Source organism: Tenrec ecaudatus, chromosome 3 (genome assembly GCF_050624435.1).
Source record: "Tenrec ecaudatus isolate mTenEca1 chromosome 3, mTenEca1.hap1, whole genome shotgun sequence".
Taxonomy (NCBI): Eukaryota; Metazoa; Chordata; class Mammalia; order Afrosoricida; family Tenrecidae; genus Tenrec; species Tenrec ecaudatus.
The window spans coordinates 71,588,571-71,660,659 of NC_134532.1; the positions used below are offsets into that span (position 1 = coordinate 71,588,571).

The 72,089-nt window shown below is 40.5% G+C and overlaps 1 pseudogene; it reads left to right on the plus strand.

Moving 5' to 3' along the window:
* Nucleotides 1–21,651: 21,651 nt before the first annotated feature.
* LOC142442281 (partner of Y14 and mago-like) lies at nt 21,652–59,035 on the plus strand (annotated as a pseudogene).
* Nucleotides 59,036–72,089: the final 13,054 nt, after the last annotated feature.

Sequence of the window (72,089 nt, forward strand, 5' to 3'; positions counted from 1 at the left end):
GTCATGCAAGTTTCCATGACTCAGAACTATGAAGGAGCTGAGAAGAACATATGGTCCATTGCACTCATCGTTAAGGGGAGAAACCAGAGTCCCAGACAAGATCAACGACTTGCTCTGTTCTTCCAACCGTTTGTTGGCAAGTTGAGAAAACAAAACAAAACAAAATTCCAATTTCCCTTCTCTGCCAACTAGTGGATAGCAATAACCTTTGCCTTCTTCCAGTCTTGTAGTGTTAGCTTCCACCTAAGGAGGACTCCGTGCACAAATGGTAGGTTTGGGGAAGCAGCGATCAGGCTTTTCCTCATAGTCCAGTTTAGTCTAGATTAGCAGCCTCACTGAACCCTATTCAGCATCAGAGTAATGCACAATCTTCCACTGGCAGATGGTAGTGCTAGGCATAGGTATACTGAGCAGGAATTGAACTCAGGTCTTCCATATGAAAAGCAAGCAGTCTACCACTGAACTGCTAGTACTCCTTCATTGATTGCGGCTGAGGAACACAGAATAGCAGAAATTATGCACTGACTTTCTCTCTCTCCTGCCTGAGTCATGGTTGGGAACAATGAAAATGAACCAGATTGGGGACAGTACAGAGTCATAAAACATGTGTCTTCTTATAAAGCTACTATCCTTTTAAGGAGCCTTGATAACATCGTGGTTATGCCTTGGGCTGCTCACCACAAGGTCAGCAGTTCAAATCACCAGCAGCTCCACAGGAGAAAGAGGAGACTTTCTACCCCTATTAAGAGCTACAGTTTCAGAAACACAAAAGGGCAATTCTACCCTGTCCTATAGGATCACTACCACTTTATATTGACACGATAGCAGTGAGTTTGCTTATTTAGTTATTGCGCTGTTTTCTTGGGCCATAGCACCTTTAAAGTAGGCTTCATGAAGAGCTGTTCTCCCCCAAGACAGAAGGCAGAGTGTGACGGTAACTATATGCGAACGACAAAACCACGGCCACTGTCTGGGTGAGAACAAATTGGACCTTTGGCACATGCCATATTCTTCTTTAAGAGCAATGGACTAGAACCTAAAAAATGTATCAAGGGTTACTAGAAACAATAATTCCAAATGCTAGCACACAAAGAACAGTATCTTTTAGAAAGTTCAGATTTTCTAAATCATCATTGACAACTTTGATTTAATAGAACTCATCTAAAATAATAAAAAAATATTTTAACAATAATAAAAAAATAAAAAGAACTCACCTGCCCACCACCTCCGAAAAGGAACACGATTCATAAAAGAAGATATAAAAATTTGACTACAACTTTTCAATCTGACCCATGCTAAGCTTGTCAATCCTTTGTACAAAAAAGCAAAACAGACTATTTCCTTTTTTAAAAACTTGCTTCATGTCAATAACTTTCTCTGTCTCATTTGGGGCAGGGAAGATCCCGATTTCTACCTTCGTTGCACATAAGACAATACTGTCTGGCAGGAAAGGCAGAGCCTTAGGAGTTCGCTGATGGGATCTTCTGTCCTGGAGTTACCACATATTGTCAGTGTGAAATTTCTGAAAATAAATTAATTGGTCCATTTTCATGGGTCGCCATAATAAAAATATCCATAGCATTTAGATAAATTCACTTTTCTAATTGGAAAACAACTTAAGGCATTTCTTAAGAAGGGTGTGTCCTTATTACATGTTTGTTTTTGTAAGATAAGTGTTCTCCTTCAGGAGGGAACCAAAACCAAATTCAGCAACCCAGCAGCTGACGTTATCATTGCATGCCAGGGGTCCAGCAATCGAGGAAAACGTTGGGCCTTTGTCTAAGACCTCATCTCACTTTATTCTTGCTAACGATATTTTATGTTAGAAATGTCAAGTGTTTGCGAAAGCGATATAGTTAAGTGGACAGAGTATATAGGGAGACAGAAGACTAGAAGTAGACCCCACTCTATCTCTAATGTGTCCTGGACCAAGAAGTCTCCCCATCTCCTTGGTTCAATGTGTACAGCATCAGGAATGCACTCGTGCCACCTCCCCCACCACACACACACATCAGAGCAACCAACTGAGAGGTCAGAGCAGGGAGGATGAAAGGGATGGAATGTTCCCAAACACTTCAGAGGCTGTGCAAGCATAAACTACCAGAGGATATAACTAAGCAAAAAGGATATGGCATTTCTAGGTAGTATATCAATGCATTAAACTTTCCCCAAACCTAAATTTATATGATTCGCTTCATGTCACAAATGTATATTTTGTGCCAAGTGTCCTTGTTGTTGTTGGGTGTAGTCAAGCTGCTTCCTAGTACCATAGCACATGCCATTTCAACATCTGGGCTGAACATCTTACCCAGTCAGTCTCTGTTTTGTACTATATGCCACTTGAACATTAAACTCGTCTAAAAGGCTTGCCAACCTTTGCCCCAGCCTCCACAAGAATGTCCATTATACTTTTCTTTATATTTCTCTTTGTATTTCTTTCTGTGAATTCCCATTCTCTGACAGTCCCACCTCAATCTCTGCCCATTCTTCAAGCTTCAGCCAGTGAATCATTGCAAGTAGGAATGGGATAAGAACTTGAGAGTTATTTCTGAGATCCCAGTGCAAATGCATTGTGGTAGCTCAAGCCCCTCCCCCTCTTTGGTAATCAGGAGCCTAATACCTAATAATCACTCAAATTCCAGCTCCTGCGTGTTGGGAATTTCAAGTTCAGTTGTCCCTTTTTTGAGTACAATGAACACTGATGGGAATACGTACAAAAAATCTTGGGGTCAAGTTCTCATCCCTGATGTCAGATCAACAAGGAGAGAAGGATATTAGAAATCCATAGGATTAAGTATCAAATCTGCTCCATATCCATTCTGTGAGCTGACCATTGGATTTCCATGATATTAAATGTCCTGCCCGTCAACGAAGGAAGTTGGACTCAATAATCTGTTATTGACTGTCCTGGCTAAAAGCGTATTCTGAATGAAATGGGGAAATACTTAACTTGACCTTTCTGCTATGGATGAAGCCAACAGCTCTTTTGAAAGCTGACTTAGCTACAGAAATCTCGAACCTCTACACGAAGTACCGAAGGGAAAGCCCACTGGTGACCTATAGCTGAGGGCGGAGGAAATACGTGTCGGGTGGTTAGTGATTCCAAATGAGCTTGGATGCTCTGCTCAGCTTACTCAGCTCAAGGTCCTACTATCAAAAACTCTGCTTAATATCGACGTACTCACAGAAAATTGGCAACTTTGCATAGGTGCCTGTGTCTACAGATGTCCACCGCCTGATTAGGAGCCTAGGAGCCTAGGAGCCTGGGAGAGCCAGATAGACATGTGGGCTCTGGCTGTCAAATCGAGCATTTGAACAACTTTGGTGGTTGTTGGAGAATCTTATTGGAGGTTTTTTTATATTCTTTCCTTGAATTTTGAAAGTAACATAAGAATTTGAGGATGTATAAAGAAGTATTTCTTTTTTAAAAAAACAATTTTATTGGCACTTCATCAACATCACACAACTCAAAATTCAATCAACAAGAAGAATTGTACAATCATGACCACAATCAATTTCAGAACATTTTCTTCACCCCCCCCAATCCCTTTTAAAATGATTTCTGCAATCAACATCAGTTCTAGTGTCCCTTCCCCCTTCCCACATACACTGCTTGCTCCTCACCTTTCTGGTCTCCCACTCCCCCACCCCTACCTCCCCTATAAAGTCTCCAATCAGGTCTTATCTCTATGCAGCTTCTACTTCTGTGCTTCACAAACTAGAAAACCCACAGAAACAAAATAAAGTGATAAGTATAAAATAATAATACTACAGAGATAAAAATATACATAGCGAGTAAGAAAGAACAGACAACCATGATCATTTAAATGGCCAGGGGAAAAATTTTTGTCAAGGAACTAGTAAGAAATACTTGCACCTAGAAGAATTTCAGGTTGGGTCAAGAGGGAGGTCCACAGTCCAAGTATCAAGTTTGATCTAGTTAAATCATGATTACGGCAAGGTCCATCTGATTAGGCAAGCTGTTTGTGACCCTGGCATGTGGCTCGTGGGGATGCGCCAGTGGCTTAATCTGACTAGATTCCCTGAAGAAGGGTCCGAGCCCCCGCTGTCCTCCATAGCCTTCTGCAAATGGTGTTCAAAATTAGGCTCTGATACTTTCCCTTTTGTCCTGTTTGAATTTTGTTCTTGTCGACCTTGGATCTCACAAACCTGTGTGTTATTCCACGTGGACTTCGTTTACTCCTCCCTTCGCTGGCTGCTTGTTTGACTACAAGCCTGGACACTATTCTGATGGATGGCCGGGCATCACATCTGATTTCTTCACCACCCTTATCTTCAGTGATCATGTCATGAAATGAACAGGGCCAGGTTTTCAGAACTAACGGTTTTGGATTGGGGCTAGAGTTAAGTGGGGTCACAGAGTCCATCTGCTTGTCCCTGGGATATCCCGTCAGGTTTACTTGGGTGTTCATATTATGACAAATTCAAAACCCCATAAGACCAACTACCCCAACAACAACAACAAACCAACTAGCAGACAACAAAAACAAGCAAAGTAAAGGTAGGAAATTGAAAACCCATAAAGGTCAAAATGTAAAGCATTGTTAATCATCCCCCTGGGGTATACGGCGATTGCACTTGTAATGTCATCGATTTTTCCAGTGGCTCATCACTCTAGACACTGTCAGTATGAAGAGTCTGTGCAAGTACAGTTCCACTGTGAGCCACAACCCTGAGTTGTTGCTCCACATAGTTCGATCTCCCATTAGATTTGCCGTTGTATACCTTAAGTATGGGAGTTGGTGACAGGGGGAGGATTCCTGGATCAGTTCTTCCAAGTTCAAATCCTTACCCAACAGGTCAAAACCTGTCATGCCATTGTGGCGGGGTGGGACATCGGGGTACTAATTACATGGTGATTCTGTATCCCTTTCTTTTGATCACCCACCCAGCCAGGGGTTCCCCCCTCAAAGGTCTAATGATCACTTCTGCCACAGGTCTGGGGCATTCACTCTCTGATTTCTCTCCCATCTAAGTACTCCAGTTCTCAGTCCAAGTTCTCTGACACCTTTGGGGCGGGGCTCAGTTCATTCGGCCGGGCCTCTATGTTAAGTCCTTCTGGAGTAGCAGCACCTGGGTTATGCCACGCTGCCTTCAACTTCAGCATCCAAGGTCATCATGGTGTTTTGTCCATGGAGTATTTCAGTTGAGTGGAACCATATTCATAGGGTCTACCCAGGACCATAAAATCTGCATCATTGCCCCCCAAGCTTACCTGCAATCATTGTTAAGAGGTATTTCTTTTGTCATTCCTGTAAGGTAAGTGACTTTTATCAGTCAGATATTGGTTCATTAAATTCCAGGCTATAGTTAAATGTTTTAATTGCTCCACGTGGTACTATGTGGGAGTAATGAGCAAGTTCTTTACATTTTAATTTAATATTAGAAAATAGGAAAGAAAGCTTATGTATGTTTAAAAGAAAGTACTCTGTGGGCTTTCAATGACCAGCCTCTATGCGCTCGTCTTTCCTCCAAGGAAATCACTTGTTAGGTGCGGGGAAAGGGTAAAACAATATTGTATATGTTAGATATAGTTATTAAATTGTTGAAAGAAGTGATGTTTAAAAACATATTTTTGACCAAAATACCCTTAGAACCTTGTACTTTTGCTTGATTTTGATAAGAAATGACATCAAAGCAACTAAAGTGAATTGGGACACACAGAGGGAGACTTTAAAAATTCTTGGAAAAATTGAATTAAGGGCTAATGGATGTTTTTCCCACAATGTTTTTGAAAAGCTCCAATACATGTGTATGAACTGTTTCTTCTAAACTTAATATTTACAAAGGCAAAATGATATGCCACCCATACTTCCCTTCTCTGCCTTTGTTTTACGTTAGAAGCACGAATGTGCCAGTTTTGAGAAATGTTAAACCCTTCTGCTGTGCTTGTTTGTTTTAACTGCTTGCCTCAGCTTCCTGTCTCTGTAAGCCTTTTGGCTACAGACTTCTCCAGCAAGGGCAGTGTAGACAGTGATGAGGCCCCGCTACAGGGAGGAGTGCCTTGTTTGCAGGGCATGACGTGCCTCTGTCCCCACGCAGCATGTGATTCTCTTATGGAGAGCACACAGGAGGGGGATGCTCTGTCGTCCACAAGACTGGGAGGGAATTTCCCAAGGGAAAAGCTGATTTTGTCCAACCATGGATTGACTTGCCATGCCTTAAGAATAAAGTCCTAATTCCATCACATGCAGTGCTTCACTACCTTCCGAGCCCCATCCCTTTTCTCTACTGCTCTCCTACTTACTCACATCTTACGGTGCCCCACACTTAGAGAGGCAGGTCCCTGCTCGCAGTGAGCTCTCAGACACATGGCATTGCTGCCACTGCTCGCTCTGATTCCAATGCCCACAGTGTCTGCCCAAGGAGACCCTGACCTTCATTCAAGGTAAATTCAAGGAACACCTACCTCCACGAGGTCTTTCTGTCTCTTCTTCCATCTGCTAAAATTGTCACCACCTGCTTTACACCTCTAGTTCCACCATCATCCCACAATTGCTATATTATATCTAGATTGTTATCGGTGTGTGTCTTTCTATTAAACTTGATTTTTTTTTCAATGAAAAGCAGCGTTTTATCAATAGGGTGTTCCTAATACACAGCGCACAGAACCACTGCCATCGGGTCAATCCCAGCTCAAAGCCACTGTGCAGGACAGATGAGAGCTGCCCCTTTGCTGTACAAAGCTGTAAATGTCTATGGGAGCAGAACACCTCACCTTTCTTCTGGTGGATTCCAGTTGCCGACCTTTTGGTTGATACCAAAGTTTAACCTACTATGCACCAGAGTTCCCTTACCATGTAGTAGGCATGCTTTAAAAAAGAAAACCCTTTCATAATTGGATAAACAAATGAATGTATAATTCAGGTCCTTCCCCCACCCCAACCCAAGGAACCAGCCAGGCCTACACATAGTTTCCAAATAGTCAATTACTATATTTTTATTAAGCCTTTATCAAACCGTGCTAAGCAGTGAGCACTTTGTAGAAGTTTTTCTCAAGTACTAATTTCTGAGTTTCCGGGACATAGCTAGGCAGAGATGGTGCTTTGAGAGAGAAGAGCAGGCACAAAGCTTTGGCCATGGATGAGAGGGTGGGACAGTTCCGGAATCAAGAGCTGGGTAACATGGTGAGCTCCAGGAGAGAAGGGAAGTGAGAAGTCAGAGGGACATAAAAGGGAGCTGGGTCTGAGTGGTTTAAGGTCTTATAGTTGTTGGGGAAAAAAGCCAGAACAAGAAAGGTGTGCGGCACCATCCATATCATGAACTGAACACACCTTCCTGACTAACTCTTATGGAATTCTAAATTGAGTAGCTGTCCTGCTGGAAATTTGGAAACCTATGAATGCAGAATATTTGTAAAAACTGTTACAATCCTCCTGTTGGTGTCGTGGGTAAGCACTGAGCTGCTAAGCACCAAGTCAGCAGTTCAGAAACCATTAGCCGCTCTTCAGGAGACAGATAAGGCTTTCTGTTGACAGGTGCAGTCCCAGAAACCCACAGGAGCAATTCTAATCTACAGGACTGCTCTGAGGAGGTATCAACTTGATGGCAGTGAGTTTTGAGTTTGGTCACAAATTTCAGAGAGGCTCAGTTAAACATGTAATATTTAACTCATTGAACATTAATAAATGTTAAATTTGCTAGATTTCTTTTTCATGTTTAGATTCTTCTGGTTGTAAAGGCCTTGTGCTCATTCTAAAATATTGAAAATATTTCCTGCTAATCATCTATCAATGCCTATGTTTCAACATCATTGCAATCATTCTGCATATGCCACTGTACTACTTCATTAGCTTAATTCATTGTTATTTTCCCAATTAAATGCAATCTGGAACCTCACTTAATTCTTTATAATATGATTATGCTATAATGTGCTATATGATATATATAGATATGTTTTATGACACATGTAAGTATATAAATATTTATATTTATAAAATAAAGAACATATAATATAGTACATAAAACACTTATATAATATATTTTACATTAAAATAATACATGATGCATATAAAACCAATATATATTTTTAAAATATATAAGAATACAAGGGGGTACCCCCAAAACCAGATTGCTTTCAAAGCTATTTATTTAAATTGTTTTACAAACCAACCTTACACCTTCAAAGTATTCTCCATTACACTTAATACATTTGTGAAATCTGCTATTCCATTCTTGGAAACATTTTTCAATCTCATCTGATTGAGTGGCTGACAATACCTCCTTTTTTTCCTTCACCTCTTTTACTTCATCAAATCACTGTCCTTTCATGTCCCTCTTCATTTGTGGAAGCAAAAAGAAGTCACAGGGAGCAAGGTCAGGAGAGTTAGGTGTGTGGGGCAAGAGAGACATGCTATTTTTTGCCCCAAATTGGTACACTGAATTGGCTCCATGTCATGGTGGCAAAGCCACTCCCCTGCCTGCCACAAATCAGGCTTTTTTTTTGGTCGCACACTGTTATGCAATCTTTTAGAACCTCTAAGTAGAAAGCTTCCAAATGCAGTATACTTATATATAAAAAACAAAACAAATGAGCATTGTCTTGATCTTTGATTTCACTTGAAGAGCTTTTTGGGGGCAAGGAGACAATGGCATCTTCCACTAACTTGATTAATGTTTGCCTTCGGGGAGATAAGAATAGCACCATATCTTGTCAACAGTAATGACCTTGGAAAAAATGTCTGGGTTGATTCTGAGCTGTTCTTTCAAAGCATGGCATGTTTTGAGTTGGCGCTATTTTTGCAGGTCACCAATTTCATAGCAACCCTTCTCATTCCCGAATCTTCTGTTCAAATTCACTGAAACAAGCTCCAAGATAGTCCAGATAACTTCCCATCTCTTTCAAAGTCAGTTGTGGTCTTCAAGTACAAGTGCGCCAATTTTGTTGACATATTCGTCATTCAGGAAGTTGATGGCCTGTCCAGAATTAGGTTTGTCATCAATCAACATATCACCTTTTCTGAAATGAGTGAACCACTCAGCCACTTGAATTTTTCCCATTTGATGTCCTTGCAAGCTGTGTGCAACATGCCAATGGTTTCTGTGACATTTTTCCCGAGCAGGAAACACAACTTCACAGACTCATACTCTTCTCTCAAATTGGCCAACACACACACACACACACACACACACACACACACACACATGCAACACCACTGGGTGCACTAGCTCAGAGTGTGCTACTCCATGCTCGCCTAGAGGGAAAAATGCATACTCCAAAAGCTCTTCCCCGCAGAGCTTTACTCCATCTCTTTTTGTGGGGAGGGAGCGGTACTCCTTGTATATACATATATATAATGAAAAATATATGAAATATATAAATAAAATTTCCTAAGCACTTATCATTATTGTGGTGATAATAAACACTTATTATACATAAAGCCTTGTCTTTTTTAAAATTGTGAATTGCATGAAGGCTGACAATGCAGGACATCAATTTTATAGTCAACAATTCATATCTGCTGGGTTCAACTTATCCTTTTCAAGTCCTCAATATGTCATCACTTAGTTCACCCACATTCTGTGTTGTGTTTCCACTCCTCTTTTATTGCCTTTCTGTTTTAAGTGGTTTCATTGGCATATAATTCACATGTCATGCAATTTAATTGTTCAGTCGTAGTAAGAAGAGAGTGGAATCATGATCACAATCCATCTCAGAACATTTTCTTCTTTCTTTCTTTTTTTTTCATTTTCTTCTTTCTTATGCTCATTATTGTGAGCTCACCATCTCTCTCCAACCTCCCCTGACATGCTCCTAGGTCATTAATTATTAATCCAGTTACTGTCAGCATAGATTTACCTCTCCTGAATATCATATACAGAAAGTCATACAAAATAAAAACAAGAAGCAAACAACAACAAAACAACATCAACGACGAAATAAAACATAAAGAAAAACCTCAATCAAAAGGAAAGCAGAAAATACTAAACACTGAAACAAATGTTAGAAGTCAAAAGTGAATTCATATGATAAGGTGTTATATTTTAACCTCACTATCCCTGCCACATTTGACTTTACAAAGAGTATTTTCTTATGCTTTTAGGTCCTGGAAATAAGAATTGGGTTTCTGAAAACCCCATTTGCTATCCACAAGGATTAGACATGTGCGCCTTTAAATGTATTAGACTGATTTTACACGGACTTTAATGGTGTGAAGGAGGAGTGACTGATAAAAGTAAGAGATCAAATCGAGGTGTGGAAATGATGGCCATGACCGTGAAAGAGCAACTCCAGTTGTCTTTTCAGTGATATGCCTGTGTAGCTGAACCTGAAATTGTGGGTCAGGCATTAGACTGCTCACCACAAGGTTGGTGGTTCATATACGTCTTCCTCTCCTAAATAGAAAGACAAATTTGCCTGTTCCCATAAAGATGTACAGTCTTGAAGCCCTCCAGGAGCAGTTCTACTCTGTCTCTGGAAGGTAACTATGAGTTGGCATCAGCTCAGTAGCAATGAATTTGGTGTTTGTTTTGTTGGACCTTAGGCTCATCTACAGTTTTTGTTAAGTGCCTTTACCATGTGTCTGATCTTGTTAATATTTGTCCCTGGTTATCATGCATCTTAAAAAAATAAAATGGATAGTCCACAGTCCATTACTTAGAAATAAGGTAGCGTTCCTATCTGACATTTGCTAATAGATAACGAATTATTTTTTCCTTATTTATCCTTAAAAATTTGTATACACTTCTATTGGTTTAATGAAGGTAGAGGTATTTCTTTCCAAAATGTTGATATTAATATTTGCTACATATCATGCTGTTATTTTAAAAACAACTTATTCTTCTATTATTATAAGATGATAATTTCAATTATAACTAAAGTCAAAAAAGAACACAGAGAAATGTATTAAGTATTTTGCATGCTATTTAATTTGTATACTTCACTTAATTGTTTACATAAATGGGAGAGAATTTGTTGGTAAGCTGAGTCAAAGAGCAACATCTGAATATAAAAAAAAGATAGTACATTGCAAAAAAATTTGGAAAGCTAACCATAGCTAAGAGTTATAAATTGGGCTGCTAACCACAGGCTCAAAACTACCTACTGCTCCAAGGAAGGAAGAGGCGGCTCTTTTCTTGCTGTAAATAGTTACAGCCTCAGCTATCCACAGGGCCAGTTAGTTCTACCCTGTCCTATAGGGCAGCTATGAGTCAAAATTGACTCAATGGTAGTGGGTTTGGTTTGTGATTTGTAAATAACTCAGGGATAAGGAAAGATGGCTAGATGGCTGAAGGTGGCCGGTTGTGGCATTATGTTCTTGAGTAGACTGACCAGATGTCAAGGCATTTTCAGCTGCTTGGGATTGTTTCGGTAGCCTCTGGCATTTGTGAGCAGCAAAGGTGATGTCTGTCTTTTGGTACTGTCTGCAGGCATCCTTCCCTCCCTCCACCACCATTCAAGGAAACATCTCAAAAGGAATGATCAGAGACACAAATGCTGATCTCAGAATCATTTAAAACTCTTAGAGAAGCGAAAACCATATGAATGCTCAATATAGGATACTAATGAATAAAACTCTCATATATCCATTCATTGGAATAATATGAATTCACCAAAACCTTATAGAAGAGCACCCAACAACATGTACATTGCATACTAAATACAATTTCAGGCCTTTAAGCACTATGTACATATTTATACATATTCAAACATGATAATCTCATACTTAGATGCTGTCTAAGAGTCCATAAGGCTAAATACAAAAAATTAAAAATATGTCCCCTCTGAGTAGTTGGGTTCTAGATGATTATCTGTGCTTTCTATTATTCCCAAATTTCCCTCATTGAATTTATTCTGCTTTTGTAATGAAAACTCTTAATGCTTTAAAAATTACTCATAATGCTTTAACAAAATCTAAGAATGTTGTATATTTAATAAGTATATCTATCCCTGGTTGTGTAGATATGCTCTTATACTAACGAATAGCCATGGTCTGGGTTTAGTGGTGCTATTCGGTTATCTTAGGCAGGAATCATATGCTCAGACAGTATTTCTGACATTTGTATTATAACTCTGAAGTTCTATACTTTAAAGAAAGAAAAGAATTATGAATGGGGAGTCTTAGAATTGAGTTACCCTCTACAAGTGAGGGAAAAATAATGAGTTTTAATTTTTATTAGGGAAACAGAATTATACCTGAGATGTAGAAACAAGAAGCATGCAGTAGAACTTTAGTTCTATACAAAGCTCCACCAATTTTCAACCTATTTTAATGTGGACAATTATCCCAACTTATGAAAATGCCATGCAAATGTGACTTTAAGTCATCCATTTATAAGAATAATAACAATAATAGCCAACACAAAATAATGCTTTCTATGTACTAAGTGATGTACTAATTGGCCTATCTATATTAATATAAATATAAATATCTATAGCTATTGATATAGATCTAAACATGAATCTCTATATCTATTTATATATCTAGATATATTTAAATATAGAAGGGGGCTTTAATATGTTTGTAGAAAAAAGGAGTTAAAAGATAATGGAATTTAAAATGAATTTTGTGAAGCCCCACATATGTATTTGTGTGACCGTTGTTTGCATACATATGAGGGAATCAGTTAAAGGCTGAACCAAGAAAGAAGGTGAATATTAGTTTGACTTATAAGAGAGGATCGAACATTGCACTGCAGACAGTTTTGGAACATGTTTCTTACCTATTAAATTGGAGAAATATTCCTGACATATACATATTTGTTGAAATTCAAATAGTCCCTGTCATTGCTTTAAAATATTATATTATCTTAAACATCATTATACCTAAATGTCAAAGAATTGGACGCATTTAGTTATGTATATTGTGTGTATATGTATGTGTGTATACACTTTTTTCTTTTTTACTACTTTTATTGGGCCTCTTACATCTCTTATCACAATCCATACTTTCCTCCAGTGTGTCAAGCACATTTTCACATATGCTGCCATCATCTTTTAGAAAGCATTCTCTTCCCACTGAGGCCCTGATAGCCACTCCCCATTTCTCCCCCTCCCTCCCCTGCCAACCCTCCCTCATGAACTCTTGATAAGTTATAGATTATTTTTTCCATATCTTACATTGTCTTCCATCACCCCTCACCCACTTGTCTGTTATTCGTACCCCCTGGGAGGGCGTTCTAGATTGATCCTTGTGATCGGTTCCCCATTTCTCCCCCCACCCTCCCCTAATCCTCCTGGTATCTCTACTCTCTTTTTGGGCCCTGAGGAGTTTATCTATCCTAGATTTCCTGTGATGCAGGCTCTTATCTGTAGCAGTGTGCATGTTCTGGTCGAATCCAATTTGTAAGGTAGAATTGAGGTCATGATAGTGGGGTGAAGGAAACACCAAAGAACTAGAGGAAAGTTGTGTGTTTCATCAGTGCTACACTGCACCCTGACTGGTTCATACCTTCTCTGTGACCCCTCTATGAGGGGATGTCCAATTATCTACAGATAGGCTTTGGGTTTCCACTCCATGCCCCCCACATTCACCTTGGGTATGGTTTTATTCTGGGTCTTAGATGCCTGATATCTGATCCCATAGGCATCTTGTGATCACACAGGCTGGTGTGCTTCTTCCATGTGGGCTTTGTTGCTTCTGAGCTAGATGACTGCTTGTTTATCTTCAAGCCTTTAAGACCCCAGATGTATATCTTTTGATGGCTTTCTTCACCACATTTGCTTATGCATCCATTTTGTCTTCAGCAATCGTGTAGGGAAGGTGAGCATTACAGAATGCCAGATTGTTAGAACAAAGTGTTCTTTTGTTAAGGGAGTACTTGATCAAGGCCCAACGACCATCTGCAACCTTAATTCTTAACGTATAGATATGAGTACCTTGTTCTATTACCCAATCATTCTATATATATTTGCATATGTGCATGCAGATATTAAGGCCTCCATAAATGTCCTTTGCCTCCTGGTTCTTTCCTCTATTTCCTTTTTACTTCCCTCTTGTTCCACCATCATGTCAGGCCTTCATTCGGGTTTAGTAATTCCTTGCTGCTACATTGCCCTTGATTGAGCCCTACTAGGCACCCGACTACCTTCCTTCCATTGATTTTAGTTCACTTGTTGTTCCCTTGTCCCTGGATTGGTCCCCCACATCCCTTCCTTTCTCCCACCTCTCCTTCTCCCATATCCCCCCCGGAACCATTGGTCCCATTCTTTTCATCTCCAAATTATTTATCCCACCTATATTATCTAGATAGACATGTAGATACATTAATAAGTGTAAAATACAAAGTCAAATAAAACAACAAAGGAAGTAAAAACCAACCAAACAATAACAACAACAGCAAAAAATAAACACAAAATAACAACAACAAAAAGAAAGCCACTGGCAAAAACGGAAAAGCCTATAAATAGTTTGACATCTGTTTGTTGCCCTTTACCAGTATTTTCCAGTTGAGTCAGAAGGGGTGCCACACTTTGTCTCTCAAGGTGACAAAAGTGTTCACGTGGCCAACAAACATGAAAAATCCTCTGAGTCACTAGACATCGGAGAGGTGCAAATCAAAACAATGATGAGATACCACCTCACACTGGCGTTGATGGCAAAATTAAAAAGGAAAAAAAAGCACATCCAATAATAAGTTCTGGAAAGTCTGTGGAGGGATTGGAGCTCTCATATACTGCTCAAAAACTCAAATCCACAGCTATAAAAATCCATCTTGCTCATAGTGACCCGAAAGGACAGAGGAAACCTGCCCTTGTGCGTTTCTGAAGCTGTAAACATTCACTGGAGCAGAAAGCCTCACCTTCCTCCCTTGGATCAGCCTGTGGTTTCAAACTTCTGTCCTTGCAATTAGCAGGTGAATGCACAATCCATTATGTCACCAACACTTCTGGTACACTTCTCCTAGTGGGACTGGAAAACTGTGCATGCCCTGGGGAAAGCCATTGGCACTTCCTCAAACAACTCCGGATAGACACAGTAAATGACTCAGCAATTCTTTTACTTGGGATACACCCTAAAGAAGTGAGAACTGGACTACAAACATATACAGGCACACCGATGTTCAACGAAGCCCTAGGCACACGAATAAAAGGATGGGAGCAAGCTAAAGGCCCAATAACAGAAGAATGCGTAAATAAACCTTGGTAACTACTTACAAAAGTAAGTGGATAATAAATGGTTAAATAACTATCGGTACATACACATTGCTAAAGAATAACGATGAAAATGAAACACCTCGTGATATGAATGGATTTGAAAGATATTATGCTGAGAGAAATTAGAAAATCACATAAGAACAAATATTGTATGAGAACATTATAAAAGAAAAAAAAAACAGACAGAAATTCTCATACCAACAGAAACAGATTTTGTCATTTCCCAGGGAAAAGAAGAAAATGGATGGTCTGTGTGTTAGTCTGGGTACTTTAGAGAAACAAATCCACAGAAACTCATGTGTATAAGAGAGAGTTTTATATAAAGGTTAAGTGCACATCAAGAAAACATCCCAACCCAGTGCTGCCCAAGCCCACAAGTCCAACATTAGCCCATAAGTCTGACAGCAATCCACAAAGTCCTCCTCCATCTCACAAAACACATGCAATGTTGCTGACTGCAGGAGGAAAGCCAAATCAGTGAATGTGTCAGCATCTCAGCGCTGGCAGGGGTCTTCACACGGCTGATCCAGCACCCAGGGCTGCATCGGAGTAGGTCCATGCAGCTTCTCCTTGGGGATGTCTTGCAGGAAGTGAGCCTTGCCAGCTGAAGCAGGGACCTGGCTAAGGCAGCTGCACCCTGGTCTGACCAGAAAGCAAGAAACCCAAGAACTTGAAAGGCAAGGCTCACTGAGGCATTGATCCTTCCGCCCTTCAATTAACCCCACATGTGTTTATTGGCCAGGTTGGAACAATTAACTACCTCAGCCTAGTAGGCCATAGGCTGGAGGGTAGATAAGTGTTAAAGTGGGTGAAGAGGAGGAGGACATTCTACAACGTAAGAGGAAAAGAGCAGGACAGGACAAGCTGTTGGAAGGTTTGATAATTACTGTGTATACGCCAAATTTTTCAGAACACTTTTTAAATGCCGTTTTTGTGGTAAAATTAGTTGACTCAGCCAATATTTGGGTTGGCTTCTGCTTGAGTATGTATGGTACTTAATGTTGTTGAATACAAAAATGATTATTTGGTTTTTTAATTCTTTATTTATTTTAATAAATAAGTTTATTGGGGGCTCTTACAAGTCTTATAACAATGCATACATCAACTGTATCAAGCACATTTGTACATATGTTGCCACCATCATTTCCAAAACATTTTCTTTCTACTTGTGCCCTTGATATCAGATCCTCTTTCTCCCCTCCCCACACGTGAGCACTAGATAATTCATAAATTATTTTTATTTTCACATTTGACACGGTCTGATGTCTCCCTTCACCCACATTTCTGTTGTACATCTCCCTAGGGGGTTGGTGGGACCTTGAGCATTGTGATCGGTTCCCCCTTTCTCCACCTTCTTCCCCACCTTCCCCCTGCTCTCATGGTATCGGTACTCTCATTATTGGTCCTGAGGCGTTTATCTGCCCTGGATTCTATGTGTTGAAAACTCTAATCGGTACCAGTGTACATGCTCTGGTCAAGCCGGATTTGTAAGATAGAACTGGGTTATGATAGTGGGGAGGGGGAGCATTAAAGAACTAGAGGAATGTTGTGTGTTTCATCAGTGCTATATTACACCCTCGCTGGCTCGTCCCTTCCTTGTGACTTTTCTGTGAGGTGATGTCCAATTGTCTACAAATGGGTCTTGGGTCTCCACTCCAAGCCCCATTGATCCATCGAACTGGTTGTTTGTTTTCAGTCTTCTGATGCCCGATAGCTCATCCTGTTGACACTTCATGATTGCATGGTTTGGTGTACTTATTCCATATGAACTTGTTGCTTCCCTGCTAGAAGACCACTTGTTTTACTTCAAGCCTGTAAGACCCCAGATGCTTTATCTTGTAATAGCCAGACACCACCAGCTTTCTTCACCACATTAGCTTATGCACCCATTTTTGTCTTCAGTGATCATTTGGAAAAGGTGAGCAGTATGGAATGCCAGGCTATTCGAATGAGGTGTTCTTGCATTAAGGGAGGACTGGAGTAGAGGCCTAATGTTCGTCTGCTACCTTATGAATGTTTTCCAATTAGGTCTGATGCACTGCCAAGCCCTGACCCTGAGTCTCAAGTCTATTTTCGGAATTCCCCGAGGACTTTGTTGCTTTGCTCCCCTTACTGCTCTGTTGCGCTCTCTTCCTTATGCCCTGGTGGGTGGGTGGGGGTGGGAGTGTTAGGACACAATTGCTGCAAAGTGTGTCTGGTGAGGCCCCACCTCCACTCCATAGTGCTGTGAGTCAATAAGGGAAACGATTATTTGAAATGTGAACCACAAGCTAATTAACAATAAGGATAGTTGAAGCTGGCTTTCTCTTTCTTTTTGGTCATAGGACATTCTGGATAGTATATGGGGTTTTGGTGAAGGTAGATGTGGGTGGGTTTTACTCATGAACATGTCTTTTATACTGGTATGGTTCATTATGCTTAAAACAAGTCTTTATTATTTTTTAACCTCTTTTCCTGTCGTTTATCATTTAAATGTGATAGGAAGATCTGAATTTTTCATGTTTCAAGTGCAATGAAATGAGAAAAGGAAAATTAAATTGAAATTCTTTGGGGAATTCTCACTAGGTTGCATCTGCTTATCTTTTAAACAATTTCTTATTATTTTGAAATGTTGCTTTGTGTTTTCTAGGGTCAATGAAGCAGTTTGAACCCCCATTTGTCAGGACCAGGTAGGTGACTATTTGTCACTGAAGGACAAACATCCTATTTCAAATATGCCTGAATAGCTTCAAACACAAAAAGGTATCAATAATAAAAGAAGAGTATATAATGTTTGCTTTAGTTGCACAAAATTGTAACAAAATTGTAAAATCCAACAAGATTTGCTCTTTAAAAATTAAAATAGGCATTTCTTATATTCTTAACTATTGTGCATATCCACTTACCTCCACTGTACTCTAGCTAATTCCAGCTCATAACAACCCATAGTAACGCATAGCCATGCTGCCTATGGTTAGACTGCAAATCTTCGTGGAAGCCAATTGTCTCACCCGTTCAGAGCACCTGGTAGGTTTGAAACAACAACCTCGCAGCAAACAGCTCAATGCTACACCCACCATGCCACTTTGGCTCCAGTTTTAAAACATGGCCACACATAATTCAATAGTGATTTTTCTCTTAAGGGAGATCATTTATTCCTTTGTTTCACCAACTACCGGTACTTAAAAGGAATCCCTTAAAGGCTATAAAACAATGGAACCTTCTCCATTTTTGAAGCAACGAGCTTAAAAGCAACCAAGTAGTTGGCACCATAGCAAGACTAAAGGTAGAGAGCATTCTCATTTCAGTCCTGATTCAGTTCGGGCCATGCGTTACCACTATCGCTTCGGGGCTGTCTTCGCAACGTGACAGAATGGAGACTGTCACTTCCTCGTTCATGTCCTCCTGCAGATCTGGTTGTAGTTGATTTCTGCCTCTGTTTACTAGTTAGCATTCTCGCCCTCCCTTCATGCTTGGCCTGGGTCCAAGCATGGGAAACACACTGCGCAATCGCATCGCTGCCTTCATAGATGCAAGCTACGTGCACGGGAAGGCTGAGTAATACCAAGGGGGGAAAAACTACCTGTACTTAAAAGAAGATAAAGAAATACAGGTCTAAAATAGAAATTTATCCATAAAAATATTAATTATCACTAATTAACCAATACTCACTTAATTTAGCAATATAAATATAAAGTAATGTCATTTTACCTGTGTGTCTAGAATTCCACTCTATTTACTTCTTTTGAAAGCACTACTGTCTTGCTTTAAGTATGCAGAGAAGATATATAACTTAATTGATTTAAATTTTATTTCATCTTTGGGATACAAGACTTGAAAAATATATTAATATGTATACTATAGAGACTACATAGTAACATATACATTAAGATGCTCTTGAAAGAACATAAGCTTGGGATGGAGTTGACCTTAATTATAGCGACGACTTTACTTCCAACAAAGCTAAGTAACTTAACCTCATTAGGCTTCTGTACCTTATCAGTAAGGAGGTTATATCTGTTACCTTACAAATTGATGATTCTATGATGTGTCCAACCTGAGCTTATCCAATAAAACATTCTTTTCTGTCATCTCTTTTATGTCCCTTAAATGGAAGAACTTGCTTTTTCTATATCAGAGGAGAATGTCCACTTAGCTCCTCCTGCTACTTACCTAGAACCAAACCCTTGAGTCTTGGGTCTGCCATTAGCTAATCACATGACCTCAGACAACAACATTACTGCTCAAACTTTGGATTTTCACATGGATATTGTGCAAAGTCAATGTTTTAAAAGATAAAGTATATATAAACTACATCGATGCATTTTCTGAAAAGACAAAGTGATAATACAGTCCTTTTACCTATTGCACATTTTAATTGATATGTCTACCTGACACTTTTATAATTTTCCACTTTCTTTTTCTCTCTTAGTTGCAGCACTCATTATTTATGTAGTGATGCTTGGTATTATTACCACTATCCTCTTACCCAGTTTCTGTATTGATCTCCTGAAAAAGGTGAGAATTTATATATTAATTTCTAAGTGTTAGTGTCAATCACTCTGTGAAGGATTATTCTTTGGTGTTAAATTAAACTCAGAGAGAAAGAGATAACACGGCATAAAACTTAATCACTTCCAACTGGACACATAGAAATCATTGAATTGGTCTCATAGAATTTCTGTCTGTTCTGCAAACCCATTGCCTTCTAGTCAATGCCAGCTCACAGGGGATCTAGGCTGGAGGAGAACCTCCATCTAGGGTTTCTGAAGCTGCCCATCCTCATGGAAGCAGACGGACAGTTTTCTCCAGCAGAGCTGCGGGTGGTTATGATCGGCCAAAAGCTGTAATCTTTGCCTGATAAAAGGGAACCGGAAATATTAATATGGAGGGAAATCACACTGCATATTTAGATCTCTCCATTTCTTCAATAAAGTATCTCTGAAAGTGGTGGCCTAACTTGATTTATATTTTGGTAGACATTTGACAAATAATCGATATCCATTCTGATGGATATAGATGGACATAGGTAAATTTCTACATCACTCATCCTCTGTTCTGGATCTCTCTTTGGGATATCCACTACAAACCACTAAATGTATTGTTGTAAAAGGCCTAGTAATCACACTGCGGTGATGGATCCTCAAACTAGGAATATTCGATTCTATTGGCTTTCTTCTTTTCTCACTTTTTTGGTAAGGTGACTTCTATAATCAAAATTTATTTTTTAATAATGTAAAGTAATTGAGAATGCTTGCTGCTCTATATCTGAGAATTTGTTAGGACCTGAAAATAAAATGCATCCTCCTTCTTAAAGAATATATTTTGGGGAAAAATATTCTTGTGTGTGGGTATATCTGTCAATAGAGGTAGCTTCTTCTTGGTCAATATTCTAGAATCTAAACAAGACAATACTATACTAAGCTTGCAAAATTCTGGAAAACTTTTCTAGATATAGATACATACATAAAAATAGATATACAGAGGATTTTGGTCATGAGCAACATGACTGAAATATCTTACCCTCGTGTTTTATCTTTTCAGTTTTAACTATTCATCCAGCAGAGAAATATATAAACACAATGCATTTTCAAAGTAATGATTTATCTATTGAAACACCAAATGCTACATAGAAACAAAAATACAAGGAACATCCAAATTTGTAAACATTGACGCAATAGTAAGTTAGAACCCCCAAAATAATAACCTAGAAAAATATTTTCAATCTGAATCATGTTTAAGATGATGAATTATGGATTCATGTTTTCCATTCACAGAAAAGGACAATTGATCTACAACCTCCATTGTGACAGGTACATCTTAAAGTTCTAGTGAGGCAAAAAAGCCACCCCAGTGCTGATATTCATGCTTCTTAGAAAGAAAATAGATCAATGAGTTCCTTCTTTCTTAGTTTTGAGGAGTCAGATATACTCAGTGGAATGCCCTCACTGTCTGTTTCATCAGTGTACCTTTATAACATGTTAGTTTTAATGCAGCATAACCTGAAGGGTAGTACAATTCTCCCTTAGGATAATTTTAAATTAAAAAACTAATAAGACAAGTACTGTAAGTAAAGACGAAACTCATAATCTTTTGTGTACTTTTTATTTTTCAAACGGTAGCATTATGTGCATACAATACTAATTGTTTCAGAACCCTGGATTTAGAATCAGATTTGAATTTGAATCCATGTTCCAACACATATTAGCCCTGTAAACCTGATGGAGCTACTAACAAGCTTTTGAAATAGAGATAACTATAGTGTCAATCTCATGTCAATTCATAAAGATTAAGCAAGCTCTTCCTGTAGCAAAGGGTATAGACCTGTTCATGACCACAAGTGTTCAGGCCTGACAACATTGTAAACTCTGTTCTCAGCTGACCACTGCACCAATAGGCAATCCTTGCATTTCTGCTCCCAGGTGTTAAGTAGATAGGCAACATGTGGAAGACTGCAATATGCTTTGTTCATCCAGAGCAAGTTGGACGACACAAGCATTTATTGCCAACTTAAAGAAAAGGGAGAATTTTACATTAAAAAAAAATTCAAGAAGATGGCGACTCCTTATGGAACTGACCAGACCGCGGCCAAGTACATCGCCTCCACACAGAGACCTGATGGAACCTGGCGGAAACAGCGGAGGGGGAAGGAAGGCTCCGTGCCACAAGAGGAGCTCCCAGGGTGCGTGGTCAGGCCTGAGGAGGAGATACTGAAAGGACTTCCCAAAACAAAGAGGATAAAATGGGTATGCCTGAGAACTCGGGGAAGATGCTCCTGAACACGCAGGAAGTGGAAGGAGAGGCAACTCTCTGAGGGGAAGGGAGCGGGCTGGAAGCTCGGGGTATGAGAACAAGTGTGTGAAGGTTTTGTTAATAAACCAGAACTGCCCCCAGGACTGAGTCCTGAAGCCACTGCTCCTGCGACCCCATGTAGGCCTGAAGGTGGTGAACCAGACCTTTCCAGAACAGCCAGATGCAGCTGAAGCAGAAGAGGCAGAGGCCTCAAGCCAGTCACTTGAAAAGATGCCCCTGGAGGACACCGCCCCGCTCCCCAGCGCTCTGCAAGGCTGCCATGCAGCCCCTGCAGCCACTCTGACCAGCCTGGCTCCGCTGCAACCACGAGGAAGCCAAGAAGATAAAGAATCTGAAGAAGGCTGCGGAGATTAGTCAGCTCAGCGAAGAGCAGCCGGAGACGCGTCAAGGAGAAGGGCACAAGAAGAGGAGCCGGGGGACTTGGAGTTAGGCCTGTGGGGTCTTTGGAGAATGGCAAATGGACTTCAGAACAAACCACGGGGCTCTCTGGGGTCCCGAGGGACGTGGCCAGCAGCAGTCACGAGGGGTACCCGCAGACTGGTGCACTTCACTTCTTACTGCCCAACGCTGTCCTCCCAGAGTCTAGTCTCACCCACATTTCATCCCTCCTCATCCCCCATTTCTATCCCCAATACCTGTTTTTGGACTTTCCCCTCCCGTCCCCATTGTTCAAAATCGCAGCGACTGTCCACAGCACCTTTACTGCTGGGGATTTTGTTTAACAGAAAATTGGGTGGGTGGAAATCCCTTGGAGAGCTGAGATTGGGCGTAGGGGGATGACACCCAAGTCTGGGAGTCTTGGTCCATTCACGGTGTGTAGGTATCATCTCCATCTCCATTCTCCCTCCCTACTGCCCTCCTCCTTTGTTTTTAAATGAGAATAAACTCATAGACATGTCAAAGCAACATTCACATCTCGGGATATTATTGCATGTAGAATGTTATCTCTAACGATGCCAGGAGGCTCGCGAGAGCACGTCATAAGGACAGATTGGCTTGTGCTGCCTCCAGTGTGGACTCCTAGATTTCTGTACAGTTCTTTCTTTCATTTTGTTTTAAAACCCAGTCAACTTCATTTATCTCGTACCTTGCAGATCCCATTAACTCTTATTCAAGCATTCTTACTGGTCAAGTGCCATTGGACTTTGAAGCATTCAGTCTCTGGAATGGATCTTAATGCTTAAGCAAAAATGCTTAGGCAAAATACTGTTCTGTGAGAATTTGTAAAGATCTGGTTCTGACTTCTATGAAACCCCTTGACATTTCCCAAACAATGACCCCAAATCACAACAGAACAGGGATCCTGTACATGTCCTGTACATTTCAATACAACATGCTGGATCGAGTGTATATCACAAAATGGCTTCTTCGCTTTCTAAACTTACGGTTCGTATAAGAAAGAGCGTTCTGAAAGTCCCACATGCATAATTTGCCTCATCACCATACCTTGCATATTCTTAAAGCCTTACGATGACTGTTACTTGATTACTTCGCCCTAAGAAAATAATGTCTCTTATAGGAAACAAACATTTTAAAATCATGTACCACACTCCATTTCCTCACTAAGGTTACTTGCATGACGGCCTCTTGTAAAGTTTGGAGATTCTGAAGCAACCAGCAGGGCTCCCTTGGGAAGCAGATCGTGTCATTTTGAAATCTTGAAGTCTTGAAAACCCTGCGGAGCAGGTCTACTCTATACACCTGGAATCACTACGTGTCCGAAACTAACAACAACCATTATACTGATGGCTGGTACAAAGATCTGAACGATACCTATTTCAATGTTTTACACACGTGTATGTCAAATCTCTTTGTTTTAAAACTGCTTTGGTGCAGGTACATTGTTTTTACATCATTTTATTGGGGCTCTTACAGCTCAATTGCCACCCAAAGCGAAGTTTTGTGCTCCACTTTTTGTACGTTTTTTTTTACCACTCATTTATTCTACAGGCAATTGTCTTCTGAATTTCCTTTCCTACATATAATTTTTCAACTTTGAGCTTTTTTTGTGATGTGATACATGAAAATTTGGGACAACCTAACTTGGCTACAGAGCATTAAAATATCTTTACTAGCTCAGGTAAGTGCAATATCCTCTATTAAATATTTCCTATGGGCTGGGTGCCACATTTAGCATTAGCTATACCAAGCTGAGGAGCCCTGGCAGAGCAGTGGTTGCACATTGGGCTGTGAGCTTCAAAGTCAGCAGTTCAAAACCAGCAGCCGCTCTGTGGAAGAAAGACGGGGCTTTCTACTCCTGTACGGGTTACGATCTCAGAAACTCACAGCGTCAGATCTGCCCTGTCCTCTGGGGTCCCTATGAATTGGCATCGTCTCCATGCCAGAGAGTTTGTTTTCTGAGTATACCCAGCTGAGTCTGTTTCCTTAAAGAGCTTAGGGGTCTAGTGGGGGAAACCCAGCTGAGTCTGTTTCCTTAAGGAGCTTAGGGGTCTAGTGGGGGAAAGCAGAAAAACATGGGCATGCAGAGAATAAGGTAACAGGGCTAATAGGCACTTTACAGACTAAGACAGGTTGGAAATGTTTATGAGATAAAATCACTTGGAGATTTGAAGGGCAGTAAAGGTGACCCTGGGGCAAAGTGGTTGCAGTCAAAGGGCCAGGTGGGTCCAGGCAGTATGATAAAGACATGGACAAAGCTAGACTACAGTGTACCCAAGGAGTTATGTGCACTTCTGCATTTTCCAGATAATTGCCTTATTTCTCTGCTCATATCTCAAATATATGTAGGCCCTATTGCCTTCAAGTCAACTCTGACGCAGGGTGCCCATATATAGACTGCCCAGACTGTACCTCTTTACTGCAGTAGATAGACTCACCTTTCCCCTGCAGTGCAATTGATGGGTTTGAGTGGCCCACCTTGTGATTAGTAACCCCTGTAAAGCTCCTTAAGTATACATAAAGATAGTAGAAATTTAAATGAATTGATTTTAGATTCACTTCATTCCCAAAGTAGTATAAAAAAAGTGAAATGTTTTAGTGGGTCAGTGGAAAGAGAAACAAAGTTGGACCCTACCTCATTCTAAACATAGGAAGACATTGAAGATTAAAAGGCACTTATACTGTTATTTTTATAGAATAAAGTGATTATACTCTTATTTTATAGAATACTGTTCTCAATTTTTTCCCTTGAAAATCAGCACGTGTGCAAGAAGTAATCAATAAATCAAATGATGTAATGCATTGGGTAAATCTGTTGCACAAGATCTCTTTAAGACATTGAAGATCAAAGATGTCACTTTAAGAATTAAGGTGCACTTGACCCACGATGTGGCATTTTCGATCACTGCATATGCTTCTGAATATTGGAGAATGAATAAGGAACATTGTAATTGAATTATGGTTAGCCAAGAATGTTGAAAGTACCATGAACTTCCAAAAGAACAAACAAATATGTCTTGGAAGAAGTGCATCCAGAATACTTCTTAGACTTATGTCAGGAGGTGTTACATCCTGGGAAAAGTAGAGGGGCAGCAAAAAGAGGAAGACCTTCAATGAGATGGATGGACACACGTGTTATTCTGGCTAATTTACAGAAACTCACGTATAAGAGAGAGTTTTATATAAGGGTAAGTGCATATCAAGAAAAGATCACAACCCAGTGCTGCCCAAGCCCATGAGTCCAACATTAACCCAGTAACTCATATGTCCAACACCAATCCACAAAGTCCTCCTCCATCTCACAAAACATACGAAATGATGCCGACTGCAGGAGGAAACCTGAGTCAATGAATGTGTAAACATCTCAGCACTGGCAGGAGTCTCCACACGGCTTCTCCAGCACCCAGGGCTGCATCGGGGTAGGTCCATGTGGCTTTTCCTTGGGGATGTCTTGCAGAAAGTGAACCTTGCAAGCTGAAGCAATGAACTGGCTAAGACAGCTGCACCCTGGTGCAACCATCACAAAGCAAGAGACCCGAGAACCAGAAAGGTGAGGCTCACTGAGCCATTTATCCCTCTGCCCTTCAATTAACCCCAACCCGGCCAGGTTGGCACAATAAACTAACTAACTGAACACAGAAACAGCAACAACGGGCTCAAACATAACAATTGTGAGAATGACTCCGGACTGGGCTGTGTTTTGCTCGGTTGCACAGAGTTCTTTTGAGTCGGAACCAACTGCAAGGGACCTAACAGCCATGGCAACAACGCTGCTCTAACGTCGTTTACAAGACAAAGACACTGAAAAATTAGCCTAGTTGTGCCTGCTCAATGAGAGCTGGAGATTCGAGTACAAATAAAGCTTGGAATCCTCTAACCTCCCTGCTTTTATACGTGGTTCAGGTTTGGTGGAAGACGAGAAAAGGTGACTGTGAGTCAGCCTCTCACCGTGGCAACCATGCACGCTCTAGCGGCCAGGTGTCACAGGAGGATGTTCGGAAGCACACGCCCTGTGACCTCCAGAGAAGAAAACTGGAAAGTGCTCCTCATTTCCAGGAGAGAAAAGCAGGCTCTCAATGTCCTCTGTGACACACATCCGGTCTACCTACCCAGGAAGGTGTCTACCTGGTGGGACTAAAGAGGAATTTAGCAGGAACCGTCTCTGGGCAGGTTTTTCTCTGCTTATGTCCAAGACAGAGTTGTTTCTTAAGTGATATTACAGGCTGGGGATTTTGCCTTAAATTCAAACACGCATGTTTAATTCAACCTGCGGATCATTGTCTGCCTTCCGACCGCAGCACTAGCTTTATATTCTGCCTCCCAACAAATTCTCTAGGCTTTCATTTCACAGAAGCCAGCAGCCGAACAATTATGCTTCTTCTTTACCTAAGGAATAGGCTTTTTTGGAAATTCCGTATTTTGCTTTACAAAAAGTCCCTTGAGCTACTCTGAAAGGAGATCCTTTTAATTTCCTAAAATTTATATTCAAGGGCAACTACCTAAGGATGTAAAATACTAAAGCTTACCCCTACATTAATTACTTTTCTGTTTAAATATAACGGTCTTAAACTAATGTTTGTGTTTTTTTCTCCTATTATCCTCGACGGGAAAGAGAGTGTTTCTGCAGTAAACGTGATCATTGATAATCTGTGCACCTCACCATGTTTGAGAAAATTTTTATAAAGACAAGAAGACTTCAATCAAGTAAAAAATGAGCATGTGAAGTGAACACTCTAAATTTCTACCTGTCTAGGCTGTATTACTTCAGGATACAAACCGCATCATGACACGTTCCAGTGACTCAATGGAAAATTGCCTCTCCTCACTAATATTTCAAGATTAACAACAAGCATTTCTCTGCAAGCTTGCTTTTGTGTGCTAGCGTCCTTTTATCATTCATTAGTGATTAAAAATCGCAGCTGGTTCTAATCACCTTTTTTATGTATGTTGGCTTAATCTATTCTAGTTTCATATTGTGCTTAGATTGACTTGAATGTCACAGCGCATGTTGAAGTTCAGTGTTTCTGATCACTTTTTTCTAAATAAATTAAGGAAAGCCTGAAATTCTAATTTGTCATCGATACCTTCACATATACGTGTACTATCACACCTATTTATCACTTAGGAGCCCTGGTGGCACAATGAATACAATCTGTGCTGCAAACAGCAAAGTCAGCAGTTCACAACCACCAGCTGCTCCATGGGAGAAGGACGAGGCTTTCTACACAGGGAAACACTTATAGTCTGGGAACCCACAGGGGCAGTTCTACTGGGTCCTCTCTGGTCACTGTGAGTCAGAATTGCCTCGATGGCAGTGAGTTGGGATATTTGGGGTTTAAATTCATCATTTAATTGCATGAGTCAATATAGTGATGGCTCAGTTGTCGAACTCAATTCGTTCTAAGTTCATGTCAGACACTGAAATAAGTTCCAGCACTGAACGTATTTTCCCATGAATAATAATGGAAAACCAAACAATTGATTCTGAGGTCCCCAAATTATGCTTGTAAGTTCACGACGGAGGCTTTTAAGCTTCGCACGGATCACTGTCTCAGATACACTACAGTCATTTCTGATTTATACAAATTAGCAATAACTTTCAACCTCTTCAGTGGTCTGGGTTCTTTGTTTTGTGGTTAAAGATTTCACACCTTTTAATACATTAGCCACTTGATGTCCCCCCCCCCAATATCTATGCTAATGTGAACTTAGCCATGTCCATGCATTCAGCTGCTCCGCCCACTTTTATGGTGGGCCAGCGAGGCCCTATGTTTCCCAGCTTCACTTGGGAAGACAGATGTGACTTCAGTGTGTTACAAACTAAGATGATGTATGCACCTCCTAGGTCATTGCTGACAGGGACAAGAAAGATACTTCTGTCTACTTAGGGAATGACCATTCTGCCTGCTATGGGTGAACTATTGCTCCTGAGAGAACAAGCCTGCTAAGAAGGATGGCCTTTAGGCCAGGCCCAGGGGGATGCTGGGTGAGCTTCCTAACACAGAACTGTAGCCTGAGATAAATCTGAAACATCCCGACATGGACCATAAAACCAAAACAAACTCACTGCCATCCAGTCAATTCTGAATCAGAACCACCCTACAGGACAGGGTAGAGCTGCTCCTATGAGTTTCAGAGACCAGAAGTCTTTACGAGAGTAGAAAAACCCTTTCTCTAGCAGACCTTGCGGTTAGCAGCCCAGTGGGTAACTGCAAAGCTACCAGGCTGAAAAATATGTAGGTGACCCAAGGAAAAACTGAACAACTGAATAAAGAACTGCTTGACCATCTGTGGAGCTTCCGTGTCCTCCTTTGTGTATGCCTTTAAAACAATAAACATTCCCCTAGACAAGGTCCTCTCTCATGACTTGAGGGGACGCTCTGTGCTCTTGAGACAAAACTAGTCTATACTAAAAGTGTCCTGTCCTCTGGAGGAAGACCCGCTGCCTTTCTTTGAAAATCATCCTATCCTTTAACGAAACTTTAGCTGGGGATGGGGGGGGGGGTGGTGTGTGTGTGTGTGTTTGTGTGTGTGTGTGTGTGTGTGGTGTGTGTGTGGTTTATCTCTGTCTTCTTACAAATCACGTGGGTGAGCCTTGCTCGTTCCCCTGTGGATGACAACCCAGCACTGAGAATGCTACAATTTCTTTAAAGATAAGTTGCTAACTCTAGGTTTCCTCATTCTATGTTCCCAGAAACAGCGACTTTGGGGACAATCTCCTTAGAAGAAGACATCTTGAAAGATAAAGGAGCAGATTGTTACGTGAAAGAGAAATACATCCATATCTTGTTCAAGGCCCCCTTGGTATAGCTGCTTGGCCTACGCTTTTTCACACTTGGGATGTGAGGTCATTTTAGGTGGATTTGTGTTAATACTGAAAACTCACTGCCATTGAGTGAATACTAGCTCAAAGTATCGCCACTGTGGGTTTCTGAGACGGTGACGCTTCACAGGAGAAGAAAGCTCAGTCTTTCTGCGGGGGGCCCCCACCTGCTGACCATGTGAATCACAGCCCAGGGCATAGCCACTACACCACCAGGGTTGCTAGGTGGATATTGATCCCCATAAAGTTGGTTCTGATACAGGAGCATCTTCATGATCATGGCCTTTGGTTCTGCCAGCCTCATTCCTCCAACTCTATCAACTGGCCTGATAGTATAGAAAACTGGTAGGCCCTTTGAAATGTGTAGATAACGAAGAATACAAGTTGTCTGTGGCATACACTGGAGGTCAGGTTTGACAAGTCTGTTGTGAGCCGCTTCTGAATAAATCAGCTTGTAATTCCCCTCTTTATTGTTCGAGGTTTATTCAGGCAGAGGATGTGAGAATCAGCGAGCACCCAGTGGAGTATTAGAAACCATTGGCTGTTATCGACAGGAGGCAGAAGCAATGTCTGATTGACTCCTACAATGTAAGGTGTTTATTGATCAAGAAGGGTTGCCTGACATATAGAAATCTAGGCAGTTAAAAGAGGTTTAATTAGAGGGGAGGTGGTTTGTTTTTCTCTTTAATTTGGTGGGGGTGGGGTTATTTTTAGGGTATTGTCCACTTGCCGGTCGATGCCATTTGGCTAACCACAAGAGTTCAATTTTACTTCATTTCATATGTGCCAAGTGTGTGTGTCTCTGCATACTCATGCCTTTGCCAGTGTCCTTCAGTAGGGTCTGGGACATCTGTGCAATGCTGCACACATCCCTCTGCAGGCCTGTCCTCGAGGGTCTGTGTGCATGAGGGAGGAACCCCTGCCTTCCCCACAAAAAAAACCAGACAAATATCTCCAGTGGGCTGAGCTAGTACAGTAAGCTTTTTGCCCCACTATGTGAGCATCAAGCACCTCATTCAAGTTTGAAAAATATTTCCAAGAATGGAATCACAGGTTTGACAAATATATTAAGGGGACTGGGGATTATTTTGAAGGTGATCAGGTTGTTTGTAAAAAAAAAAATTAAATACATAGCTTTGAAAAAATCCAGTTTTTCTAGTGTAGCCCCTCTTAGGGGGACAGTGTACATGAAGGAGGTCTGTGCACACCTGTGGATCTCTCCAGAGTTCGTTCTGCACATGTGCACTCAGCCCCAAGAGCGCCTATTTGCACTTGTGCAAGTAGTAGTGAGTGGCATACCTTAGGAAGAACATGACACAGAAGGTCACTCTGCCCACCCTGTTGGTGGCAATGCCCTACTTGCTGGTGCACAGCAAGCGGCAGACCATTGTACAACAGGGCTCCTCAATGTTGAGTGTGGGCACTACTTGGATTTCTTTTCGGCCTCTCCCCTGACTGCCAAAGCATGTCAACCTTGCCTCTAAGGAGCATTCTGGCCAGATTTCTTCCAAGAGAGATTGGTTGGCCTTTCAAAGAGTCCATGAGACTTTCAGTATTTTTCTCCAACACCACAATCTAAATGCATCAATTTTTCCTTGGTCTTCCTTCATCACTGCCCAATTTTCACATGCCTATGAAGCAATAACAAGTACTATGTCTTGGGTCCGGCTCACCTTAGTCCTCAGAGTCATGTCCCTGGTTTTTAACGCTCTACAGAGGTCTCTGGCAGCAGGTTTGCCCAAGGCCATGCAGCCCTGTGGACTTCAACACGCTGAAATCCTTGATAGCTTCAATCTTTTCTATTGGACCAGTTGTGAGAATAATTTGGGTCTTCTTTAGATGATGTGGAAAGAGAATTAACTTGAGAGACATAGTGTGAATTCTCGGAATTGCTCTCACAATCTCAGTTCCCTGATCTGCAATATAAAGATAATAATCACTACCTTATAAAAACGTATTAAAATGTATGTGAAATGAGGTATGTAGGGTGCCCAGAGGTGTTTAATACATGGCAACTTGGATTTACATCACCTAACAGAAATTCGTCCTTACTTGATTTTAATAAGGGAGCTAAACCCCAAAATTAAACCCACTGTCTTCAAGTTGATTCTAATTCACAATGTCCTTATCGGACAGAGTAGAAGTGCCCCTGATGGTGTCCAAGACTACACAGCCTCGTCTTTCTTCCACACGGTGGCTGCTGGGTTTGAACCATTAACATTGAGGTTAGCAGTCCAATGGTTCACCCACTTTGTCACCAGGCCAATCCATTTTAAATGTCCTTGGAAATATTTTGCCATGAAGGCAGTTTCCATGTTTCCTTTTGCCATGTCTTTTTTGTTGTCCAAAATAGAACAAGTAATAGTCCTTTATCTCTTGTCTCTGGAGCAATACAGTGTGATTTATCATTGTTTAGCTACATATTTTTAAAAAATCAGATGTGTCTAAGCATTCCAGTTTAAATAGCTTTGAAATGTTACTCAAGATTAACTTAAAATGTAATTTTGTTATGGAGACAATAGGCTTTGAAAAGTTTGATCTCAATGATAACAGGGAGTCAGCTCCTGATTTCCAACCCTTTGTTTTGTTTTGTTTCTCATATCTAGCACAACTACTGTGCCTTTTGTAATTTAACAGAGATTCTCTTCTGGAAACTCTGATCTGGCTACTTTTCTCCATCGGAGATTTCATTGGAAAGCATGTGGCAAAGGAAGGAGGGCTTCATAAAAGAAAATTTTAGCAGCTACTATTGGAACCAGCATGCAAATGAAGTATCGTGTGACTCTTTAATACCAACTATCTGATACAATGCTTCAGTGTAAGTCTCTCTTTATGTGAAACGTCTTTAAACAATAGAGTCATAACCTTTCTTTTTATCATCACGGAGTCACTTACTTTTAATCCCACGAAACGTTGGCCATTCTTGAACATGTCCTCTTCAACAAAGTGTTTCACTGCCCTCATTCTGGCTTTTAATTTGAAGAGTAAGCTCTAGTAAAGTAACATAAAAAGATAATTTATAATTGACTTCATATGTTCGTAAAATTACAAAATGGTTATTGTTAAGTCAATTCTTATGGCAGCTCCTGACCAGGCAGATTCCAAAGTTCATGGAAGAATGCAATGAAAAGATCATGGAATTTTCCCTGGAACTGTGGGCAGCCCCTTGTGTTTTACACAGTAGAACTGGGCTCTATAGATTTTTTCCAGGCCTTGACCAGATCACTGGGTTTTTCTACTGAGCTGCCTCCCCAAGCTCCAACCTCACTGCCATGACAAGCCATGCGGACTCGTCATGACCCAATAGAACTAGGTCGAACTGCCTCTGGGTTCAACCTAGTAAACAGCTTGTCTTTCTCCCGAGGAGAGATTGGTGGTTTCAAACTGCTAACCTTGCAGTTAGCAGCCCAATGCCTAACCGTTATGCCACTGGGGCTTCTTTGGGTGAGTTCAAATCTCCCTCAGTCTGATTCATAGTTGAGGGCTTAACCAACCATGCCACCTATTCATATTTTAGGGACCATTGAGGGGACATAGTTTTCAGCTGCTAGCCAAAATTTAGACAGCTGGAACCTACTAGCCACTCTGGGAGAGAAAGATGTGCATTTGTTTGCATACACACTACAGGTTGGGAAAACCTGTTCCGGGGTCCTAGTGAAGTGTTTGGAATCTTTCCAAAGGCAGATTCCCACAGCTTTCTCCTGGGAAACAGTTGGTAGGTTCAAACCTCTGCCCTTTCCGTTAGCAGCTGAGTGCTTAACTATTGTGTCACAAAACTCAAACCAAACCAACTGCGTTGGGGTTGATTTTTAATCAGAGGGACCAGATTTCCAAGGCTGCAAATCTGTACAGCACCAGTGGATGGTTTGGAATTGGTAACTTTTCAGTTAGTAGCTGCACATTTAACCATTGTCAACCAAACGAAAACCTAAACTCACTGCCATCGAGGGGATGCAACTCATAACAGCCCCTGTGGGTGTGACCAGGCTCCTTAAAACCGGTCACCATTGGGTCAGTTCTGAGTCGTAGTGATCCTGTATGACCTGAGAAATGCTCTGGGCACTTCCACCCTGTCCTAGAGGACTGCTATGCAGCGGAATTGACTCGATGGGGATAGATTTGGCTGTTGTTGTTAATGTTGTTAATGGAATATCTTGCTATGTGATCTACTTTTTGACAAACTGTTGTTTCAGTAAACAAAGGGGGAAGGGGGAGAACACTTGTGACTTCTGCCCCTGGTGAATCTCCCCTGACCCGAGGGATGGGACTAACCTTGCGATCATGCAGAATGCATTGGAAAGAAGATAACTGCAGATGCAGCAATATCAAAATTGGACACCTTTTATTTGATCTCCCTTTTGATCCCTTTTACATGCGTTCTAGTTTTCAGTATTTTCTGCTTTCCTTTTTATTCAAGCTTTTCTGTTGTACTTTGTTATTGTTGTTATCTTTTTCCTTTTTAAAACTGTTTCTGTATATGAAACCCAGAAGAGGTACATCTATAGAGACAGTAACTGAATTAATGGTTCCTGGAGGACAGGACAGGGCAGGCTGAGGGAATTGTAGAGCTAATAACAATGAGTACAAGAATGAAGAAAATGTTCTAAAATTGATTTTTGTGGTGATTGTACAACTCTTCTTAAAGATGATTGAACTATTAAATTTTATGATTTGTGAATTATATGCCAATAAGACTGCTTAATTTTTAAAAAAAGGAACAATATCCACTGCCATGGAGTCAATTCTGACTCATAGCACCCTCTGGGACAAAGCATAACCATGGCTTAGGTTTAGGAGAGTGTAAATATTTATGTAAACAGCATCCTCTTTCTCTCACAATCAACTAACAGCCAGTGTCCAGGGTAGGAGAGATGGAGGGAAACAGACTGAAGTTGGAGAAACAGTAATTTTCAGGTTTCAGTCATGACTTACTTATCAATATTTAACAAAATGAACTACTACATAGCCACAAAAGTTACAAGCATATAAACTTTGTTACATGTGGCTACATGTGCATGAATTATTTTAAGAGAAAGAGCATATTTATTCTGGACTCAACAAAAGTTGTCAAATTCAGAAAACTCTGTACAATGTTCAGAATTTTCTTTTTATTGTCATGGTTTAAGAACCAGCACCACAGATTACAAACAGTGTCACTAGCAATGCTAGTTCCCATCAAAGACCTTCAAGCTGGAGTTCTATCAGGCACTTCATGGTCTTGTACAACTGTTTAAACATATATGCCTTTTGGGTATATTACAAATAGACTGTGAGCTTGCAAAAAATAATCCTTGAAACTTAAGAGATACATTTTTCAAAGAGAGGGGAAAACACCTTTTCTTCTTAGTGTAGTCATAAATTAACGTAGTCTATATACCGTAGAAGCAATGTCATTCTCTTTTTTAATGTGCTGTAGGCATTTATAAAACCTGCATGTTTCATATCTGAACATAGAAATCTGGGGTATTTTAGAAACAAGTTTGGACATGATCTTTCATCAGTTCAACATATATTCACTGTGCAATTTATAGTGAAAATATCAGACTACCCACTCCTCCTTACACCTGGGAAAACAATAGTGGAGAGCCCAGTTTACAATGGAAGGGTGAAATTCAGGTTCCTGTTCTACCTCAAGGTCAACCTACCATAGGAAAGAATTTATTTCCATACATCTAAGGAGCCATCATATAGCAATAATCATGGTTCTCACAGGGTATTACAAACAAATAAAGCCAACTGCAGTGCCCATCTGACTCACCAGGACCAAGGTCAACAAAGGTGTAGCAGCTTTATGTCGCCCATTAGTCCATTCCTAAAGTCAAACACCATCCTGTAAGAGTGACAACCATAAGCTAAAAGTAATTAAACTGTAATAATTTGTTTTCATTTATTCACGCTGCAATTTTAACAAATGCTTCTGACTCATTCTTTTTTAATACAGTCAATAGATATATGATGAGACCTCTAGCACAACAGTTCTCAACCTGTAGGTCATGACCCCTTTGGGGGTCAAGCAACCCTTTCAAAGGGGTCACCTAAAACCACTGGCAAACACATAAATATTTCACAATATATAATTACATATTGTTTTGTGATTAATCACTATGCTTTAATTATGTTCAATTTGTAACAATGAAAACCCATCCTGCATATTAGATATTTACATTATAATTCATAACAGTAGCAAAATTACAGTTATGAAGTAGCAATAAAATAATTTTATGGTTGGGGGTCACTACAGCATGAGGAACTGTACTAAAGGGTCACAGCATTAGGAAGGTTGAAAACGACTTCTCTACCATCATACAATTTATTTTCTGGTCTTGCTTGCTTACAACATGAGGGTATCACTTTGAGCCCACCTAGAAATGCTTTTGGAGAAAGGCCTGTCCTTCCAGTTTCAAAATATCAGTCAATGAAAATCTTATGGGGTTTCCCCACCTCCAGCCAGTCCTGGGACTTTGGGTTTCAGCTCAAGGGGAGTCCCTCTGGGACATGGGGGTACAGGGAATGGTGTGACACAGTAGGGTATGCTGGGCCCCTCTAGGTTTTCCCATATGGGCTCAAATGAATTTATTCCCTTTTGCTTAAAAAAAAAGAAAATCCTATGGGGCACATTCCAACTCTGGTACACACCAAGTTCCATGACTCAGAACTGACTCCATGCCAAGGCAACTGGTTCTGGTGTGCCCTTGGGAGAGCATGAGAGCCACAGGGCCGTGGCCGAGCTCCTCCACATGCTCGCTCCAGGGCAGCACCTGGAAGAGAGCGGCCAAGATGACTGTGCATAGACTAGACGAGGGACTCCTCTTGGAGATCAAGGCTGGACAAGGCCTACAGCTTATGTCAGATTTTTGGTCCCTCTACCAAGCTGTTGTACTCAAAATTACATACTGCAATTTATCTCTAAGAGATTTATAATTAAAGGAGGAGAAGAGAAAAGCATACTTTATTAAGACAAAATTGGGAAACACAGGTGGAGGGCTTGGTCTCCCTGGGTTGAGGATATACAATTGGGAGTTCAGGTAGACACAGGAGCTAGAGCTTCCGGGGACAGTAGCAGAGAATGGGCTATGGAGATCTGCACATACTCCTCCCAAGTCTTCGGCTGAATTGACATGCGTGCGTGTGTGCGTGCGTGTGTAAGAAAAGTGAGACCAGGTAAGGCATCAGGGTGAAACAATGTCCAGAACTCAAATGAGCCTGGGAATATTGTCCTTTCCACTGGACAGGGAAAAGGTCTCAAATCCTGGGGGATCAAGTTGAGTACAGAGAGGGGTACTGACTCAGTAAGGGATATTTTTATTCATCCTAAGTGTAATTGAAAGCTATCAGATGCCTTTTTTCCTGTAGCAATTGAGATTTTTTATTTTAAAACCTGCCTTTGTCTTGAAATTATTATTGGAACATAATTGTGCCTGATTTCCATGTGCATGTTCTTCCACTACAAAAGACTTTGCCAGCTAATTGCAAAAGGTTCCTGTACAAATATATATAAGAAAATGTGAATGGGACTGATTACAATGAAAGGCACTATATGGGATACGCCAACAGGAAGGGACACGTGCCCTAGAAGTTGCACTGACGCAGTAGAGACCATGTTTAGGTGTGAAGAGTTGAGACCCATAGTCCAGAAGGTATACTGTGGCATAGGAATGACCATAAATTAAAACAGGTTAGCTGAAGTAGGTGGAGCTTCGTTTATGTTAATGGCGGCAGGACGGCTCAGAAAAGGAGGGTGAAAATGTAATGAATGCCATTGAACTGCCCATGTAGAATCTGCTGAATTGATGTGTGTTCTGCTGTGTAGATTCTGTCTTTATATAAAGAATTTTTATTGGGATGCAATCCAAACATCATAAAATTTTAATAGTCAGTCAGATCGATAAGTGTTCTACATACATTACCCCAGTCAATTTTAGAACATTTCGCTCCCCTTGTCCTCCCTATCAATTGCTCCCCATTTCCTCCCACGCTCCATTCCAAGGAACTCAGACTCCAATTGTTGTCTCTGTGGATTCACCCACTGATGGGTTTCTTATACTGAAAATTACACATACATACATACACACACATACATATGTACATACATACATACATAGACTCAAGGGTCAAAAGGATACTAACAATAAATAACACAATAGAACAGTGGGAAAACTATAATTGGAAAGAACATACAATGTATTAAAAACTAATGTAACCTTAAAATGAGTCAAAAACGCGATCAAATGACAAGGCACTAGATTTGAACCTCGTTACACCTGTGACAATCCACTTTCCAACGTGCTTTCACACTCCTGGTCTATGTTCAGAGGGAATTCACCCGAGGCTTCATCCCCATGTATTTCCTCTTCCCCTTTTTTTTGAACTGCTAGTACTTTTTGATGTGTCAAAAAAGGTATCAAGTCAGATGTTGCCTTTAACCATTCAAACCAGAGGTTGCATTTTAAATCTCCCATAATTCTCTCTACAATACTCGGTTCAACAACTACATTATTCCCATCCCTCAATGATGCTCAGGGGGAAATCACCGGAGGTTTAATCTATGTGTAGATCCTGCTAATGGATTTTGGGGCCTCCACGAGTCCCTCCTTCAGATTTGGATTAAATTCTTAGATCACACATGCTGGTGTGCTTCTTCCATGTGGGCTTAGTTGATGTCTCACTTAGATGGCTACTTGTTTGAAGACACGCCTTAAAGACTCCAGACAACATTCTTTCTGATAGCCAGACACCATCTAGTTTCTTCACCACACTCCCATATTTCCTGTGATCTCTTCAGGAGGGCCTGTATCAAGCAGGGCAATGTCAGAAGAACTAAATGTTCTTAGATTGGGGTTAGGACTAAGTATGGGCCCCCAAGTCATTCATATATCTATGATTTATATAGGTCTCTGGTTCACCTTAGAAATATATTGCCATTTTATGTTAGAGAATATTATCATTCATCTCCCGGGAGCAAAAATCATTTTGTTTTTAGTGTATTTAAAGCACAATAGAAAAAAAGAGATTAAACAAGTGTAGCCTGGCTGCAAATCAAAATACATGGATTATTGATTTATTCAGATCAAATCCTTAAGTGACTGGACACTATTTACACAAACAATGGGCTTGGTTGTCAGGTGACACTTACAATAACATTCAATAGCATTGGCAGTAACAGGTCTATCAGGTTAATACATATTTGATAAAGCAAGTAGGGTGTTGATGTATTAAGTATATGGTAGTCCGTCTACTGCCAGGTCTATAGTCTTGGTCTTAGTATAGCTGTCTTCTGCTTCTTCACACATCATGTAGTTTCAGCCTTTAGCTCCTGGGCTACAGGTGCTTTTGAGGTGGAGCCCAGTCACTTGGTGGGGTTTCCACATCAAATTCTAGTGTGGCTTATGGCGTACGTTGTGTACCTTGAACACTGGGTCTAATATCCCAGTATTCCAAGGCCCCATGGCCTAGGTCCCAGGGGCTGTGTAGAAACTATGTCTAATGTCTCCTATTAGGAGAGTAGTAAAAGGCATCTTCTCCCCTGGGGGTCCATATGAGTGTTGTAATATCTTTTCCCTGCTGGGATGGGGGACTAAAATGCTTGAACATTTTGAAGTGTGTGAAGATGTAACAACATATCCTTCTAAAATTAGGAATCTAAATGATTGATACAAATTACATTACCACAAGGGCCAATGAGAATTCACAAAACTTCATGAATTGGGTATTATATTAAAAACAGCATTTTGCCATTTTCATAAATAGTAATTTTCTATTGCTTTAGTTTTCATTTTGAAGCATTAAAGGTTCTGAAAAATGATTTTTTGAAATGCATATGCATAAAGCATTGACCAGAAGTTTATTGGTCAGAAAATGTAATGAGCCTTGAGCAAGTAAAGTATTTTGAAAAACACAAGGTATTTTACATGGAATAAGAGTCAATATTTTAATTGTCCTATTGGGTTTCATAGACTTCTACCATACATACTCATGTATAAGCCAAGTTTTTCAGCATTTTAATGCAGTTTTTGTGGTAAAATCAGGTGCCTTGGCTGATAGTCTGGTCGGCTTATACTCGAGTATATACGCTATTTACAGAAATGTCCCGTCAGCAGGAGGAAGAGAAAAGGCAGAACAAGGGCTCAGAGAAGGCCATGGGTGACCTTCTGTGTATTTGGAGTCAGGATGCCAGTGTATACGAGGGTACAAATGGAAAGCAGCTGAAGAAAGAGTTATCTTATTGATTTCTCACCCAAGAGGACTAACTACTCAGCAAGGGAAGACCAATAATGAAGGAGGGAGGACTGGCGTCATCTCAGAACCCTGTTACATTTGCGGTATGCTTGCCAGAGAGCTGGACTTGTGACTCTAGAAATGCACTGGTGGCTGGTTTCTGTTAGCCACCTCTCCAGCCAGCACCACTGCACGGTGGAGGCAGTCATGTTAGTAAAATAAAAAATGTTTTTCCGTCTGCTCCCCAAGCCTAAATTCTAGTCAAAAGATTTAACCAGTAAAAAGATGGTAGACATAGGATATGGAATTGGATTTGATATTGGCATTTCAGAATTGTAATAATTTCAATACACAGAAGGGAATAATGGCCAGACAGCACCAATGGTGTTTCTAAAGGATGGGAAAGGTCCATTTAAAATAGTATACATGGGTTAAAATTAATGTTTTTGCTCTACAGGAATACGATTTGCCAGTGATCAGTTATATAAATGAAGAGAATAGTCCTTTTAAATATAATGTTTGTTGGTGTTAATTAGGTGGGGGTTCATATCAGATCATAATTTTTTATTCAGTATTTAAAACTACTAATCTAACTCACTGATAACTTGCCCTAGCCAATTTCCTTTGATTTTTCCCCTCCCTCTTTTGTATTACCATCTCCCCCTTCACTCAGGTTAACACCTGCCATCCTTCTAGTCCACTGCCTCCACGTCCCTTCCTTGCCTTCCTCAGCTTGTTACAGTACTCACACCTGTTTCCTTTAATATGAAAGTCTTTGGATTTTTGAAAAAGGGGACAGTCTTAGGACCTAAGTGCTATGAAGAAAATCAAAGAAGATAATGAAATAAAATTAGATGAAGTCAGGTTAGGGTAACTTGTTTTATCGCGGGTTGGGGGGAGGAGACATGTTTAATTCACAAAATTTTATCAAGTTTTTCTGTGTTCTATTCTCTGCTCTAGACTTTGGAGATACAAGAGCAAACAAAGGAGACAAAAATAAAACCAAGGAGAAATCTCATAGTGTTTGAGTGGTTTTCTTGTTTTGTTTTTTACAGAGAGGCAAGCTTTTGTTTATTCCTTCCTTTAAAAGATCCTTGCTGTCCGTGCTACATGGAGTCATAGCGACCAGATGCACAAGAGCCACTGTGACCTCCATGGCAGCCATACTGAGGTGACAATTGAACACTTGACCATTTCATCTCCCCTGTGACCCATTTTTAATGTGTCTTGAATCTTGAATAGTGTCTGCTTCCTTTTCCATTGAGGTGTGTCTCTGTTTTACTGTTTTACTGTTGTTAGTTTTGTTGTTGTTGTTCAATGTTTTTCCATATGTGAAATCCAGGATACAAAAATCTATAGAACTGTGAACTGGATTAATGGTTTCTTGTAGGTATGTCAGGGTGGTGGTGGAAACAGGGGACCAAACTCACTCTCAATGACCCTGTACAACAGGGTAAAACCATCTCTGTGGGTTTCCCAGGCTGTAACTATTCAGGAGAATAGAAATCCCCATTATCTTTCAACTGAAGAGTGGCTGGTGGTTTTGAACTGCTTACCTGGAGGGTGGTGGCAGCCCATCGCATATCCAGTTTTAAGAAAATTTCAGTGTGGCTAGAGCCTAGAGAACAAGTAGAACATGTTAGTGTTTTTCCTAATAATACCGGAAATGTAGACGGGGTTCATTCTTTTTGGTTCATGCTGAAAAGGGAGAAGTTTACTCTGGTACAATGGGAAATCCATTAGAGGTTTGAAGGAGAGTAAGTATGTGCACCAGGGCTGTATCCTCTCAGCACACTTAGTCAACCTGTGTGCTGAGCAAGCCATCAGCAAAGAATGAGGCTCAAGGCTGGATACCAACCTGCTAGACGCAGGTGACACAACCTGCAACGGAGGATGCCTTCAAGCACTTGCTGATGAAGATCAAGGACTGCAGCTCTGAGTAGATTACAACTCAATCAATGCAAAGAACTCCAAAGTCCTCACAAATAGACCAGTCGATTAATGGACATGAAGATCAATGGAGAAAAGATGGAAGTTGTCAAGGATTTATTCTTGCTTGGATCCACAGTCAGCACTCATGGAAGCAGAGATCAAAGATGCTTTGCATGGGGTAAGTCTGCCAGAAAAGAATCCGTTAAAGTTGTTAACGCGTGAAAACGCAAGGATGCTAAGGTGGGCCTGACCCAAGTTATGGTATTTTTAATTGCCTCCTATGCATGTGAAAACTGGGCATTGAATGAAGAAGAATGAAAAAGAATCTATGGAGGGTGAATTTTGGAGTTTGTGAAGAATACTGAAAGTATCATGGATGGACCAAAGAACCACAAATCTGTCTTGGATGAAGTAAAGTCAGATGCTCCTTAGAGGCAAGGATGGAGAGACTTCTTCTCAGTTACCTGGAGATGTTTCAGGAGTGACCAGTCCTTGGAGAAGGACAGCATGCTTGGTACAATAGTGAGACAGCAGAAAAGAAGTAGCTCTTTGGCGAAATGGATTGATCCAGTGGCTGAATCAATGGGCTCTAACCTGAGAACAAATGTGAGGATGGTGTAAGGCCAGACTGTGTTTCACATTGCTGTAGATGGGGTCCTGTGAGTCAGAACCGACTTGCAGACCCGAACAACCACCACAAGTATATTACAAAACTTAGGCTTTAGAAAAATGATCCTGATTATTTTGTGATGAGCAGAGGATAGGGAACAAGGTGAGGCAAGGAGAATGTCTTTGGGACTGTTGCTGAATTTGAGAAATTTTCATTTTCTCCTTTTAGAAGAAATAAATGATGTAAGTCATCTTTTAGTCATCTCTTAATTTCAGAACACTCACAAATAGAATTACTTAGATTTGAGGAAGTTTAAAAATATAACATTTTTATGCTTTAGTAGACCTAGAAAGAATTTAATTGGCATAGATTAAGACATACATTAAACTGATGACTTTTGACTTAAAGAGAATATCTTTTAACTGAAAATTATCATAATACCCTCATGGCTGGAAATGTTTAAAATCATTACTCAAATTCAGTTAGGAAGGGTATGGAAAACACATGATTAGCATTCTTGAGAACATATCTTATTTTAAATAACAGTAGCCATACGAGAGAAGAGCCATGGGAACGGTCAAGGGCAAACTTTGGATGATAGCTGGAGTCTGAAATAGCATATTCTCCTAGTATGGAGTGCCTGGAAGCACTTATCAAAATCATTTGGAAGAGCCTCAGATGGAGAGAACAATGCAATTTAGTAAGCTCCCTTGATTGATGCTCATCAACTGATACCATGATCTCAGGTTGAAATGAAAAAGAGGGAGGTTTGATAAAATGTACGTTTTTCATTGTGCAATGGTTGACTTGCGCATAAGATCAAATCTAACAATGACTAAGTGGCAGATACATTCAGGGTCAAACTTGAATAGATGGTGACCATGTATATATTTTCATCTTCTCAAGTTCTATTCTCAAACTCATAAAAACTTTATGGCTACCCACCACGGGTTGGAGATTCCCTTCTTGGATTTAAATGATAGTCACAGTTCTCTGGAAGCCACAAGGAAACAGTTGTTGAAACATGCCAGATCAAAGAGCTCATAGAGCTGGATGGCCATTTCTGTCGGTTATAAGAAACACCCCATGTAGGCTCATGTGATCAATCTATGAGAGAAACGTGCCATTGTCGCTGCAGGGTCATGAATTTTTCTTTGTTATCTTATAACATTATTGACTTTCATTACAGTTTTCAGTTTATCAATGTAGTACCTGTTTGTTATCGAAGCTGGAAAAAGAAAAGGGAGATAGCTAAAATTAAGCTCTGTAAACATTTAGCTTGTGACACACCCTTTAGAATCACCCAAAAAAACTCTGGAGGACTGGTTTGTACCTCACTCAACTATTTCATAAAACAAAACAAAATACACCAAAAAGCCTCCCCCCATTTCTTGACATTAAGCCTAACAGATGGCAGCATGATGTGTTTGTAATGTCCTGAGGGATGGGAATTAGCCTAGAATGTCTGACTTTGTGGTGAAGTGAATTTATTTAATATGGATCTTTTCTCCGTAGTTTTTGCAACTGAATGGTTGGCACCATGAAAATAGGATATGGGAAACCCTACTAGAGGGATTGGTCAGTTTTTCCACTCTACTGGATCTATAAGAATAAGCCATCCCAGAGCCACTTTGTTCTAATAACTTGGCATTCTGTGATGCTCACCTACTCAACGCGATCACTGAAAACAAAATGGGTGCATAAGCATATGTGGTGAAGAAAGCTGATGGTGCCTTGCTATTAAAAGATACAACATCTGGGGTCTTAAAGGCTTGAAGTTAAACAAGTAGCCATCTAGCAGGGAAGCTGCAAAGCCCACATGGAAGAAGCACACCAACCTGTGTGGTCACAAGGTGTCGATTGGATCAGGCGTCAGCCATCAGAAGACCAAAAACAAGTAACCATACCAATGTGAATGAGGGCAATTGGAGTGGAAACCTAAAGCCCATATGCAGACAATTGGACATTCCCTCACAGAAACATAACAAAGAAGGGACAAGTCATCCAGGGTGCAGTATAGCACCAAGAAAACACACAACATTCCTCGACTTTTTCATGCTTCCCTCCTCCCACCCCCCACTATCATCACCCCAGTTCTACCTTACACATTCGGTTAGACTGGAGCATATACACCGGTTCAGATAAGAGCTGTCAACACATGGGATCCAAGACAGATAAACCCCTCAGGAACATTAATGGGAGCAGTGATACAAGGAAGGAGAAGGGAAGAAAGGAGGAACTGATCATAGTAATCCACGTGAAGCTCCCCCCCCCCCCAAGGGGTATGAACAATATAAATGTCGGTGAAGATAGACAGCAGGTGGTGTAAGTTATGAAAATAATAATTTGTAATTTATCAAGGGTTCACAAGAATGGGAGGGTAGGGGAGGGAGGGTAAAAGGAGGAGCTGAGACCAAGGGCTCAAGTAGAAAGAAAATATTTTGAAGATGATGATAGCAACATATATACAAATGCATTTGATATGATTGATGTATGGATTGTTATAAGAGCTGTAAGAGCCCCCCCCCCAACAAAATGATTTATAAACCAAAGAGGGTGTTGCATTGGAGAATGTTTTGTTCAGTATGTATTTTGCCATGATTAAAAAATTACACTAACAATGAGTAACAGAAGAAGAAAATGTTCTAAAATGGATTGTGGTAATGAATGCACAACTCTTCTTGATATGATTGAACGATTGAATTTATGATGTGTGGAGGAAGTGCCCATAAAACTGTTTTAAAAGAAAGAAGAAGTAAAGCCACCATAGGAGCATGTGTGCTAGCCCTGCCTAAAGTGGCAGTACCTACAGAAGCCACCAACTCCGAAGCACTGAGTTGTAGTCAATTTATACGGCCCTTCTAGCCATAATTCCTCAAGTGATATAACTCTGGGCTTAGAATCCCATTCTGGAGGGCATTTTCTGCTATACTAACAGACAAGATTAGGGTGAGATTAGACAGGACTTCAATAGAGGGTATGAGCCAAGACAAACCCTTTGTTTCCTTAGGGGCATTTAAAAACTCCTCCTTAGTAGAGGGTGTGACTTAAGACACCACTCTTGGTTTTCCTTGGATGAGATATATAAAATGTTACTATTGAACACACATCTAACACACACGTTAACACCTAGAAAATCATACCTGTTTCCTGGCTGAGCTTCCCTGGAAGCCAGAACACCTGCTGTGACTTTTAGTCATTTGGGGTTTCTGGCTCTGGATCTTGCATTTAGCTCACCTCTGCCTGACCTTCGGAGTTAAGACTGAAAATCACAACTGCCAGGTGAGGCATTTCATGAGTTTCTGGGGGAAGTCGCAGCAAATCACAGAACCCAGGCGCCAGAGCAGCAGGGAACACTGGAGCAGAGTAGCATCTTGGAAGAGTAGGACATGTGGGACGACTTTCATCTCCAGCTCCTTGGGACTAGGATAGTGTTCTCGTTCTTATGTACCATACGGTCAGTTCTGATCCATAGTGAACCTACGCACAAAAGAACTACACACTACACTGCCCTGAGCCATCCTCCCAACCGCTGCTTTGCTTAAGCCTATTGTTTCAGACACTGGGTCAATCCACCTCATTGAAGGCTGTGTTAGGGTACATTAGAGAAACAAATCCATAGAAACTCATACGCATAAAAGAGAGTTTCATATAAAGGGTAAGTGCACATAAAGAAAATATCCCAACCTAGTGCTGCCCAAGCCCACAAGTCCAACATTACCTCATATGTCTGACACCAATCCACAAAGTCCTCAATCTCACAAAACACATGCAATGACGCCGACTGCAGGAGGAAAGCCGAATCAGGGAACATGTAAGCATCTCAGCACTGGCAGGGGTCTCCACACAGCTGCTCCAGCACCCAGGGCTGCATGGGGGTAGGTCCATGTGGCTTCTCCCTGGGGATGTCTTGCAGGAAGTAAGCCTTGAAAGCTGAAGCAGGGACCTGCTAAGGCAGCTGCACCCTGGTCCTACCATCACAAAGAAAGAGACCCGAGCAGGCCAAAGGTGAGGCTCACCGAGCCATTTATACCTCTGCCCTTCAATTAACCCCACATGTGTTTATCGGCCAGCTTGGCACAATAAACGACCTCAAAGGCCTTCCTCTGTTTCGCTGCCCCTCCACTTTACCAAGCATGACATCCTTCTCCAGGGACTGGTGTCTGCCGACAGCATGTCCAGAGTGTGTAAGACGAAGTTAGCCATCCTGGCCTCCAAGGAGCACTCTGACCACAGTTCTTCCAAGACAATCCTTTCAACATTATCCCCAAGCACCCAAATTCAAATGCATACACTCTACCTGGGTCTCCCTTATTCAATGCTCAACGTTCACACATTTCGATCCATTATTCACCCCTCCGTTTGGGAGGGTGTTGCAGGATTTGATAAGGTTTCCTTCTGTTGTCGGTAGAGTCGTGAAGAGTCAGAATGAGCTGGACGCTTCTAACAATAACAACAGTGCACCGGGCATTGTTCTCAGTGCCTTGTGTATGTTCACTCATTTACATCTCTGTGTGTTGCTTTCACCGGGCTGTGATGAGGCAAACCATCAAATGAGATAATCAAAAGATGGGGGATTGGGGTACACTGTGATGGTTAGCCTGAGTGGAACCATCTGGTAGCAGTCTCTACTTTGTATCAAGCTATGGAAATTCCCCTGAGGTTAAGGTCAAGCAAACATTGGCCAGAAAATAGCAGCTGCAAGATAAGGCCACACATCTATCTCAAAGAAGAAAAAGTTTTAAAATGTCAAGGCTAACTGCAAGGTCTGCTTCTGTTCCTGCTTGCTTGCTTGCACAGCTGCAAAGCCCCATTGTTCACCCCACCCTATGAAAACCCAAGTCTGTGAGCGATCGGGACCAGTCACTCTCTTTAAATTCAGGTGGCTGGTCCCTGCGCAGGTTTTTTTTTTCTTTTCTGTCCCCCTTTAATAAACTGTTTTCCTTCTTGTTTCTTGTCTGGTTCACGTACAACAATACCAGGAAGGACCCCAAAACTTAGCCAAAGAGAATCTTAGAAAGAATCATTCTATTCTGAAACATGTGGGGTTGCTGACTCAAAACCGAGGTGGTAGAAATTGGGGGGATAAGACAAGTCTTTGGTAAATGCTGTAAAAACAGTCCAATTGAATTAAATGTGAACATACCTTTCATTCTGCGCTGTTATTCAGCATGCATACACGGAGACCATTTTGATTCCAGCTGAAACAAGGAGTTTGAAGAAACTCAGTACAACAAGGCTTATAAAAGAGAGGAAAGAGAAAAGTAGAAGGTCAAAGGTCTAATCTTAATCTGATTGAATGGACTCTACCTTCCTCTTTTACTGAGAACAGCTGGCCCCCGGTCCCAGGCGGTCTCTGACTCCTTACCCAGCCATATCTCTTGAAATCGAAAGTTATCAAGAAAAGAAGGGATTTGTAACGTGGGGCGAAAGAAGTCCCTTTGACAGGATCGCTTTTGGTCAGGTACTGCTTTAGAGTGATTGATTTCACAGCAAGGAATGTCTGATTCAAAGAAGAGCTTTTTGAAACTGATTATCATCAACTAATTTTCCAAATAAGAACAGCTGAGTCTCAGAGAGGTTAAATAACGCGTCCACGGCTGCATAATCAGCAAATGGTAGAACTGGGATCTGGCTTCTGTGTCTGACTTTCTAAACTGTGCTGTTAAATAACTATGCTGTCCGAGCCCTGGTGGGTGATGACTAAGCTTTGGGCTGCAATCTGCATGGTGGACAGTTCAAAACCATCAGCAGCTCCGTGGAAGAAAGCCTGGGCTTTTGATTCCCATAAACAGTTACCGTCTCGGAAACCCACAAGGGGGTCACCACGAGTGCTGGATGGCCAGGGGGTTTCAGGGAGTGTGTTCTTCTGCAACCACCATCTGCTCCGATCTCCCCTTTCTGCGGACTTCCTTCCAAACAAGACCCACACAGAACGTCTGGCTTCCTCCAGGTAATGAATTCATTTGGCAAGAAAATACCTGATGGAACCCACATCACATTTATTCCTCCTTTCTAATTCAGCCATCAGCAGTTATTCATTTGCTTTCTGTTTTCCAGGTCTTAATAGAAAATAATCATGGGTTCATAGTCTCCATCCAGCCTGTGTATTTTGTTTTTATCATTTACTATTCATAGATCTGCTATTAGAAAGGGGGAAACTATGAATGCCATGTTGAACTAAGTGGCTGTTTCCCAGTGTTTCCCAAAGGGAGTGATACTGTCCTCTGGGGATGCTGGAAGGATCCAGGGGGCTGGAAGGGCAGATGCCTACACTTTATCCTAGACTATGGGCTGTGGTACAGAAGGTTTTAACTGCTGGGGAGAGAGGGAGCAGTGAGTAATTTTGTTTTGAAAAAGGGACAGTAGATCAAATAGATTTTGGAGTCTATGCTCTACCAAGAAAAGTTTTATTTGCTTTAAAGTTCATTATAAATTCAGTAACACCGATTGCACTGATTTTGTTATCAAAAATTACCATTAATCTGAGCTTTTATATATATATATATATATAGTTTAATTGTTGTTAAGGATAGACACGGCAGAATATACACAATCCAACAGATTCTACGTGTTCAATTCAGTGACATTAATAACTTTACCCAGATTGTATTATCTTCCTTTACCTTCCTTTTCGGAGCTCTCCTTCCCCTATCAGCATCAAAGAAGTTCCACATATTCCAGTGAAACCATTTTAATTAGTTGGTTACTATGCCACAGTATCAGCTTCCTGGCTCTGGGTCTCAACTTTTCACGCCTAAATGTGGTCTCTAGTGCCTCAGCTGAACTCCTAAACCACTTGTTGTCCCTTCCCATTGGTGTACAGCATACAGTGTCTTTCACTGTAATCAGTCCCATTCCCATTTCCATGTCTTTTTTCACACAGAAACTTCTTGCAATTATTGCAAAGCTGTTTGTAGTGTAAAAAACATGCACTTGGAAATCAGGCACAAAAAATGTTCAAATAATTTCAAGACAAAGGCAGGTTTTAGAATATAAAATCTCAATTGCTGCAGAAAAAACAGGCATCTGCTAGCTTCCAATTAGTACTTAGGATGAATAAAAATATCCCTACTGAGTCAGTACCCCTCTCTGTACTCAACTTGATCCCCCGGGATTTGAGATGTTCTCCTCTGGTTGGTGGAAAGGACAATATTCCCAAGCTCATTTGAGTTCTGGACATTGTTTCACCCTGATGCCTTCCCTAGTCTCACTTACTTTTCTTACACACACACACACACACACACACACACACACACACACACACACACACACACACACGTCAGTTCAGCCAAAGACTTGGGAGGAGTACATGCAGATCTCCGTAGCCCACTCTCTGCTACTGTCCCCGGAAGCTCTAGCTCCTATGTCTACCTGAACTCCCAATTGTATATCCTCAACTCAGGGAGACCAAGCCCTCCACCTGTGTTTCCCAATTTTGTCTTAATAAAGTATGTCTTTCTCTCCTCTCTTCTCCTTTAATTATAAGTCTCTTAGAGATAAATTGTAGCATGTAATTTTGTGTACAACAGCTTGGTAGAGGGACCAAAAATCTGAGAGTAAAACAAATATAAGCTGTAGGCCTTGTCCAACCTTGATCTCCAAGAGGAGTCCCTCATCTAGTCTATGCACAGTCACCTTGGCCACTCTCTTCCAGGTGCTGCCCTGGAGCGAGCATGTGGAGGAGCTCGGCCATGGCCCTGGGGCTCTCATGCTCTCCCGAGGGCACACCAGAACCAGTTGCCTTGGCATGGAGTCAGTTCTGAGTCATGGAACTTGGTGTGTACCAGAGTGGGAATGTGCCCTATAGGATTTTCATTGGCTGATATTTTGAAATGAGGACACGCCTTTCTCCCAAAGCATTTCTAAGTGGGCTCAAAGTGATACCCTTCTGTTTGTAAGCAAGTAAGACCAGAAAATAAATTATATGATGCTAGAGGTTTCATCATATTCTTATTCACTGTTTTAAAAATGAATAAAAATCAGAAGCGCTTGGTAAAATTGTAAAGTAAATTGATGAAAAAATTAGTTTATTTATTTTTAGCTCATGGTGTCACTCTTAGAGGATGGTGTTTGTGAACAGACTTTATGAATGGACCAATGGGCAACATGAAGCTGCTACACCTTTCTTAAAATTGGTCCCAGTGAGCTAGATGGGAACTTCATTTGTTTTTATTTATTTGAGAATTATGATGATTCTCCATGTGATAGCCCTTAGATATCTTGAAATATTTTTTTCCTATAATAGGTTTAACTTGAGGTAGAAACAGAACCCGAATTTCTTCTCTTCTGTTATAAAGAGAGATTGCTACAGTTGTTTACTCAGGCATTAGGAGGAAGAGGTAGCTGGATCGTTTCACACTATAAATTGCACAGTGAATTAAAACTTGTTGAGCTAAGGAAAGATCATATCTACACCTGCTCCTAAATCTACCCTGAGATGGATATATTCAGATGTGACACATATATGTTTTATAAATATCACAGCACATTTAAAGAGAATCGCATGACTTCTAAGGTATATCTGTAGGTTAATTTATGAATAAACTAAAAAGAAAAAAATGTTTCTGTTTTTCTGCCTCTTCAAAAAATTATCTTCTAAATGTCAAAGATTATTTTTGCAATTACAGCATATTTTTATGAAACCCAAAAGGCATATATGCATAAGATACAAACAATTGTACAAGACCAAAAAGTCTCTGGTATTACTCTAGTGTGAAGGTATTCAATTTGGCCTAAAATTGCTAGTGCCCCTGCATTTTCAATCTATGGTGCTGGTCTGTTGATCCTTAAACCACAGCAATAAAATGAAAATACTGAACTTTGGTGCACAGATTTTTCTGAATTTAACAAATTTTTTCTCAACTCTTAAACTTAATTTGTGCACCTGTATCCATATATAAACAAAGTCTCTATGTTTATCATTCTTGAGGCTATGTACTAGTGCATTTTGTTAAACACTAACAAGTAAATCAGGACTAATACATTCATAGTATTACGTTTCTGCAACTTCAGGCTGTTTCCCCCACTACCACCAACCCTTGCCCCCCTGCCCCTGCCCCACCACTCAGTCTGCTATTGTAGGAGAAAGAGCAGGCCGTCTGCTTCCATAAAGGTTTAGTCTCATAAACCCAAAGGGCAGTTATATTTAGCCCCATAGGGTTGCTATGAAGTCATAATTGATTCTATAACAGTGGTGTTGGTTCTGAGTTTTGATTAGTTAATAGCAACAACAACAAAACCCTATTGATATTGAGTCAATTCCAGTGCATAGTGGCTCCAGAGCACAGGGTAGAAGTGCCCAGTCACTATGACTCAGAATTGACCCAATAGCATGTGTTTTTACCCATAGGAGTCACTATATGTCACGTCCCCTCAATGGCAGTGAGTTTAGGTTTTCGTTTGGTTGGCAATGGTTAAATGTGCAGCTACTAACTGAAAAGCTACCAATTCCCAACCACCCACTGGTGCTGTACAGCTTTGCAGCCTTGGAAATCCTGTCCCTCTGGTTAAAAATCAACCCCAACGAAGCGGGTTTGGTTTGAGTTTTGTGACACAATAGTTAAGCACTCAGTTGCTAACGGAAAGGGCAGAGGTTTGAACCTACCAACTGCTTCCCAGGAGAAAGTTGTTGGAAATCTGCCTTTGGAAAGATTCCAAACACTTCACCAGGGCCCCCGAACAGTGTAGAATTGCCCACTACCTTTTCCCAGCCTGGAGTCTGTATGCAAACAAATGTCACATCTTTCTCTCACAGAGTGGCTGCTAACTTCCATCTATCAAACCTTTGGCCAGCAGCTGAACAGTTAACCGCAGTGTCACCAATTAGTCCTTATACTAGGGATCCACGGCACTATCGATTAAGCTTTCAACTACTAATCAAACGGATGGAGGTTTGAACTCATTCAAAGGAGCCCTGCTGGCACAGAGGTAATGTGCGGCTGCTGACTGTGAAGTCAGCACATCGAAACCACCACCTGCTCTGCTGAAATACGGGCAGACTCTCTACTCCGATCCACAGTTACTGTCTCTGAAATTGACAGGAGCAGGTCTGCCCAGTTCTCTAAGGTCGTAATGAGTCCGAATAACTCTGCGGCAGTGAGGGTGGAGTTTGGAAAGGCAGCTCAGTAGAAAAACCCGAAAACCTCTACCAGTTTCATTCTGTGGAACACAAGAGACGGCACACCATTCAAGGAAAATTCCATTATCTTCTAGTGGCATTGTTCTATGAAATTTTAATCCTCCTTGTCCATGGAATTGTTGTAAGAACTGACTTAACAATACCTCTTTTTGTGAATTTATGAACATGTGAAATGGATAAGCAGTCAATTCAATATTACATTTGAGTTATTTTATTGCAGCCTATTAGTGGTTGCTGGTATGACTGCAATCTTCAAGGTCAGCAGTTCAAATCCTTCAGTGGCTCCAAAGATGAACTTTCTTTTTTTTTTTTTTTTTTAAAATCATTTCATTGGGGGCTCTTACAACTCTTATCACAATCCATATATACATCCATTGTGTCAAGCATAGTTGTACATTTGTTGCCATCATCAGTCTCAAACCACTTGCTTTCTACTTGAGCCCTTGGTATCAGCTCCTGCTTTAATTAATTATGGTCTCCAAAACTCACAGCGGTGGTTCCACCCTCTCCTGTAGGGTTGCTATGAGGAGGCACGACGCAATGACCATGAATTCAAAATTTTTTCCTTTTTTTATGAGGCAGGACAGGTGGGCAGGTTGGAATTCTTTGAAATTAAAATACTGGCTGAGATCAGAGAAACATCTTGTTGAAGAGACCATGTTCTAGAATATACAACATCTTCTGGATAAGTAAGGAAACTCAGTGATTCTCAAAAGAGAAGCAAGGACTCTCTTGTTTAAAAGCGTTTAACATAAAGACGGATGATTTCTTACATTGTATAGCTTGCATTAAAGAGCTTCACAATGCTTCATTTACATGCTGGTTCCAATGTTAGCTGCTAAAATCTACTTTTATGAAACCCTCATTCACCACATGCTTTCCAATGAAATCTCCTATGGAGAAAAGTGGACAGGGGAGAATTTGTAGAAGAGAAGACTTTTAAGTTACAAAAGTCACAGTGGTTGTGCTAGACATGAGAAAGAAAACAAAAATAAAATGAAAATCAGTGGAAATCAGGAGCTGACTCCCTTTTATCATTAAGACCAAATTTTTCTAATCCTATTGTCTCCATAACAAAATTACGAATGATCCTTGAACTAACTACAAGCTTTTCTTTCTTGATGTGCTTTGTTTTGGTTTTTGTCAGTGGATTGTTGCTATTGTTTTGTTGTATACTGTTACTTTGTTTTCCTCTGTCTTGTTTTTGTGCATGTTATTATCTCCACAGGTCTATCTAAATAAGACAGGCTGGATGAACTATCTGGAGGAAAAACAACGGGACCGACAGTTCTGGGGGGACATGGGATATGGGGAGGTGGGGGGTAAGGAAGTAGTGTTAAACCCAGGGACAAGGGAACAACAAGGGATCCAAATTGGTGGTGAGGTGGGAATGGCAGGCCTGGTAGGGAATGATCAAGGGTAAGGAAACGAAAAGGTATAGCTGTAACCCAGGTGGGGATGGAGCATGATAGTGGGACAGGAGGAAAGTCAAGGGGAATAGAGGAAAGAGCTAGGAGGCAAAGGGCATTTATAGAGGTCTAGACAAAGACATGCACATATGTATATATATGTGTGTATATATATATGGATGTGGAAATAGATCTATGTGCCTATATTTATAGGTTTAGTATTAAGGTGGTGGAAGGACCTTGGGCCTCTACTCAAGCACTCCCTCAATGCATGAATACTTTCTTCTATTAAATTGGCATTCTATGATGCTCACCCTCCCAACACAACCGCTGAAGACAAAGCGGATAAACAAGCAAATGTGGTGAAGAAAGCTGATGGTGCCCTGCTATCAAAAGATATAGTGTCTGGGGTCTTAAAGGCTTGAAGATAAACAAGTGGCCATCTAGCTCAGAAGCAACAAAGCCCACATGGAAGAACACACCAGCCTGTGTGATCATGTGGTTCTGAAGGAATCCGTTATTAGGCATCAAAGAACAAAAAAATCATATCATTGGCTGCACACCTCCATGATACGATCGCTGAGGACAAATGGGTGCATAAGCAAATGTGGCCAAGAAAGCTGATGGTGCCCAGCTTTCAAAAGAAATAGTGTCTGGGGTCTTAAAGGCTTGAAGGTAAAAAAGTGGCCATCTAGCTCAGAAGCTAAAAAGCCCACATGGAAGAAGCACACCAGCCTGTGCAATCACGAGGTGTCGAAGGGATCAGATATAAGGTATCATCAGAAAAAAAATCTTACCATAGTGAATAAAGGGGGAAGTGCGGAGTGGAGACCCAAAGCCCATTTGTCGGCCACTGGAGATCCCCTCGCAGAGGGGTCTAGGGAGGAGATGAGTCAGTCAGGATGCGATGTAGCACCGATGAAGAATACAGCTTTCTTCCAGTTCCTAAATGCTTCCTCTACCCCAACTATCATGATACAAATTTTACCTTGCAAGTCTGGATAGAGCAGAGGTTGTACATTGGTGCAGATAGGAGCTAGAGGCACAGGGAATCCAGGGCAGATGATGCCTTCAGGACCAGGGGTATGAGGGGTGGTGCTGGGAGGGTAGAGGGTGAGTGGGTTGGAAAGAGGGAACCGATTACAAGGATCTACATGTGACCTCCTCCCTGGGAGAAGGACAACAGAAAAAGGGGGTGAAGGGAGACGCCGGACAGGGCAAGATATGACAAAATAATAATTTATAAATTATCAAGGGCTCATGAGGGAGGGGGAGTGGGGAGGGAGGGGGAAAAAGAGGACCTGATGCAAAGGGCTTAAGTGGAGAGCAAATGCTTTGAAAATGATGAGGGCAAAGAATGTACAGATGTGCTTTATACAATTGATGTATGTATGGATTATAATAAGAGTTGTATGAGCCCCTAATAAAATGTTAAAAAAAGAAAGCCACTGACAAAAATGGAAAAGCCTATGTGTAAGATATGACAAAATAATTTATAAATTATCAAGGGTTCATGAGGGAGGAGGGAGCGTGGAGGGAAGGGGAAAAATGAGGAACTGATGCCAGGGACTTACATGGAGAGCAAATATTTTGAGAATAATGAGGGTAATGAATATACAAATGTGCTTTATACAATTGATGTATGTACGGATTGTGGTAAGAGTTGAATGAGCCCCCAGTAAAAATTTTTTAATGAAAATAAAATATTCAATAAAAAGCAAAATTTCATATTTTAATTTAATCTTGAGGAACATTTTAAAGTTATTGAAGTCAAACCTCCTCCCTGGGGGATGGGCAACAGAAATTTAGGTGAAGGGAGACATCAGAAAGTATAAGATATGACAAAATAATAATAATTTATAAATTATCAAGGTTTCATGAGAGAGAGGGAAGCAAGGAGGGAGGGGAAAATGTGAGGAGCTGATGCCAAGGGCTCAAGTAGAAAGCAAATGTTTTGAGAATGAAAATGGCAACAAATGTACAAATGTGCTTGACACAATGGATGCATGTATGGATTGTGATAAGAGGTGTATGAGCCCACAGTAAAATGATTTTTTTAAATCTATTGAAATTGAAATGCTAAGACACATCTGACATTTTTTGTCTAGCTACACAATGACAAATCATATTGTATTGTTCCAGAGACAAGAGATAAAGGACTATTGCTAGTTCTATTTTGCACAACACCAAAATGGACAAAAGAAACATGGAAACACTATACATGGGAAAAATATTTCCATGCACCATTTAAAATGGATTGGTCTGATGACAAAGTGGGTTAACCACTGGACTGTTAACCTCAATGTTAATGGTTCAAATCTACCAGCCACTACTGGAGGCTGTTAGCTCCCAAAATAAGGTGTAGCCTTGGAAACCATTGGAGTAGTTCTGCTCTGTCGTGTAGTGTTGCTGTGATTTAGAATCACCTTGAAGGCAGTGGGTTTGGTTTGGGGAGTTTAGTTGCCTTACTAAACTTAAGTAAGGAAGAATTTGTTTCAGGTGAGGAAAATCATAACTGCCATTTATTGAGCGCCTCTGAGATGCTGGGCATCCTACATACCTCATGTTTCACAAATTTTAATATGTTTTATAAGATAGTGATTATTATCTTTATATTACAGGTAATGGCATAGAAATTATGAGATTAATTCCAAGAATTCATACTCTGTCTCTCAAGTTATATTCTCTTTCCACATTAAATTCTCTTCCATGTAAAGAAGACCAAAATCCTCACAACTGGGCCAATAGATAACATCATGAAAAATGGAGAAAAGATAGAAGTTGTCAAGGATTTCAGCTTGCTTGAATCCACAAGGATGCTTTGCCTTGGGTAAACCTGCTGCTCTTTAGAATGTTCAAAAGCAAGGACATTACATTGAGGACTAAGGTGAGCAATTTTTATGTATGTATGTATTTATTTATTAAATCATTTTATTGGGGGCTTGTACAACTCTTATCACAATCCATACATACATCGTGTCAAGCACATTTGTACATTTGTTGCCCTCATCATTCTCAAACCATTTGCTTGCTACTTGAGCCCTTGGTATCAGTCCCTCATTTCCCCCCTCTCTCCCTATTCCTCCCTCCCTCATGAACCCTTGATACTTTATACATTATTATTATTTTGTCATACCTTACACTGTCCGATGTCTCTCTTCACCCAACTCCCTGTTGTTCATTCCCCAGGGAGGAGGTTATATGTAGATCCTTATAATTGGTTCTCCCTTTCTACCCTACCTTCCCTCCACCCTCTGGTATCGCCACTCTCACCACTGGTCCTGAAGGGATCATCTGTCCTGGTTTCCCTGTGTTTCTGGTTCCTATCTGTATCAGTGTACATCCTCTGGTCTAGCTGGTTTTGTAAGGTAGAATTTGTATCATGATGGTGGGGTGGGGGTGAGGGGGGAACCTTTTAAGAATTAGAGGAAACTTTTATGTTTCATCATTTCTGCATTGCACCCCGACTGGCTTGTCTCCTCCTTGTGACCCTTCTGTAAGGGAATGTCCAGTTACCTACAGATGGACTTTGGGTCCCCAATCTGCGCTCCCTCTCATTCACAATGATATGATTTTTTGTTCTTTGATGCCTGATACCTGATCCTTTTGACACCTCGTGGTTACACAGGCTGGTGCGCTTCTTCCATGTGGGCTTTGTTGCTTCTCAGCTAAATGGCTGCTTGTTTACCTTCAAGCCTTTAAATGCCCAGATGCTGTATCTTTTGATAGCCAGGCACCATCAACTTTCTTCGCCACAATTGCTTAATGCACCCATTTGTCTTGGTGATTGTGTTGGGAAGATGAACATCATGGAATGCCAATTTAATAGAACAAAGTGTTCTTGCATTGAGGGACCACTTGAGTGGAAACCCAATGCCCATCTGCTACCTTAATACTAAACCTATACATATATCCACATAGATATATTTCCCTATCATCATATATAAATATATTTACATACATACATGCCTATATTTAGACCTCTATAAATTCCCTTTGCTTCCTAGTTCCTTCCTCTATTTGCTTTTACTTTCCCCTTATCCCAGTGTCATACTTAGCCTTCATTTGGATTTCAGTAATTCCTCTTGGTTACATTGCCCTTGATCAATCCCTACCAGGCCTCTTACACCTTCCTTGCTACTGATTTTGGGTCATTTGTTATTCCCCTGTAGTGAGCAATTTTTAATTGTTTCATAAGCACGTAAAAGTTAGACATTGAATAAGGAAGACCAAAGAACTGATGCATTTGAATTGTGGTGCTTGAGAAGAATATTGCCAGTACCATGGACTCCTACAAGGACCAATGGATCTGTCTTGTAAGAAGCATGACCAGCGTGCTCCTCAGTGAGGCTTCGTCTTACATACGTTGGACATGTGGTCAGGAGAGACCAAAGCCTGGAAAAGGACATCTTGGTAAAGTAGAGGGACAGAAAAAAAGAGGAAGGCCCGTAATGAAATGGATGACAAAGTGGCTGCATCAATGAGCTGAAGCATAGGAACAATTGTGATGACGTCATAGGGCCAGACAGTGTTTGGTTCCATGCTCTGTTTGATGGCACAATAAAACCCCAATGTCTACATCGAAATATTGGTCATTTATTTGGGGATAAAAGGACCATTTTAGAATTATTGGACAAAACCACATTGGTTCCTCTCTTGACAGATGTGTAGTCTCCGTATTCAAATTATTTACTTGCTCTCTCTGTAGGTTGGACAGAGGGTATTTGGATATGTGTGTTTCATTTTGCTGCAAATATAACTATAAATGTGATGCAACATAAAAGATCCCAAATTATGAAAGCCTCTTAGATAAAACCGAACACCTGGGGAAATGAGTTGCTGGGCTTGGGGAATCAGGACCATGGTTCTAGAGACCCCAAGATCAATGGGCAGCACATTGTTCACAAAACTAATGCTCTACATCCTCACTCCCTAAGAAGTGATGGGTCTTAAAGGCGCAGCATCCACGGTGCAACTGTTGGTGTCTTCCAATCCAGAAGAAAGAAGAGGGAGACATGGAAACAAGTAGTGCAATGGACTATACTCAACAAATTCCTGTCAAGGTCACCAGCCTCATAAGATCAAAAGGGCAGCATTTATCCAAGGACAAAATTCCGAGCACGAGGAAAGATGGAGTGGAAAAAGGAAACACAAGAGGCAGTGAGATAAGCAATTGTACAGTGAGCCAATGCAGTGGTTGCGTTGAATCAGAATGTGTGTAAATGGTTGAATGTAAAGCTAGGTATACCTGTAATCCCTCACCTAATTCACAAAAAAGAAAAGTTAAAAATAACACACACACAAAAAGAATATTTTCCTGGGCTGCAAAACCAGGAGTCAGGAAGAGGCCGAGGGCAGGGAGCCTGCAGTCCTAGGAGAGTGACGTCCATCAGAGCCTGTGGGTGACAGTGGCCGAAAAGAAATCCAAGTAGTGCCCACCCACAACATTGAGGAGCCCTGTTGTAAGATGGTCTTCCGCTTGCTGTGCGTCTGCAGGTATGCCATTGCCGCCAACATGGTAGGCCGAGTGGCCTTCTTCTGTGTCATGTTCATCCTAGGCTATGCCACTTGCTACAACTTGCACAAGTGCAAATAGAGAGACAGAAAAAAGCTTACTTACTTCAGAACAGGCTCAGGAGGGACTCGTCAGACGAGAATTCCATTGTAAATCACGGACTACCTGTACTCTTTGTTAGCTACAGATTCCATGTTCTGCATCAGTGGGCAGGTTGATAGAGCTGGAGGGACGAGTTTTGCAGCACTCTAGGGAATCTAAAGGAACCACACTCCTGGCACACTCTCATTCACGTGCACACACGACAGTAAAGGAGGCAAGCTAAAGTTTTATTTAAAATTAAGGTAACTTCGACTGTCTCACCCACTCACTCTCTCACTCACTCATTCTCTCACTCACTCTCTCACTCACTCATTCTCTCACTCACTCACTCTCACTGTCTCACTCTCTCACTGACTCACTCTCTCACTGACTCACTCTCTCACTGACTCACTCTCTCACTGACTCACTCTCTCACTGACTCACTCTCTCACTCACTCTCGCTCACTCTCTCATTTACTCACTCACTACCTCATTCTCTCACTGACTGACTGACTCACTCTCTCACTTACTCACTAACTCACTCTCACTCACAAAAAAAAATCAAGGTAACTTCAGTAGAAATGAAGAAATGAAATGAGTCTTTCTAAAGGGGTGCAGACATGTTAAGTATCATTACAATTCACCTCAAGAATGGTTTTTCCTCTTGAGGGTTGAGTTAGGCCTGTTGAGGGGAGCGTTTCTTGTTTTTAAAAGAATATTTAAGTGGGGGGGGGGAGGTGCAGATTGGAACTCTCCAGATGGTCCCTCAGCTCGCTAATCAGTTGCTCAGGCAGTCTTTGGGTCTCCTGCCTATTTTCTTCGCAACTATGGCTCTTGTCAAGACCCTTCAGATTTATTTCTGGCTACATTCCTGTGGCAGGAAGCTCACCCTGTTTCCTCCAGGGCCTGGCTTGCAAGACAAGATGCTTAGCAGACCAGTTCTGTCAGGATCAATTTTTCATTCTCTTAGCAGGCAGCTTGTTCATTCCCTAAGCGGGCAGAAGGCCATATCACGTCCCTGTCAGAAATGACCTCAAAGGTGCTTACATTTTCATTTGTAACAGGAAGGCACATGGTGCTTCAGGTAAGGCTGGGGACGATAGAGCATAGCTGGACCATCATGGAGTTGATTCCGACTCAGCGACCAAATATATGTCACCATATACCCAATGAATTTGAGCATCTACAATTAAGAGGAATATATCTACAATGAAGAGGAAAAGGCTAAAAACCAAACACTCCTCAGTGCTATGGAGTCCATTGTAACCCTATAGGATCAGATAGAATGCCCCTGTGGATTTCCAAGACTGGAACACCTTACAGGAGTAGGAAGCTTCATCTCTCTCCCAACAGAAGTTGGAAAAAAATAGAAACTCAGGGTCTCATTTAATATCTGATGTTGTAACGGTTTATACTGCCTAGATAAAAACTTAATAGTATCTTTGTTTCTGAGGAAGAAAATAAAAGGTGACTTTATGCGCATTTTGTTGACAGTGTGGATTCTCATGCTACTGCCTAGGCCAAGGATTAAACCTTCTGTGATAGCAAAAATTGAAATAACAAAATTGAGATGCTACCTAGAAACCAAAGCAAGTTAAAAAAGAAATCTGTAGGGTAGCTATGGAATGCAAAATCTTAAATTTAGATTAAACCTAGAGAAGCTGATACAGAGCACTGGCTCGGGTGAAAGAATAGCCCTCTCGGGAGAAATCACAAATTGGAAGTGATCGCTGGATGGCAAGGAACCTGTACTAATGTGATCATTTTAATGTTTGACAGGTCCGCTGCTTCCGACTGATGGATGCTCATGCGGAACCTCCATGATCCATTCTGCTCCTTCCAGATTGTAGAAAGTATAGGGTGTGCTAGTATTGTTTTTGTTAGCTGTCTAAGGAAACATTTCAAAGTGTTAAGAACCATGGAATTTTCATTGGTTGATTTTTAAAAATGTATTATTAATTGGGAATTAATATATATATATATCATATCATTGAACCACAGTTCAATCACATCAAACAGAATTGTACAATTGCTACCACAATCAGATTCCAAACATTCTTTTCGTTCCTGCACTTCTTTTTAACATTCCCCCCACCACCACTGGACCCCCCTCCTCCCCCACTGAAACCTTTATTCTACTTGCTGACCCTATAGGTTCATTGATCCTGGCTTTCATGTACCGAAAAACAGAAAAACATATAATACAACTTCAAGAGGGTGACCCCTCAATGGCATAACACCACTGAGATAAACCATAACTAACACACACACACACACACACACACACACACACACACCACATACAAAATGTTGCAAACCAGATCCAGTACAACATGCATCAGAGGGGCTTCAACTGACAAGGTTTTAACTGCTCATGTCAGGGAATCCCTTTGATCTTCTGTACTCATCTCTCCAATGTCCTCTGTTTAGTAACCACTTGTGTTAGTCTGGGAACTTTAGAGAAACAAATCCAAAAAAAATCATATGTATAAGAGAGAGTTTTATATAAAGGTTAAGTGCATATCAAGAAAACATCCCAACCCTGTGCTGCCCAAGCCCACAAGTCCAACATTAACCCATACGTCCGACACCGATCCACAAAGTGCTCCTCCATCTCACTAAACACACACAATGGCACTAACTGCAGGAGGAAAGCCGAATCAGTGAACACGTAGTGTCTCAGCGCTGGCAGGGGTCTCCACATGGCTGCTCCAGCACCCGAGGCTATATCAGGGTAGGTCCATGTGGATTCTCCTCAAGGATGTTTCACAGGAAGTGAGTCTTGCCAGCTGAAGCAGGGAACTGGCTAAGGTAGCTGCATCCTGGTCTGACAATCAGAAAGCAAGAGGCCCAAGAACTAGAAAGGTGAGACTCACCAAGCCATTTATCCCTCTGCCCTTCAATTAACCCCACATATGTTTATCAGTCTGGTTGACACAATAAACTAACTTACTCAGACACTTTTTTTTTACAATTTTAAGATCCCAACTTTTATAACTTTTTTCCTCCACTCCCCAAAAAACCCTCAAACTTTTTAATATCATGTCAAAACTTGTATTTATGCACAATTGACATTTTCTTTGTAATATGTTCTCATCTTTAATACCAAAAATCCCCCCAAAACCCAATAAAGAAAATCCTCTATGATGGTTCCTGCAGCTGTGAAGGAATTCTCAGTTCTATAGCTGCATGTAGAGCTGCATCAGCTACTTCAGACTCCAGGTCTGCTTTCGTGTGTGTAACTGTATCTACACTCAGCAGAATACTCTTTAATAACAGCAACTTGGGGAAAGAGATTGGGAAAAATATTCTCACAAACCCGTGAATTTATGAGTCCCAGGAAACTAGCGTGGCTCAGTAATACATGAGGCAGACTGCCTAGCTGATGCTTTTTGTTTCTTTTTACTTTAAGATTTCTTTCCCATGATTGTCTTTTTTGTTTGTTTGTTTGTTTTTAACATAAAACAACCACTTCTGGTCATTAGAATGAATCTGACAGTGCTCTGGAACAACGGTGATTATAGCAAAGCTAGTAAGTTTTTAAAAATGTTATTTATACCTGTTACCTTCACCTCTCACCCTCTAAATACTGATAACAGGTGTCAAAGAGGCAAAGACCAGCATACTTGGGAAGACCATCTGAAATGAGTATCACCTTGTGCCTTCAGACGCATTGGGCTGTCACAGGGAGGTCGCCAGTTGGAAAGCACATGGTTCTTGGCATAATAAAGCCTCCCCCCCTCTGGCTTAAATCTGCACAAGCAAACACCTAGAATTGGGGATATACTTTCTAATCAAACTAATTTGCCTCCTTTCCAGTGACAGATTTTAAGAATTAAAGCATGAACTTCTGTGGGGTCACTCTTTGTGCTTATTAACTTTTTATAATTTAATTAGAAAAATATGAAGAGAGTAAAGGTCATTTTTTTTGCCCAAACACTAAACTTAAATGTGGAAATTAAGTAACTTTTATACAGGCAAAAGTACTGCAGAGGTCCTAGAAAAATTCAAGGAGGTTAAAGTGGTTCATACTTCAATGCTTCTCCAGTTCTCATTAAGAAGGCATATTCACACTAATCTCTTAATGCCTGTGACTTGTAAATCACTTTACAGGTAAGGTTAGTCTCATGTTCTATCTTGGTTCAACATACATTATTTGTACTGAAAATAATTACACTTAAAATTATGTTAGTATCTGCATAATTCACTTGATTAAACTAACCTAAAATAGAATGATATATTATAAATATATATCAACAAAACATGCCATTTTTCTCATTATCTTTTCTTATTTTAAACAGCTAATTTAGTACAAAAATAATCTCTGAACATACAAGTAGTTTGGATTAGATTAAAATGTGTAAGTGTATTAATTATATTTTTATAATAATAAAAATAAATTAAACTGCCAGGACCAAGTACTTATGTAATATTATTTGTTTAATTATAAGACAACCAAGAGACGCCTTATTACTCATTTAACACTGGAAATAGAAGATCACAAGAAGGTACTTCCTTGTTTATACATTGCTTTTCAAATTTATTCTAATTGAGTTCCAGCTACACAATAAGCTAGTATTGCACTGAAATTTTAGGTTTATATATGGGAGTTCATTTTATAATATTCTTTAGAAATATTTTCAAAGTTTTGTTAATAGAAAAGAAACTGGGGCTATATTTAATGGAACAATAAAACACAAAACCATTGTTAAACTATTCACTCACGTGTTACATTTGCGTGTCTTGTTGCAGTCCCAGTTTACTTAGTCGCTTCTATAGGGCAAGCTTATAAATGCTTTGCTTTTTCAGAAATTCTGAACTCTTAAATAAATAACTCTTTCTGTAGAGTGGGACGTACCGGTCAATGTCCTGATAGAATTTATACTTTACTACCAGAAATACTATTTTTGATAGGTCCTTTACACACATACATAGGTAGTATTTTATGAGGAAAACTATATTCATTTATGCAATTAAGTGAGGAATATAAAAACAAAAAAGAACCCCCTCAACTCACTGTCATTGAATCAATTCTGACTCATAGTCACCCTACAGGACACAGTGGAATTGCCTCTGTGGGTTTTCAAGACTCTAAATCTTCACCTGAGTAGAAAGCCTCATCTTTCTCTCACAGAGTAGCGGGTGTTTTCACACTGCTGACTTTGCACTTAGCAGCACAGCTGGTAAGCCATTACACCACCAGGGCTTCTAAGTGATGAGTAGGCACAATAATACATGTATGACGGGATACCCGAGAAAACTGGAATTGCACTGGGAAGAGCAGAGCTTGCATAGTACACGTTTCTACCACTAGGTGAGCATCCAGCAAATCGCTCCGAGTTAGTGCATCCGGTGGCATCACTTGGGAAGGTTCTCCCTGGTCCCAGTAAGTTTTTTGTAAAAGCAGTTTTGATCAAACCTCATTTTTTGTGATTGCTGATTTAAGAGAACTTCAGGCAGCTGTGAAATGTTGTTTCAGTGCCACAGAAACTGTTGTGATGTCCAACACAGCTAACAAAGGCAGTGCTATGGTAAAAACTCAAGTGTATGAGTGGATTTCTTGTTTCAAAAGAGGTGAAATATCAATTGATGACAAACCTCATCTGGACAGTCCATCAACTTCCCAAATAGATGAAAATATTGACTTTGTAGTGCATCTGGAGTTCATTTCACCAGATCAGACAGTTAATCAAGCTTTCTATTCTGAAAAGATAGTGTGCACCAATGTGCGACAAAAAAAGGCCTGATTTGTGGCAGACAGGGAACTGATTTTGCCACCATGACAATGTACCTGCTCACGCAGCTATCTCAGTGCTCCAGTTTTTTGGCAAAAAACAGCATGCCTCTCTTGCCCCACACAGCTCACTCCATGAGACTTCTTTTTGTTTCCACAAATGAAGAGGGACTTGAAAGGACAGCGAGTTGATGATATAGAAGAGGTGAAGAAGAAAAAATGAGGGAGGTGCTGTCAGCCATCCAAACAGATGAGTTTGAAAAATGTTTCCAAGAATGGAAATGCAGATTTGACAAATGTATAATGTGTAATGGAGAGTACTCTGAAGGTGATAGGTTGTTTTGTAAAGAAGGGAAAAAGAAAATTAAGTGCATAGCTTTGAAGAAAATCCATTTCTCTCTCTCTCTCTCTCTCTATATATATATACATATATATATGTATATATATATATACACACACACACACACACACGGCATATGAGGGGCTTTAAATAGTTCCTGAAAAAATCGAATTAAAACACAGTTTAATTTTTCCATGAACTTTTTGAAGTCCCTTTCATGTGTATATGAGACTGTGTACCATGGATCTATATGGCATTTTCAACATAAGACTTATTCATGGGAGTAAAATATCATTATGAGAAAAATACCATGTCCCCTCAACAATGAAAGAAACACTAGAATTTCCGGCTCTCCTTCATTTATTTAGAAAAGAATGAAGGCAAACTCTGAACTTTAACAAGAGCTGTGACATTCAAGTCAATCTAAGCACACCCATGAAACTAGAATAGGTCGTCGGCTTAAAAATAATCATGGCTGCAACCAACTGCAATTTTAAATCAGTATCTAATTAACAAATTATAAAAATTATGCTAGCACACAAAATCAAGTTTGCAAAGACCTGCGTGTTATTTATCTTGAGATGTTACGAGGAGAGGCATTTTTCCATTGTTGAGTCATGATGCAGTTTGTATACTGAAATTGTACAACCTAGACAGGTATAATATTTAGAGAGTGTTCAGTTTACATGTTCATTTTTTACTTGATTGTCATCTCCTTGGCTTTATAAATTGTTTTCAAAGTCCGGTGAGGTGCACAGATTATCAATGATTACGTTTTCTGCAGAATTATTATTTTTCCTGTAGAAGGATATAGGAGAAAAGAACACAAACATTAGTTTAAGACTGAGTTATATTCAAAATGCAAAACTAATTAATGTTGGAGTAAACTTTAGTATTTTACATCCTTAGGTAGTTGTCCTTGAATATAAATTTTAGGAAGTTTAAAGGCTCTCCTTTCAGAGTAGCTTAAGGGAGTTTTGTGTAAAGCAAAATACGGAATTTCTCAGAAAAGCCTATTCCTTAGGTAAAGAAGAAGCATAATTGTTCTGCTGCTGGCTTCTGTGAAATGAAAGCCTAGAGAATTTGTTGGGAGGCAGAATATAAAGGTAGTGCTGTGGTCGGAAGGCAGACAATGATCCGCAGGTTGAATTAAACATGCGTGTTTGAATTTAAGGCAAAATCCCGAGCCTGTAATATCACTTAAGAAACAACTCTGTCTTGGACATAAGCAGAGAAAAACCTGCCCAGAGATGGTTCCTGCTAAATTCCTCTTTAGTCCCACCAGGTAGACACTTTCCTGGGTAGGTAGACCGGATGTGTGTCACAGAGGACATTGAGAGCCTGCTTTTCTCTCCTGGAATTGATAAGCACTTTCCAGTTTTCTTCTCTGGAGGTCACAGGGCGTGTGCTTCCGAACAGCCTCCTGTGACACCTGGCCGCTGGAGCGTGCATGGTTGCCACGGTGGGAGGCTGACGCACAGTCACCTTTTCTCGTTTTCCACCAAACCTGAACCACGTAGAAAAGCAGAGAGATGAGAGGAATTCAAGCTTTATGTGTACTCGAATCTCCAGCTCTCATTGAGCAGGCACAGCTATGCTAATTTTTCAGTGTCTCCGTCTGGTAAACGACTTGAGAACAGTGTTGTTGCCGTGGCTGATAGGTCCCCTTGCAGTTGGTTCCGGCTCCTAAGAACTCAGTGCAACCGAGCAAACACAGCCCAGTCTGGAGCCATCCTTACCAGTGTTATGTTTGAGTTCGTTATTGCAGCTTGTGTGTCTGTGTGTCTCATGGAAGGTCTTCCTCCTTTTCTGCTGACCCTCTCTATTCTAGGAGCATGCTGTCCTTTTCCCAGCACTGGCCTCTCCTGAAACCCTTTCCAAAAGACTTGAGGTGAAGTCTTGCCATTGTTGTTTCTACGGAGCATTCTGGCTGTACTTCCAGGACATATGTGTTTGCTCTTTTGTATGGCTTCACTATTTTAAACATTCTTGGCCAACGCCACGAATAGAGGCATCATTCTCCTACACTCTTCCTTATTCATTGTCCAACTTTCATATGCACTTGAGGTGATTGAAAATACCATATCTTGAGTCAGGTGCACCTTACCTTGGATCTTCAATGCCTCCGGGATGTTTTACACATTACATCCTTTGATGTCTTGACTGCAACTTTCATGAGGGTTGACACCCAGGACAAAATATTTAGAAGAGTAGTGTATAAAAATAAGACTATAACTACATTTTGTCCTTCGATATCTTCCTTGTTTATAGTGAGGCAGGGTCTGATTTGGCTATCCTCTTTTCACCGACTTATTAAAACATTTAACTTCTTTTATATTAATTGTGGGAATGAAAATGAATCTGAAATCAAGTCACCTGACTTTCTACTACCTTTGTATAAACTTAAGGGGCTCCGATAGCCCTGCGATCTAGATCTGGAGTTGCTAAACACACGATTGGCTGTCCAAACCTATCGGTGGTGCTCCAGAGGAAAGATGAGTCTATCTACTGCAATAAAGATGTACAGTCTTCGACATTCCCTATATGGTCACTATGAGTCAGAACAGTCTCATTCTGACAATGGGTTTATATATATTTGGGACATGAACAAAGAAAGAAAGCCATTGTTTGGAAAATGTAGAAGAGCACATGATTCCTTAGGTTCACTATTTTCTACCTTTGTCTCTGTCTTTGTCATGCTGTCCTACCTAGAACCACCTTACCCTTGGTTTGCAATGACCTTGACTCTGGTCAACTTCATTGCCCTTCAAGACTGTCTCCATATGATTCTGTCTCGGTGTGTTAGGTGGCTATTACCCCTATTCACTTGTTCACTGCAATGCCCACATTCTATTACTTTCCCCAGTATACTCTCAACTCCTCAAGGAAAGAAACTCAACTTCGAATATCTAGTGCTAAATGTGGTACACAGCCCATAGTAGATATTTAGTAAACGATTACTGCACTTGCCTGAGCTAGTAAAAATACCTCAACTCTAAAGCCAGTTGTTTGAAAATTTCATGCATCATATCACAAAGAAACTCAGAGTGGAGTAAAAGATACACAACAGAGAAATTTCTCAATACAATTGTCTCTAGAATAAGTAAGGTAGTAAAAATGTATAAAAAATAGGGCATGAAACTTTAGCTTTGGGTGGTAGTTGGACCATTAAAAATAACTATTTAAATGCATTTTTACAGATACGTGTTCAAGCGACAAGTATAATTATGGTTGTTAGTTTCTGACTCACCGCGACTCCAGGTGTACAGAACAGAACTGCTCCAAAGCATATTCAAGACTTTTGGAGCCGATCGCAATGCCCATCTCCCAATGTGCCACTCCCTGTGGTATCTGAGCCACCAGCCTTCACCATGAGGAGTGAGGAGGTTAGAGAACCCTGTCTAACACAAGTAGTCATACTCTTAACCTTTGTGCTGCCCAAGGCAGTCATATTAAGTAAATTGAATCTGAATGGTTTTAAGTTTCTGTTGGTTTTCAGATGTGCAGATTAGGTTTGATCAATGTTGTCATGGAGAATTATGTCTATGACATTCACTGTAAGTAATCACAAAGTAATTAAGTAACTATCATGATTATGCTTTAATAATATACAAGGTAATGTGATGTGGCAAGTTGTGCGTGCTGGAGCTTTAGAATGCTCTATCTTGTATGAACTTCACGTCTAGAAAGCCTAACAAGCCCTTTTATGATAAGTGCTTGATTCGGGATTAATACTAAAATCTGGAAATGGGCAGGACTTCTGTTCTAAGATGATTTGGGGTAATTATGGGGAAATGTCATGTGGTTTCATAGAAATCAGGAGCAGATCCTCACAAAATCTCAGAGAACAGCATGAATCCCTTTTGCTTAAACATTAAGCTCCATATCAGACTTATTCTTTGTGGATACCTCCCACACACCCAGATTCATACTTCAAAAAAATCCAACAGACATTTAGTGATTGGGTAATGAGAGCTCTAGAAAATGAAATAAAAAGACGTGGAAAGGTTTTAAAGCAAAACAAAACATCCCCAAAACAAAATGCCTGAACAAAACCGGGGCACATGCTGCAGGTGGCAGCAGCCAATTAGTTCTTATGAATGTCTATCATGCTGATATGGAATCTCCTGGCTTTGTTAGAGTTTAATTTGGCCCCCAACAATATCCTGAGATCTGAATTTTTTAATATAAAGCTCTTCCTTTTCTTGAAGTTGGCAACAAATGCGTGCCATTCTCTACTTGTGTATCTACTTTGCACCCAGGAATGGCAATGCAAGGAGGCCCAAAGACTGACCAGTGTGCAGAGGAGGCCAACTGGAGACAGAGCTTGCAATGCTGACAGAAGCTGTCAGGCACAGGCTGTGGTCCCGAACAGTTCTGTGCCCTTAGCTATAGGAGGAGCTTGCTTCATCGTGATTTAATGATATGAGATTGACACTATTGTTATCTCTATTTTAACAGTGTTTCTGTTGTTCCCTCAAGGTTCTACGGCTAAAGAAATGTTGGAATATGAATTCAAATCCACATCTGGTTCTAGATTTAGGGTTCTCAAACATTAGTGTTGTATTTTTTCTATACACATAATGTTAAAGTTTGAAAATTTAAAAGTACATCAAAATCATGAGATTCATCTTTACTTACAGTACTTAAAAATTGTCTTTAAATTACTGTACAGGGGAATTTTACTATACTGCAGATTATGCTGAATTAAAAATAAAAACATTATAAAAGTAACATTGATCAAGTAGAATATAAGTAAACACAGTTGCATATACCAGGCCTCTCAAAACTCAAAAAAAATAACCAAATCATCTATTTTCTTTCTATAAAAGCAAAATATGTAGATAATATCTGCACCCAAGTGGCTTTTCTGCTTCAATAAAACATTAAGGTATACCTGTCACAATGGAGCTTGTACATCAACTGTCCTTTTCTGTGAATGGAAAACAAGAAAACATGAATCTATAAGTTTTAAGCTTAACACTGAAAAATGACTCAGGCTGAAAATATTTTTCTAAGTTATTACTTTCAGGGTTTATTATTTATTATTTCACAGATATATACAAACTTTAACATAAGCTTATATTTTTATTTCTAAATAGCATTTGGTGTTTCAGTAGATAAACTATTACTTCCAAAATGGACTATTTATATATTTCTCTGCTGGATGAATAGCTAAAATTGAAAACATAAAACAAGAGGGTGAGCTATTTTAGTCATGCTGACCATGACCAAAACCTTCTCTAGATCTATTTTTATGTATGTATCTATATCTAGAAAATATTCTCTGAATTTTGGAAGCTTAGTATATTATTGTCTTCTTCAGATTCTAGAATAGCGACCAAGAAGAAGCTACTTTTATGGACAGATAAGCCCACATGCAAGAACATTTTTTTCCCCAAAATGTATTCCTTAAAAAGGAGGACACATTTTATTTTCAGGTCCTAACAAATCCTCAGATATAGAGCTTCAAGCATCCTCAATTACTTTACTGTTATTAAAAAACATTATTTAAGCAAAATACATTTTGTGGAGTATTTGATGATTATAGAAGTCACCTGACCAAAGAAGTGGAAACAAAGAGAGCCGATAGAATCGAATATTCCTCGTTTGAGGATCCATCACCGCAGTGTGATTACTAGGCCTTTTACAACAATACATTTAGTGGTTTGTAGTGGTTATCACAAAGAGAGTTCCAGAACAGAGGATGAGTGCAGTAGAAATTTACCTATGTCCATCTATATCCATCAAAATAGATATCAATTATCTGTCAAATGTCTACCAAGATATAAATCAAGTTAGGTAACCACTTTCAGAGATACTTTATTGAAGAAATGGAGAGATCTAAATATGCAGTGTGATTCCCCTCCATATTAATATTCCTGGTTCCTTTTTATTGGGCAAAGATTACAGCTTTCAGCCGATCATATCCACTCGCAGCTCTGCTGGAGAAAACTGTCCGTCTGCTTCCATGAGGATGTGCGGCTTCAGAAACCCTAGATGGAGGTTCTCCTCCAGCCTAGGGCCCCTGTGAGCTGGCATTGACTAGAGGGCAATGGGTTTGAGGAACAGACAGAAATTCTCTGGGATCATTTCAATGATATCTATGTGCCTAGTTGAAAGTGAGTTCTATGCAGGTTCCCCCCCTTTAGAGTTTAATTGAACACCAAAGAATAATCCCTCATAGAGCCATTGATGCAAATACGTAGAGCAAAATTAAAATGTAACTTCTCACCTTTCTCAGGCGACTAATACAGTAAGTGGGCAAGAGGATGATGGTGATGATACCAGCCATCACTCCAAGCACAATGAGTGCTGTCACTGGAGGAAAACAAGGAAGCAGAAACTCATACAAGCGTCAGATACACTACAACATACCAATCCAAAAGGGAACTAGGTCAAAGGAAGGTGTGATCACCTGGTCTTTTACAGAAAACAAATCAGCATAGTTTGTCTATACTTCATCTTTTCAAAAATTGAGTTTTCACAATATCAGTGTGGAAAACCAAAGTTTGGGCAATAATGTTATGGTTTGAGGTCACATGGCTAGCTAATGGCAGACCCGAGACCCAAGGGTTTGAGTCCAAGTATCTGGCAGTAGGAGCTATGTGGATATTCTCCTCTGATATAGAAAAAGAACTAGTTATTTCATAAAATATGATCATAAACATGATGGCAGAAAACGTTTGACTGAATAAAATCATGCTGGACAGTTCATAGAATCATAAATTTTTAAGGTAACAGGTATGAACATTTAACGGATGAGGAAGCCTAATGAAGGTAATTACTTAGTTTACTTGAAAGTATAGCCAACTATAATTCAGAGCACCTCTGTTCCAAGCTTGTGTCCTTTTCACGGAATCTTAATGCACATTTTACCATGTAGTCACTATAATATACTCATTAAAGATTTTTCATGTCTTTTGCATCCCAAGGATGAGATAAAATTGAAATCAATTACGTTACATAGCTTCTCAGCA